This window comes from Anastrepha obliqua, chromosome 5 (assembly GCF_027943255.1).
Source record: "Anastrepha obliqua isolate idAnaObli1 chromosome 5, idAnaObli1_1.0, whole genome shotgun sequence".
In the NCBI taxonomy this organism is placed as follows: domain Eukaryota; kingdom Metazoa; phylum Arthropoda; class Insecta; order Diptera; family Tephritidae; genus Anastrepha; species Anastrepha obliqua.
The window spans coordinates 97,253,020-97,321,497 of record NC_072896.1 but is presented as its reverse complement, the minus strand read 5'-3'; the positions used below and the strand labels follow the sequence as shown (position 1 = coordinate 97,321,497).

The 68,478-nt window shown below is 37.6% G+C and overlaps 2 protein-coding genes across 2 annotated transcripts; one reads left to right on the top strand and one right to left on the bottom strand.

Moving 5' to 3' along the window:
- Positions 1-8,537: 8,537 nt before the first annotated feature.
- Positions 8,538-17,399, bottom strand: LOC129249295 (uncharacterized). Its single transcript, XM_054889018.1, has 3 exons — positions 17,076-17,399; positions 10,291-10,393; positions 8,538-10,228 (listed from the first exon to the last, which is right to left on the bottom strand). The coding sequence occupies exons 1-3, from the start codon at positions 17,228-17,230 to the stop codon at positions 8,642-8,644; spliced, it is 1,845 nt and encodes a 614-aa protein (XP_054744993.1). The 5' UTR covers positions 17,231-17,399; the 3' UTR covers positions 8,538-8,641.
- Positions 17,400-20,373: 2,974 nt separating this feature from the next.
- On the top strand, positions 20,374-21,073 carry LOC129248892 (synaptotagmin 1-like). Its single transcript, XM_054888504.1, has 3 exons — positions 20,374-20,584; positions 20,664-20,917; positions 20,975-21,073. The coding sequence occupies exons 1-3, from the start codon at positions 20,374-20,376 to the stop codon at positions 21,071-21,073; spliced, it is 564 nt and encodes a 187-aa protein (XP_054744479.1).
- Positions 21,074-68,478: the final 47,405 nt, after the last annotated feature.

Sequence of the window (68,478 nt, the reverse complement as noted above, 5' to 3'; positions counted from 1 at the left end):
ATACATACATCCATATTCGACGGAGCCATCTGGCAACCCTGTATCTTTTGACAGAGACGTCAGATCGCTTAATGACATACCGCGTTGGAAGCGTCAGCCCATGGAACAGTACACGCCACGCGAGCGCTCTCAAATTGTTAAAATTTACATTCAACAAAAGAAGTCAATTGTGAAAACTCAACGTGCGTATAAAAAATTAAATAATGTGAAAAGTGCGCCTCCTAAGAACACCATTAAACGTTTGTAAGAAAGGTTTTCGACTGGTGATGCTCCTTCTAATCCACAGAGGCCAAATCAAAACCGACCAAGGCGATCGGATGAGAATATTGCTCTTGTACGGGCCAGTGTTGAGACGTCGCCAAGGACATCCCAAAATCGCCGTTCTCAGCAGTTGGGCATTGCTCGGACCACTTTACAACGAATTATCCGCATTGATTTCCATTTATTCCCGTATAAAATTCAATTGACGCAAAGATTGTTGCTTGCGGACTAGCCTCGTCGATTGGAATGGGCCCAAAGAGTCATCGAAATGGCTGAAGATGACGAGCAATTTTGGAACAGAATCATCATGTCCGATGAGGCTCATTTCTTATTGAATGGGACGGTAAACAAGCAAAATTGCCTTATTTACGCCACTGAAAATCCTCACGAAATTCAAGAGGTACCTCTTTACGACGAAAAAGTCACTGTTTGGTGCGCCGGTAGTGCGAAAACGATTATTGGGCCGTTTTTCTTCGAAAATGAAGATGGTCAAGCTGTTACCGTCAATCAGGAGCGTTATCGCGATATGATAACCACTTTTGTGATGCCAATTATTCGTCGAAAGCGTATGAGGCAGATGACGCTCCACCACACACAGCTCGCACCACAATCGATTTTTTGAAGAAAATGTTTCCTCGTCGTTTGATGTCGAAAACTGGCGACTTTGACTGGTCACCGCGTTCGCCCGATTTACCGCCACTTGACTTCTTCTTGTGGAGATATTTAAAATCAAAGGTTTATATTATTAAGCCAAAGACCATAAAAGAGCTCAAGAACAACATCTGTGAGGAAATAGCCGCTATTCCAGCCGAAATGTTAGCTAAAACTATGAAAAATACTGCAAAACGGGCACAATACGCCGTACAGGCTCAAGGCGGCCATTTGAGATATATCATACTCAAAAAGTGATGTTAACAAATCTACTTGAACCAAATAAAATAATTATTATCGTCAACATCAAAAAAATTGTGTTTTTCTTTGATTTAAAAAAAAAAAAAACACATGGGTCCGTCGAATATGGGCCACCCTGTATCGCGCTACTACATTTCACAGAACCTTCCTCTCAAAGCTCAGTAGCTTCTGTTTATCCACATTTCTGAGTGATCAGGGTGAGAATAATAATTGAGGAGATTGAACAAAGCGAAATAGTAGCGGTTCGTCATAAGAATTCTGTGACTACCCATTGAAAATCGGGTAAAGAAAGCCAGTATAGCCTTCTACTCCTGCAAATCTATGTTCGGTAAAAAATGGGGACTCAAGCTGCAGGTCGTGCTGTGGATGTACAACGCAGTGATTTTGCCAATTTTAACGTATGGATGTCTGGTTTGTTGGGAAGCTTTTCGGAAGGGCTATAATATCACTAAACTGGGGAGAGTGCAAAGGACTGTATGCATTGTCATCACCGGAGCATGTAAAACTTGCCAAAGTGCTGTCCTGAATGTTCTTTCGCACTTACTTCCTATCGACTTTTTCGTTATTTCCATCGTAGCTCAAAGTTCAATCAGGTTAAAGGAGGTTGGTCTCTGGAGGCAATCTCTCGGGCAGTTAACACCGTATTTCTCCGAACTTCGAACATATCTCAGCTATGCGCAAACTAGAGTTTGAGGGTCGTGCTAGGGCAATCTTTCCATATAGGCAGGATTGGATCTAGGGGAAAATCTGCCCCGTAGCTTGCACCTCTGCCTTCACTGACGGTTCCAAGAAGGAATTGGAAGTCGGAGCAGGGGTTTGCTCTAAATCAGCCAACTTATCTATCTCCTTTAATCTGCCGAATACTGCCAGTGTTTTTCAAGAGGAAGACTTTGCGATCCTGCAGGCATGCAAAATGCTTCGGGAACGCGGGGGCGAGGGGGATATTAATATTTTCTCCGATAGTCAAGCCGCGATCAAGGCTCTGATGACGCCATAGGGCAGAACGAAATTAGTAAACTCCTGTAAGGAGGAGATCAAATATCTTGGGTGTGCAGTTAACATTTCTCTAATCTGGGTTCCGAGACATAGGAACATGGAGGGAAGTGAAATTGCTGATGAGCTTGGCAGGAAGGGGACTGAATTGGCCTCAGAGACCTCCTACCCGGTCATCGGAATCCCCCTGACAGTTGTTAAAGGGGAACCGCACAAATTATTTCTCAGGAAAGCGCAGAAAAGATGGAGCTCCATTTCTTCATGTGCTATTTCGAAACCCATTTGGTCCCAATGCGATATACGAAAGGCTCAGAAAGTCATTTGCACTCTTCGCCATTCAATTTCCAAACTCGTGGTTGTGTTTACCGATCACTCGACGGTCGGCACACACGCGGAAAAGCTAAGGTTACCATTTAACCACCATTGCAGAAGCTGTGGGGACCTGTCAGAGAAGGAAAATGTTGAGCACTTTCTCTGTAAATGTCCGGGTTTGATAGCTAGACGATTAAGGTGCTCTTTTCTTCGACAGCCTAGGGCAGTGCGCCAACCTAAATCCAAAAATCGTTTCCATTACATCAACAAATCTGACTGGCTTAGATATCTGCCTGCTAGCTTTAACTTTTTGCGGCATGCTTTTAAATATTTTTTTCCTTTGCTCTTCTAAGAAATTCAACTTCTCCATATGTCCTCTTCCGCTATTTGGTCTACAGTGAATACCCACTAATGCAGCCTCAGTAGCGCACAAGAAAACATCGCTGCTTGGCAGATCAATTAAAATGTGCATATAAAAACAAATTTTTATTACTTTCACGAAAATAATACAGAAAAAGAGAAAAACGCTTGAGTAATTTTTTTTGTTTTTTTTCATGCTAAAGATTTCTGTAAGAACAAACGAAATATCAATAAAGTTTCACGCGGAAGTGCATTCGACTTGCTTGGAGCAAAGCTGAAACAGCAGCAACTTCTAAGCACACACATACGCACATACATACATACATACACATATCATTTAACTGAAGTGAAAAGAAGAGATTTTGACTCTGCCATCGATGTGCAATAAAAACTTGTACAAACTATCAAACTTTTTTACACTTTTCAAGTAACAAGAAATTTGTGAAGAAATAAAAAAAAAAAATGTAGAGCAGAACAGCGTGGAAAACGAGAAAGAATACTGAGTTGCTAGATCGCAAAACAGAAGTAAGCTCATTGTAGAGGTGTAATAGGAAGCAGAAAAAATCTGGCAGCGAGTGCACAAATGCCCAAATCTACGAATATACGAAATTCAGAAAGTAAAGTTTACATCCTCCAAAGAAACTTCAAATTACCACCCGATGGAAAAGAAATCGCTGCAGCGCAAAATGCAGCAAAACATTGGAAGATTTCAATTCCTAATGGAAGCGTCAAGTAAGGGGAAGTGTTGCATTTTGGCGACCGCAATCATAGTTGGACTACGGAGTCGCATACTTTTTACATAAAAAAAAAATGTGAAAAAAATCATCACCAACTTGTCGCATTACAGTAAGCAGCAGCTTCTTCATCTTCTTACTTCTGCTTGCATTGCAATTGCTGTGTGACGGTTCTTACGGATTTGCTGTACAAATAGAGAGTAGGAAGCCAGATGTATACATACATATATATGTAGATGTATATATAAGGCATATACGTACTTATGTACAAGTACACACAAACAATTACACTCAAACACACCGAAAATTAATGGAAAAAAAAAACTTTTTGTATAATCTCAACCTGCGGCGAAATGAGATAAATGCGAGTTGAAAGAAAAGTTTCAATGCGTAAGCGCAACATTAAGATGCGATAACTGTGCAAGCAGATTTTTCTTTTGCCTTCTTACTTATTTATTTATTTGCTTAAGGTGCTTATGCTTATGAGTTGAAGTTTTTCTGCATTGCTGCTAAAATTTTTATATTCGGAAAAAATAAAAATATTTTCCAATGTTGATTGGTATTTTAACCTTTATTGGTTTAAAGTATACTTTTTTTTTTTCAAATATTGCCAGCGGCAGTGGGAATATTTTGTAAAATTTCACATAGCGCTAATTTTGATTTCCAACCCATGGATCCAAAACCTTTCAACCATGCAAGTTGTTCTAAGCAGTGACATTTTCGGGATGTATTGTAGCCACAAAGGCGATATCAGCGATCCGTTCACTACTAACACAGGCAAGGTTGTCCCCTATCGGACCTTCTCTTTGCCATCGTCATTGACGACGTCATAAGCCAACTGGCCCTGCACAAAAAAGGCATCGTATGGAGTTTCACCCGACATCTTGAGGACCCGGACTTCGCCGATAACATCTGCCTCCTCTCTCACAAACTCTCTGGCATGCAAGCGAAGGAGGACAAACTAGTCGCGCTGGCACGCACTCTCGGACTGAAGGACAACATCACCAACACCAAGGCCATGAGAGTTAACCACAATAACGCAATTCAGATATTGGTTGACAGATGCCTGGTGCAATTCATTAAAAGCTTCTGCTACCTCTGCTGCATCATCACGGCAGGTGGTGGAACAGATGAAGATGTCAGCTGCAGGCTAACTAAAGCATGGGCGGCATTCGGGCGAATGCATACAGTATGGGGGAGTTCGCAAATCTCCAGGCGCACTAAACTACGAATATTCGGCTCATGTGTGAAGTCCGTATTTTTGTTTGGATGCGAAACATGGCCGGTCTCTAACACCATCACACAGAGGCTACAATGCATCATCAACAAATATCTCCGCATCATCTGCAGAATATTCTGGGCAAACACCATCGGTAACGACGCACTGTGGAGATTAACGAACGAGGAACCCATTCTTAGGCAAATTAAATGCAGAAAGTGGCGATGGATAGGCCACACACTGAGAAAACTACCAGATAGCAACACGATGATGGCACTGGACTGGAACCTATGAGGGAGCAGAGGTCGCAGTCGACCAAAAAACACTTGGAGATGGTCGATGTTGGGATGGTGCAAAAACAACAGCACAGAGCCGTGTGGGATGGCAGAGTCTTGTCGAGGTCCTATGCTCCCCAGTGGAGTGAAAAAGAGGAAAAAATTGTAGCCTTAAGAGTTTTGTTATAGTTGTTTTCCATTAAAATACAGAACTATGCAAAATTATTTTTACTGAAACTTCTGCGCGGGATAATTAAGTAAATTAAAATTCTGAAAAAACTACTCCATTACACATAAAATATTAATTTAAACTATTATTTATAAACTTAACAGAAAATATTTCGATTATCACCCTAAAATACTGGGTATACCACAAAACTTCATAAATCTGATTAATATGACTCTCATCCACTCAAACGCTGAAGTAACATAATAATGAACGGTGAAATAGCAGACGAATTTGAAAAGAAATGCGACGTAAGACAAGGCGACTCACTGTCAGCGCTTTTGTTTAATTCAACACACACTCAGCAATCAGCGAAATAGAGCAGGTGGCACAATATTTTATAAAGCGACACAAATGTGCACAAGTGTTGACGGCATCGTCATCGTAGCGGGAAATAGGGAGACTCTTCAGAACATTTTAATGCTGCTAGTGCAAGCTACAAGACCAGCGGTCTTCACGATAAATGAAGAAAAAACCATACACATGACACGATCCATTCAAGATAGTCACATCAGAATCGGAAGTTCTAATTTTGAGCTCATATATATATATATATATATATATATAATATATATAATTGGGCGTACACCCTTTTTGGGTGTTTGTCCGAGCTCCTCCTCCTCTTTGTGGTGTGCGTCTTGATGTTGTTTCACAAATGGAGGGACCTACAGTTTCAAGCCGACTCCGAACGGCAGATATTTTATGAGGAGCTTTTGCATGGCAGAAATACAATCGTAGGTTTGCCATTGCCTGTCGAGGGGCGACCGCTATTAGAAAAATGTTTTGCTTAATTTTGGTGTTTCACCGAGATTTGAACCTACGTTCTCTCTGTGAATTCCGAATGGTAGTCACGCACAAACCCATTCGGCTACTGCGGCCGCCATTTTGAGCTCATACAGGAATTTAAATATCGGGGCGTAATCATCATCATCAAGCGTATCACTACAGCTCGGTGTGAGCCTTAGCTTCCTCCGCAATTTTTCTCCATCCATTTCGCTCCATGCCATACTACGGTAGTTGATCGCTCCTATGCTTCTTAGATTGTCCTCAACATTATCCAACCATCTTTGTTGTTGTTGTAGCAGCAATACAAAACCCTGTCATTGTAGTGTAAATCATCGTCTTCGTCTAACTCATATAAAGGTAGGCCCAGGAAACTTGCTGTTTCGACAGGTTGGGTCCAGAGGAAGAGGGGTGTTACATGAGTGGGTTTGGCGGGGTATGTGAAAAGTTCGTTAGTGTCGTGCGAGGTGCCTTCACATGCAGGACATATGTTTGGTATGTCGGGGTCAATTTTGGTTACGGGGATCCGGTGGCTTAGAAATTTCAAAAAATCAATATTTTATTTCGATATTTCTAAAGTATAGTATCTAAAGAATATACTGTGAAAATTCCCAATATTATAGCTTCTACAGCTCTTTAACTAGGTAGAGAGCGGTCCGCGGGCTCCTGTACCTCAAACTTGAAAGTCATTTATCTCGAAACGACTTTTTTCCGCCTGGTGTTGTAAAAAAAATAAAAATTGTTCAACCGAATCGTCTGAAATTTTAGTATGTTGCTCATAACATCAGTAGCTAAACGTCGTGCAAGAATAATATTAATATATTATTTCGTTTTTTTTTATTAAAAAGCTGAAAAAAACCCGATTTTTATATTGTCAAATTCCAAACCGCGCCAATTTCTCAAATTTTTTTCTAGTAGTGGGACATATGTAACTATTGTCCTACTGATTAATAATTTTTTTCGTTTTTGTATTTCAGAAAAATAGAAGAGCCAAAATGGACAGCACCGTCCACGTCCAATTTTTCGGGAGGGTGAACTTCAGCGCCATTTTTAAAATTATTAAAATAATTTTTCTTTTCTTTTTTTATATAAGAAAAGTTTAATAGAAAGCTCGAAATCTTAAATATCGTTTTAAATTGTTTTTATTGCAAAAAAAATTCCTTATAATACCATAAATTTTCGATCTGTAGACCACCGGTACCCCGTAAGTAGGAGTTTAACCTGCTACAATATCCAGAACTTAATTGGGCCAAGGTTACGCGGGTTTCACGGCGAAGCTGGAGCTCTTCATCTGCTGTAGGTGGTGGTAGGACTCTGATTACGGCACTCGGTGGCCGAGAGCTCAAGAAGGTGGCAAGTGTCTCTCGATGGATGTCGTTTATTATCTGTCAACACACTCTGTATGGTCCAGTAGTTGACTGTTCGTTTTGTCCTGGATCTCGTCGGCGTAATTGAGGAGGTGCCTCCGGACATGCCTGGGAGGTGGCTCTGACTCAAGATGGTGTCTACATGGGTGAAACCTGCGGTTGCACCCAATCAGAAACTGTTTGTTGAGCAGTGTGCTGTGCTCCTTTACTGGTAGCACCTCTACCTCGTGGTGAAAGTGTTGAGAAGGGGACATCAGGATGCAGCCCCTCGCTGTCCGAATTATAGTGGTTTGACAAGTCTGGAGCTTTATTCATTGTTGCCACTAGTTCCAGTCGGTTTGAGCATCCTCTACGGTACATACCGTAAATGGTATAATTGCCGGGCGAAATGTAACGTGATTTATAAAGTCGCAAAGTTGGTATGGACACGTCCTAAGAATGAGCACCGAAAGAACGACAAAGAAAGTTTTTGAAGCAAAATTAGAAGAGGTGAGAAAGAAGCGATGATTACAAGAGATACAAAATGATGTACTACGAAAGACGAGAGTCCAACAACATACAGCGACAGCGGAATGTAGAGAAAAAAGGGAGGTGCATTAAGAATGATAGAGAAAGAGATTGCGCCTTCCGAATTCGCCGCGTTCGTAAGAGTCCATCAATAAGCAAACAAACGGAAGACGAAACAAATTGAAATAACCAAACGCAAGAAATAATACGCACACATACATACTTTTAAGCCACGGTGTCTTCCGCATAAAAACGGAAAAACCGGCATTTGGGGGTTTAAATTCATATAGTTTGTTTAGTTTAAATCTCACAGTCCCAATATTACCAGCCCCTCACAATTTTCACAAACATGTAATGTCTCCTCCTTTTATTTCTTTTGTTCGTTTTTTTTGTATTGGTAAGGGACCTCACATCAGGCTTGTGAAAATTGCGAAAAATAAAGTAACTGTTTTGGAGAGACACCACCTTCAGTACTTAATTCGCCTTGGTAGAAGAAGATATTCGAAAGATGAGAGTCCCACAACATATTTATCAACAATAACTACGGCTCGTTTAAGACGCCAGAAAAGAAATTCAAAACTCGGGCTATTTCAGCGGCAAAAACATTTTTTTATGCAAATAATGTATTGATGAAGATGAGGAAAACTTTTTTACAATACATTTTATCAGCTATACAGTAGTCAGTCCTTCTGTCAGTCAGTCTGTTTCAACACAATTTCACTATACAATGGTGGTGGAGTCTCTGGTCTACGACGATGAGGCGTTCTTGTTGCACTAGTCAACCCTCCCAATTCACCGTTCAGGTTGAGGTCACTAACACCGTCTGGACTATCAGGTGCATTCGGCGATGAGTTTGTTGTATTGCGATCACGATCACGATCACCAAAGTGCTGGCTCAGCCTGTTATTGAAAAGATTGCTGAGGCTCAGGCGCCGTATCAAAGTCGCCGTATTCTCATTAATAGTGCGATAATACTGATGACGTGCCGGTCTACCGAAGAGACGTGATATGAAATTATTGCCACCTGGATGAGCCAGCTGATCATGACGTACCACAGCGCGTTGCACTGATGGATGACGGCACTGGCGCTGCCGCTGACGTCGACGCGGCGGTTGTGGCAAAACAACTGGATACCGCTCATGGTTAGGTGTGGGCTCTGATTCTGGCTCAGGTTCTGGATCTTGCGTTGAGGGCCTTCGAATGGCGTCTACTGTTGAACGCGAAGCACGTGGTGGTGGCAATGGTGCTGCTGCTTGGTGCACTGCAGCATAGTGCCTGTTGTAGGGATCTTCCACTTGTACGCGTTTTGCTTTTAAAGAAGCACAACGCCAAATACAAATTATACAGCTACCAATAAATATAGTGAGTGCTATGCCAATGGCAATGCCACAAATTAAAGCGAATAATAAATCGAAGTTCGAGTACTGTTTCACGCTGAAATCGATTGCATCGTTGAAATCATTTTTCGAAAATGGTTTTCTCCAGCCATTCTTATAGCACCAAAGGCGACATGTTTTATTCATGAGTTCTGATGATGAGTTGTGGGCTATTAAGGACTCATCACCTTCTTCGTTCTGATCCACATCGAAGTCTATGTAATAGTCTTCATCTTCATCGGAAGAGAGTGGGAAATGCCAGCCAGAGAGATCACCACCTCGAATGGCATCATCGAAGTTCTCTGGTGAATCACCAACATCGCCTTCATCTTCTATGCCTGCCCTTGTTTCATCTACCAATTCCATGCGTTCCAATTTTTTCGCACCCTCCATTGTTCTTTTTATTGCTGGACCCGCTGGTTGGCAGTTGCTGTAAGTAATCTGAACATTTCTTGCCTTTAGCTGCTTAAGGGCTGCCTGCAATGTTTGATCACAGTTTAAATTATTTTCTTCTAAGTTTAGCTTCAGCAGCTGGTTTGGCGGCTGCTTAGCAAATTTGTCAATCATAATTATGAGATTGCGCGCCAAATCGAGCTCTTGCAATTGCGGCAGTCTGCTGTAGCAGTCTGGTAGGAGTACATTAATCTGTGCATTCGCCAAATTAAGGCTGCGTAGTGATTTGCTGTGCAAGAGCGGCGCATTGGCCAGGGTCATGAACTTATTACCCTCCAAGTTGAGAGTGTGCAATTTACGATTCGATTCGAAAATGCGCGGATCAATGAATTCGAGACGATTGTAGGAGAGATCAATAGCGCGCATGCGCTTCAATGGCACAAAGGCATCTAGGAAGACGGTGTGTATGGCATTGTGCGCGATGGTTATATTGATGAGGTTCTTATAGCCCTTAAAAATAGATGTTTAAGTTAAAGGGTTATAAACATAAAAGTGATTTCTTGGTAGTTTACCTGAAAGCAATCATTGTCCAGTTCAGTAATGTCATTGTAGCTCAAATCCAGAGATTGAACTTCATAGGGCACAGCAGAATTTGGATTTATTAAACGACTTCCGCTGAAAAACGGAAAAAATGTAATGCTGGGTTAGTGATAATTCAATTTTAATGAAAAAGTATTAATTACGGTAATAATCACTTTGAAAATGTCAATAAAAACTTGCAGCTAGTAAGTGGAATGAAAAAATATAACGCAATAAGTGAATGCTGCAGAAAATACTTGTAGAGAATAAAAATTTTGATGATGAAAAATAATAACCATTCAATTGTTATTAGGCATTTTACCGTGCTCGGCACGCCGCACACTGGGGATTTTTGTACAGAGATGCGGAAAAAAGTATACATCCCAAAAAATATTTACATTTTTACTACTAACGAAGTTGTATATATTTGTGTATGAAAAGAACATGTTTAAAAAGTATTTTTTTTTTTTAAATTTAAAAAATTTTTTTTTTTTTAAATTCATAATTTTTTTTTTTTTATTAATAAGCCAGCAAATATTTACGCACAGGATACATGTAAGTTCATAATTCTGAATTACCCTCAAAATATCAAAACAAAATTAAAAGTGTTTCGTTATCATTATGCACACACTAGAAAGCGTTTAGTTATTATCATTGCCAAAAAATAATCAGTGGCGCCTGGTGGCACCTGGTGGCACCTGCAATTGATTAAAACTGAAAGAGACGTTATTAAGCAACACGTTGATACTAGTTTCTGACCGTAGGTAAATGTAGCTCAACTTGCAGATCCAAGAATATGAAGGAATATGATTTTTTGTTTTTTTCGTAAAATTAATTATAAATAGATAATCAAATGCTTTACAGCCTTTGTTCTTCCGGCTAAAATATATAAAAATATCGTACCCTAAATGAAAAATAAAAAATTGGAAGTCGGCTCAAGCAAAAAGAAAAAAAACCACCTTGGGCTTTGAAGTTTTTTCTTGGTCAGTTCAATACTATAAAAAAATTATACTTTTGACATATCTATAAAAAAAACTGTAAGTTGGAGTTTAGTAATTCTTTTTGATTTTATTGTTGGTTCTATTCTGGAATTTAGAAATACCATTAAACATTGCGTAGGTGGTATGTTGCAAATTTGACTTTTTTCCGCAAAATCCCCAGTGTGCGCCGCGCTCGCAATCGCTAATCTGAAAAATAATAAATGTTTAGATCACGAGGGTTTTGCACTCTTTTTTTTAACTGCATTCAACTTTTGTATCTATGCCAATAGCTAAACCTCTTAGTATTTGTATAGATATCGAAATGTTTCTGGACCCTTGGAAATTATGTTCATTTGTTCCTATTCATAAATCAGGCGATCCTAATGATGTTTGAAATTTAAGACCCATTTTGGAACAAAGTATTTTTTCGAAGCTGTTTGATTTCGTGCTTAAAAAATTTTTTTTAATGACTGATATTCATTGCATTTATATACGAAGTGATAATTGAACATCTATACATTGAGTAAAATTGTAAGCCAGTTATTTTTGAAACGTTTTAACCCATTATACAGTAGCTGGAGCTCATCATCCAATATTCAAGATGAGCAAATGGGAATGGTGACGCGAATGCATAGTCTCTCCCTCGCAAATGTCATCCTCTCCTTCACCTGGCATCCCCTGTTTAAAACGAACGAGGCCTTGACGACCGAGCAAAGGCGGGATAGCCTTACAACAAGAGAGGGGAAATCTCTACGCCATGCCAGCCTGGAGACAGTCCGGGAGCCCCGGATTCTGGATCGGATGCAGAAGGCCAATCACCTGCTCATCTTAAAATAATGGAATCCAACATAAACAAATGATGCCCTATGATTTATCTAGAAACTATGGGAAAATATATGAATATATATATATACAGGGAGGTTAAATTTTAAGGGCCGATGTTGAATGGGAACCACACCTAAACTTCAAGTTTCTTTCTGCATTTTATTTGACATTTTTCCATTCCACACTAACTAAATTTGAACTTGAAAAGAAGTCATTCATGCTTATTATGAAAAGGGGCGTTGAAATCAAAATGCATATCGCGCACTTCGTGAAGAAAATAATCTTCAGTGATGAGTCACATTTTCACCCCAATGGATTCGTCAATAAGTAGAATTACCGCATTTGGGCGAATGATAATCCAAGAGTGATTGCCGAAAAACCAATGCACTCCCAAAGAGTGACTGTTTGGGGCGGTTTATGGGCCGTATTTTTTCAAAAATGAGGCCGATCAGGCAGTTACTGTGAATAGTGTTCGCTTTCGTGAGATGATAACGAACTTTTTATAGCCCAAATTGGAAGATATGGATGTGGACGATGTGTGGTTTCAACAGGACGGTGCCACTTGTCACACAGCTAACGAGACAATGGCTCTTTTGCGCGAAAGAATTGATGGCCGAATAATCTCACGTCGCGGCGATTTCAATTGGCCGCCAAGATCTTGTGATTTGACACCGTTGGACTTCTTTTTCTGGGGTTATTTGAAAGGAAAGGTGTACGTCGATAAGCCAGCAACAATTCAAGAGCCAATGGATGAGATAATTCGGTACATTAACGGCATAGAACCTCAATTATGCCTCAGCGTCATCGAAAATTTGGACCATGGGATGCAGGTGTGCCGCCTTGGGCGCGGCGGCCATTTGGCCGATACTTTGTTCTATACGTAATTGAGCCATACCAGTATTATCATAGTAAAGAAAAATGACAATAACTTTTTAAAAGAATTGTATTATATTCAAAATCAACACCGGCCCTTTAAACTTAACCACCCTTTAGTAGCTGCACAAACATGGTTTTTGTCCCTGCTCAGCGATCTTCTTCGATAAAAGCCTTCAGACTTTATTTTCTAGGGAAGAGTTATAGTACTTAGTCTTGCCACAAATTCTGTGAGAAATTTTACAATGCATAAAAAAGTTCTGTTATTTTTGCTTTTGTTCGTATGCATTGTCTACTCATAAATTATACATTATATAGTTTCTTGGCAAATTTCGCTGGTTAACAATGGAGTGGGACGCTAAGGAACATCGCATTGCAAAAGTGTGGTAAAAGTGCAAGTGAGATCTACGAATTGCTGAAAAAAGTTAATATTTCGAAAATGTTTGGTTACCGCACGATCAATCGTTTTTCCCAAACGTCTGAAGTGATAGACAGAAAAAGAAAGGGTCGTCCTCGCGTGGTTCGTAACCAATGTAGCCATAAAAGCCATTCGAGAAAGAATTCGCAGAAATCCCCTTAGAAAATAGAAAATCATGTTCAGGGAGACGAATGCATCGACCAGATCCATGTCAAGACTTATTAGAGATGATCTCCACATGAAAGAAAATTGGACTTGACGGCTTCTTTAGCGGCACGCAGTGAACGGATATGAAAATATTCTTTTCACAGATGAGTAAATGTTCACTGTTTAAGAAGTTTTTTATAAGCAAAACCACAAAATCTATGCTAAGACTTCTAAGGAAGCAAAGAGCTCAGCGTGGTCACGATCCAACCTCCGTAATGGTTTGGTACGGAGTGTCTTGTAAATGCGCTACATCTCTTCATTTCTGCGAAAAGGGGTTAAGATTATGGCAAAGGTGTACCTTGAGGATGTCCTAGAAGGCGTGGTGAAGCAGTTGAGGGATACTCTCTTCAATAGGGAGCGTTGGATCTTTCAGCAAGATTTCGCTTTAGCCCATAAGGAAATAACCACTCCGCAGTGGTTAAAAAACAATATTCCTGGGTCCATAACCGCAGAAGATTGGCCGTCTGAAAGTCCAGATATGAGTCCACTGGATTACAGTTTGTGGTTAGAATTCGAGAACATGGCCTCTCAAAGGAGAAGTCTCAAGCAATCTATGGTTCGAGCAGCGACGTCAATATTCATGGACCCCGTGCGTGCTGCAATACCTGAATGGCCTAATCGTTTGAAGGCTGTTTACACAAGCAAATGGTGACCACTTCAAATGAAAATTAATTTTTTTTTTTAATATTTACATGATTAAATAAAATTAACTTCATTTAAAAAAGAGTTTTAATTTCATATCTGCAACGGACTTAACTAGTAACAGAACTTATGGCAGGACTAGGTTAGATTAGGTGGCAATAAGCCACGCATAGCCCTTTTGGTCCGTAGAGATACCAGATGTAGGATGTCAGCGCTTTTGGCGAATCTAAGCAGAGCTGGGAGATCCGCTTTTGAGACGTCCTCCAGACCCTCAAACAATGGGGCTCCCAGGCGGGACTAAGTATAATGAAAATATTTTGCACATGTATTCTCCAAAACAGATTTCAGTTACTGCCGTTAATTCTATTTTATGCCTTATATCGGCTGAAGGCGGGAGCCTGTAAGTGATAATTCAAGTTTTAGAAGTAGAAAAAAGTCAGCCGAAGCCATATCAAGTGAAAGATTTATTTTTGATAAACCCTTTCAATGCGTGCTGCCAAAATGAACGGATCTGTGAGAATAGTAATCTGCATAGCATAACTTCTTATAACACAGGCTATGTCAGTCCTAGTCAGCGAAAGTCTGCTCCATCAAGGCACATGATATATTCCTAGATTCATTGAATAATGCGTGAATGAAAATGGCGTTTGCACCTCGACCACATAGTCTTTTGTGACCTCTACTCATCGCAGTTAACTCATCGCTTAATAAACCTAAGATGGAGCTGGGTAGGGCTGAGCGTATGTGACTTTCTTCCGGCCGAGATATCTCATCTTTTTCGCTGTACATTTGAGAAGAAGGTGTGCTAGAGTCCTCGGGGACTGCTCGTAGACACGACAGGAGTCAGTGAACTATATCCCAGATGACTATCTGTAGTGAGCTCAGTGACCGCAATGAGCATTTATAGTTTGCGCTTAGGAAGACTCATGAGATGCCCGAACCTCTTTTGATTATATTCTCCCGGAATGATTTCACCTGGTGTAGACTTATAATTTAGTTCCAGCTCATGTTTCCTTCCTATACTCATTGCATCATTTTTAATATAAAACACTTTAAAGACATTTTTACATATACGAATTGTTGGTATCTCAAGTATTATGCACCATCCTAAAAATAACCAGTTTATGGTTAACTGGAAGAAGTTGAAATACGTTTTTCGGCACCATCGCCATGCAAAAGAAGTCAATACAAATTAAGAGCAGTAGTCGAAGTTTTAATGGCAAGCAGTTGCGAAATAGTTGGCTTCAAGTGAACTTAAAGTTTTGTTTTTTGTTTTAAGGAGGTTAAAATCAAAATGGAGCCGTCGCGCCAGTGATATGTGTGGCATGCTTTCACTAACACTATAACGTTTCTTCTTCTCGGCTGAATTTCACACTGCTACTATGATAACATTTGGCTCTGGTGTCTGTGATTTGTCGTCAGTTCGCAGACAGTCCACCTTCAGTCGAAAGCGGCTGTTGATTTTTTCGCTGCATGTTGCGTTGCCACCCTGTGTGTGGAAGGTATATCAAAAATTTTAACTGAGTTCCAGCAAGTATTTGATGCGATCAGAAGTGCTTCAAGTGTTAGGCGCTTCTCTCTGAGACGATCGCGGTAGATGAATTCGTATTCCACAATTCCAATCGCGTTGTTGCAGTTTGAGCAGAACGAGGTGTGCTCCAGATTAAGTCAATGGATTTACTCCAAAAAACAACCACGACCCCACAGTATTTGAGTGAGATAGTAGTGATGTATATGCGTTTTCTGTTTACCCATTGGCTAATATTTGTGGTAAGCCTATGAGTCCAGCGTCCGTTAGTTGATGAACCCCATCTGTTTTGCCATTCTTCTATCGAATATAGTCACTCTGCAGTTTTTTTCTTCTAATGACGGCTTAGCTACTCGCCTGCCATAGAGTCGGTTCAACTCATTTGGCTGAATGTCAGCTGGTAATTTGCCCGCGATAACGCTTATTGCGTTCTGACTCCGTTCTGTATCCATATGCCATCCATATTGCACTTCGGCGAAGTACCTGTGCTGCGTATTGTACGCTGGACGTTTCGGCTCCGGCCTATAGAGGGGTAGCATAAAGGACTACTGAGTCTGAAAGGGTTACTCAGTCGATGAAAGCCGTCTCCTACTGCCTTACAGCCCGCCAATATTTCGCAGCGTTAGTATTAGCGCCCCATTAATGTTAGCGCTTTTGAATGCAGTTGAATGCATTTTTGATGTTCAGTGTAATATTTTGCATTACTTCAAATGCAAGTGCCCACCGCTCCTTGTTTCATCAGACAGCGGCTTTCTCATTATTGGCCACTGTTTAAGTTATCCTTCTTGTTTTTGGTTATCTTTAAAATGAAGGAGGCAGTTCTTTTCAGTGTCTTCGTTTTTTCTCACAGAAAAGTGGCTACAAGCTCAGTACATGAACTAAGGCTTTCTTTTCAAAAGGCATTGCTGGCTTCATGACTCACGCTCACTTGCAATCGAATTCCTTAGGTATATGAATTGATTTAAGTAAATTTCATTTATAGTAATTTTTGTTTTCAGTTGTCGTATGCATTTAGTTTATCATTGAATTCGGCTAAAACTTATCAGCACCCAATCGATATATGTAACTAAGTAGTTGAATGGGAGCAAACATGCACTAACACACACATGCAAATATGATTATCAAATAAACAACACACAAAATTATTGAACTGACTCCACAAAATTATGAGTCAAATAGACAGACATACATACGTATATACATATATAAATAAATAGTTTTATTTGCTTTCATTTGCTCACTAAAACAAAGTCTGAGTCACTTTTCACAAAGCAAGTAAGGACAAATTTAAAAATATTTGCTTACCTGCAGTCTGCGTGATTGAAGTTATTCTTTAAAAAACAAATACAATAAATTGGACACACTTTAGGTGGCCCGCACTTTGCCAGTTGAAGAAATATCGTAACTGCGAAAAGTGTGAGCCAAATGTGGAAAATTTCTTTAGCTTGAGTATTTCGCATTTTTTCGAAGATTTATCGCTAACTGCATTAGATGAGAAGTAATCAATTATTACTTTTATTAAGATTATAAACAAAATAAAATTTCTTAATAAAACTCCGCCATTTTTCGAAAGTCTTTGGGTAGGCGTATTTTAGTTAATTATCTACTTTTTAGCTCCATTCAGCTTCGTTGTTCGAATCGCACTAAGAGTCATTTTGTGTTGCAGTTGAGCTGTGTGAATCATTGAAGTACCCTACGCGAACCGCATGAGACAATTTAGTTCAAAACTACTAAAAATAAATAATCTATATATTACTGCAATAGGTTTCGCGCATATTATACAGCGCATACTATGCCTTGCCTAGCGCACTTTCGCTTATCAGACGATTTTAGTTTGCCCAGATAAGATAATTCGTTATCTTGCTTTTGTGAATGTTCGAAATATTCCATGTTTATTTTCGAAAATTCAGCACCCTGCGTTGCATTGAATTACCTATATTTTAGTAACTGCGAAGGCGTAAGATTATTCATAACTCAAATAGCGTGAGGGCAGAAGACATCAGGCCAGTCCATAAGTTCGTGCGTTTTTTAAAGGTGGTTTTAAAATTAATAAAAACGATGTTTAAAGTATTTATTAATCAATAATATATTTTCTTTCATTATTTATAATGTCTTCCCAACGTTTAGGCAAATTTTCAATTCCCTGCTCAAAAAATTGTTTGTCCTTGGAGCCAAAATACGCTTCGATATCCCTTTTTATAGCTTCTTTTGAGGAGTAGTTCTTGTTACTTATTTGGGATTGAAGTCCACGGAAAAGGTGATAATCACAAGGTGCAATATCCGGAGAGTATGGTGGATACGGCATTAGCTCCCATCCGAGCTCGTTCAGCTTGCATAATGTTTGCCTTGCGGTGTGAGATCTTGCGATGTGGTGGTGAAACAAAACTTTGCGTCTATTTACTAAAGACGGTCGATTTTTGTTAAGTGCCTCATTCAGGTTTGATAGCTGATAGGAATAATAATCAGCAGTTATCGTCTGATTTGGTTCCAGAAGTTCATAATAAAAGATACCGGCCATATCCCACCAAATAGACAGGAGAATCTTCTTGGGGTGAAGGTCATCTTTATCTAACCATTGGCGTTTGCGAACAGGATTATTGTAAAAGACCCATTTTTCATCACCAGTAACGATACGGTTCAAAAACTTTCATTTTCAAGCCGTTGCAGCAGCTTAGAACACACATTCACTCTCTGCTGAAGGTTGGCGACATTTTCCCAGCTTTGAAATCTTTCCCAACTGAACCAGGTACCTGTGAACTATTCCATGCGATGAATTTAACCTCTGAGCTATCATATCGACTGTCAAATTTGGCTCAGCTTCCATGAGTTCGAGCAAGGCGTCGGAGTAAAGGACTTCAGGACGATCAGCGCGCGGGGCATCCACCACATCGCAGTTACCACTTCGGAATTTTGAAAACCACTTTTGCGCAGTCCTTACCCTCACGATATGCTCTCCGTGAACAGTGTTTATTTCTGCAGCAGCAGTGGTTGCAATTTGACCACTTTTATAAAAAAATACAAAATACTGTGGGCAAAAAGTAAGGTGAATTTGGTTGTAAAATGAAAAATCTTTATTTATTCTTGTAAATAAATTTCATCTCCTTCAAAATAATCCCCTCTCGATGAAATACACTTATGCCAACGATTTTTCCAATCCCCGAAACATGCCACATAGTCCATTTCCGGTATAGCCATCAGCACCTTCTTCGATTCAGCTTTTATCTACTCAATCGACTCGAATCGCGTACCCCGGAGTGGTCTCTTGAGTTTTGGGAATAGACAGAAGTCACACGGAGCCACGTCAGGCGAATACGGTGGTTGCGGAACGATATGCGTGGAATTTTTTCAAATAATATTCCTTATTAACAGTTTGGCCAGGTGGAAGGAATTCATAGTGCACCACACCACGAAAATCGAAAAAAACTGTCATCATGACCTTTATTTTTGAACGACTTTCACGTGCTCTTTTCGGTCTGGCCTCGCCTTTAGCACGATATTCACTTGATTGGTCGGTTGTTTCAGGGTCGTAAGCATAAATACAAGTCTCATCTCCCGTAATGATGCATTTAAGCTTGTCCTGATAGTCTGAAAGCATTGTTTCACACTCATCAACGCGACGACTTTTTCCAAGAAATTGAGAGTTTTCGGTACCAAACGAGATTTGACTTTTCGTAGGCCCAAATGGTCTTTCAAAAATGGTTTTCACAGATCCTTCTGATATTCCGATCATATCAGTAATGTCTTCAGCAGTCAACCGACGATTTTTGAGCACTAACTCCTTCATTTTATTGACGTGTTGGTCATTTGTTGACGTCGATGGTCGTCCGCAGCGTTCCAAGTCATCAACACGTTCTCGATCCTCTTTGAAGTCTTTGTACCACTTATAAACATTTTTCTGCGACATGGTCGAATCACCAAATGCCTTCTGCAACATGCTAAACGTTTCCGCAGCCGAAATTTCATTCCGCAAACAAAATTTGATGGCATTCTCTGCTCAATCAAATCAGACATTGTAAAAATCGAAAAATGCGCTCTTGGTCGTTTGGTAAACACAAGCGTAAATATATTACTGATAATGACATTCAAATGAAAGTTGGCCCAGATCTTATTAACAGTGCTGCCAACTCATGAAAAAAATAACTAGAGCGAAATTTTAATCCCGCGAAGTTTGACAAATAAATTCACCTTACTTTTTGCCCACATATCTTGCCCCACATGCTCTTACAGACGTTCGAAGATTCCATTTTATTTTTTAACAACACGTGCTTCTATCCGGGATTAAAATCACTTGTTGAATGCACAATATATCAAAGAAAATATATATAGTTCCGCTATATACCGCGAAAAATTTTTTGTATGCAAAAAACGTACAAAAGTGAAATTGTGGGTAAAATACGCACGAACTTATGGACTGACCTGATATTTGTGTTATTTGCGGAGCTTTCACAGAAATGCCTCGAATTACAAAAAAAATAATAACAATAAATAATGTGTGAATCTCAAAATAACACCTCAGTTTGGAAAACCCTATATTAAATTCTTGGGCTTGCTCACTTAATTTAATAAAATCTTCTTCCATCTTCTCTACTTTCAGCAACAGAAAATGCCGCCAAACGCGAATGCGAACACTGAAGAACAGCTGCCGAAGGAGTCGACGCCCAGTCTGGAAGTGGCCGGTCAAAAAGTAGAGGAAACCACGCAGCGTGAGGCATTTCGTGAATTAGCGCATAAACTAAAAGATCAGCAAGCGGAAAGTCAAAAAATGTTCACAGAGGCAACCACTTGGACATCTAAAACCACATTAGAAGCCGAGGGTAAGACAGACAACTACACCTGCCAGCATACATACGTATCTACAATCTGGTACAATTAATTAATATTAACACTTTACAGAAAAGCCCATCACAACAGCTGTCTCCACCATCCAGAAAATTGACGAAATGTTAACTGAGGTGATTGCCGAGAAGACCAGCCTGCCCACATGGGGTGTAGTGGCCATCATCATATTGGTATTCCTCGTCGTCTTTGGTATACTCTTCTTTTGTGTACGCCGTTTCTTGAAGAAGCGACGAACCAAAGATGGTAAGGGTAAGAAGGGTGTCGATATGAAATCGGTACAATTATTAGGATTGGCGTATAAAGAGAAAGTAAGTATCAACAACGCCATCATATCTTAGTAGTTATTGGGTTCTGGTATGTCATAGGTTCAGCCTGATTTGGAGGAACTCACCGAAAATGCCGAAGAAGGTAATATAAAAAATACAGTAAAAGCACAGTGGAGCATAGAAAACGCGAACGCCTAAACTAATTTATATGGTTGCAAAACAATTCAAAGTATACCTTTTACAGCTTTTCAAATTTTAATAATCTCAATATTTAGTAGCATAAATTTAAATACTTTTTTTTCGTCTAAAATATACAACTCAATTATATCATTACTAAATTTCACCAGTTTTATGGTTGCACATAAAAATTGCATTTAGTTGTTTATTAAAATTTTGTAGATGTTTTCCCATTACGCTCCTCTAAAACAATTTTGAACTTGGAAAATATATTTAGAATTATTGATTCATACTAGTGTTGCCAGAGTTGTAATAATTGAAATAATATGGAAGTCAAATACAATATAGTAATAACAATAACATGAGCGCAACGCTTACAAACTGGAGACTTGTAGCCGAAGGTTTCAAATGTACGCCAAGATGGAATTTCTTACAACATTTTATATGTCTCATCTCAAAAGAGTTATGAACGAACAATAAAAAGCTACCACCTTGCTCCAAAAGTACCTGGAATATATTAAGAAATTTCAAAATACTAGTTTATCCCTCAAAAATGATATTATCGCCTTCACTGTAATACCCATCAACTGCAACGCACTCATGCCAGCATTTAATGCAGCTCTCGAAACATTTCTGGAACTCTATTTTCATTATAACCATCAGAGCCATCTTGGATTTTTCCATTACTTCATTTCGACTGTTGAAACGCCGAAGTGATTCCCCGTAGTGGTTTTTTGACTCGATCAAACAGAAAAATTGCAGGGAGCCATATCAGGTGACTGTGGATAGCATTCGTTCTATGCTTGGTCAAAAATTCATGGCTAATGATAGCATTGTGCGACGTAGTGTAAAATCCACAAGTTGTTTTCCCCCAAGCCTATCCTTTTTTGCGAACTGCTCCACGTAAACGTCTCATAATGTCCAAATAATAGTCCACAAGGGCGTCAACTGGTGATTGTTACTGAACCTTTTCGATCAAGGTGCTGCATTCTTCAATGGTTTCTAGGTCCAGATCTTCCTTAATTAAAGGAGGAACCTACAATTTTATTCCACCTCTGACCCCCACATAGCTTTTTGTTAAAAACATTTTTGAACAGCAAAAAGGCAATCGGACGTTTACCACTAAATGTCCAGAGGCGAACGCTGTTAAAGAAGACTTTTTAATATTTAATGCCCGCAATGGAGATCGCACTCGAGATGCTCGAGATTGCCTATGAAGTGCAGAGAAGGAAACGGCAATGGATTGGTCACGCACTGCGAAAAGAAGACAACAACGTGACTAAACAAGCGTTAAGGTCGAGCCTGTTCCAACAAGCAGGACATTCAGTTGGAAGACTTCGTACAACCTGACGATGATCAACCGAATCCGAAATGGCAACTCTTAGCTTTTCGTGGAGCGAACTGAGGGTTATAGCGCAAAATCGTACTCGCTAGCGATTTGGGATTGTTGAAGTCCTATGCTCCATGAGGAGTTAAAAGAAGTGATCACAATTGGCCAACAAGATCTTATAATTTAACACCTTGTGACTTTTTTCTTTGGGGCCACGTGAAAGAGAAGATCTACGCCAACATCCCTGGGTCGATTCAAGACCTCAAAGAGGGATTTCGTGAGACTATCGAGGACATAGGGCAGCCACTTTGCAATTCGGTTATGGAGAATTTCATGAAAAGGATATTGTCCTGTAAGCGTCTGTAAGCGTGGTCATGATGGCCATTTGTCTGATGTTATTTTCCACTATTAACGGCATACCTTCTTCTTTATAATGAAATAAACATCCCATCATTTACCTTCTGCTCAAATATGAACGAGACGGTATCAATAAAACGGTCCGCGGATGACATATGGCAAAAATAATTTTTTTGTTTTTTGGTTGGACTGTTATAAGCTTACATGGCAAATTTCAGCGTGATATCTCACATAGTTTGTTTTCTGTGCTACTGTAAACAAGTCAAGCTCGAGTGTGTTCTTCGAATTTAACGATGGAAATTCCAGTTGAACAAATAATTTGTTTGAAATTTTGTTATTTGAGTTGCAGACAACCTATGGGGACTCTGCTCTATCGCGTGCACGTGTTTTCCAGTGGTACAAATCGTTCAAAGAGGGCCGTACATCGGTTGAAAACTTGCCTCATGAACGTCGTCCAGCAACGAAATAAATTATACATATAGTACATTTAAATGGCATTCTCAATTGAAAATAAGCAAACTATGTAAGAAAAACATCATAATGCATATTATATCGTTCTTAGTCAGAAAATAGGGCGGAAACAAATGTTCTCCAACGATCTCTGTCAGCCGCTATGTGTCTGATTTGGTTCCAGATGGTGGTTGAAGGACTCTCGTGGGAGTTTGTGCGCATCCAAGCTCGACGTGGACGACCTCTGCGTCGACTACCTTGCGGATTCCATTGAATCCATGTTGGTAACATTATCGTCTTCGCTGCGGAGAGTATGTCCAATTCAACTCCATTTTCGCCTTTTTATCTCAGAATTCTTCTTCTTCTTCTTAATTGGCGCGATAACCGCTTACGCGATTTTGGCCGAGTTTAACAAAGCGCACCAGTCGTTTCTTTCTCGTGCTAACCGGCGCCAATTGGACACACCAAGTGAAGCCAAGTCCTTCTCCACCTGATCTTTCCAACGCAGAGGAGGCCTTCCTCTTCCTCTACTACCACCAGCTGGTACCGCATCGAATACTTTCAAAGCCGGAGCGTTTGTATCCATTCGGACAACATGACCCAGCCAAAGTAGCCGCTGGATCTTTATTCGCTGCGCTATGTCTATGTCGTCGTAAAGCTCATACAGCTCATCGTTCCATCGTCTGCGATATTCGCCGTTGCCAACGTGCAAAGGTCCAAAAATCTTACGCAGAATCTTTCTCTCGAACACTCCAAGCGTCGCTTCATCGGATGTTGTCATCGTCCAAGCTTCTGCGCCATACGTCAGGACGGGCATGATGAGAGTCTTGTAGAGTGTTAGTTTTGTTCGTCGAGAGAGGACTTTACTGCTCAGTTGCCTACTTAGTCCAAAGTAGCACTTGTTGGCAAGAGAGATTCTACGTTGGATTTCAAGGTTGACATTGTTATCGGTGTTAATACTGGTTCCTAAATAGACGAAGTCTTTTACAACCTCGAAATTATAACTGTCTACAGTGACATGGGTGCCGATACGCGAGTGCGCCGACTGTTTGTTTGAAAACAGGAGGTACTTCGTTTTGTCCTCGTTCACCACCAAACCCATTCGCTTTGCCTCTTTATCCAGTTTGGAGAAGGCAGAACTAACAGCGCGGTTGTTAAGGCCGATGATGTCAATATCATCGGCATACGCCAGCAATTGTACGCTCTTATAAAATATTGTGCCTGAGAGATTAAGTTCTGCGGCTCGTACGATGCTCTCCAACATCAGGTTAAAGAAGTCACCCGACAGCGAGTCACCCTGTCTGAAAGCTCGTTTGGTATCAAACGGCTCGGAGAGGTCCTTCCCAATTCTGACGGCGCTGCTGGTGTTGAGCAACGTCATCTTACATAGCCGTATTAGTTTTGCGGGGATACCAAATTCAGACATCGCGGCATACAGGTAACTCCTTTCCGTACTGTCGAATGCAGCTTTGAAGTCGACGAAAAGGTGGTGTGTGTCGATTCTCCTTTCATGGGTCTTTTCCAAGATTTGGCGTATTGAGAATATTTGGTCGATGGTAGACTTTCCAGGTCTGAAGCCACACTGATAAGGTCCAATCAGTTGGTTGACGGTGGGCTTCAGCCTTTCACACAATACGCTCGCTAGAACCTTATAGGCGATATTTAGTAGACTAATCCCGCGGTAATTGGCTCAAATTGCAGGATCGCCCTTCTTATGGATTGGGCAGAGCACACTTAAATTCCAATCGGCAGGCATGCTTTCATCCGACCATATTCTGCATAGGAGCTGATGCATGCACCTTACCAGCTCCTCGCCGCCATGTTTGAATAGCTCAGCCGGCAGTCCGTCGGCGCCCGCGGCTTTGTTGTTCTTTAGCCGTGATATTGCTATTCTCACCTCGTCATGGTCGGGTAACGGAACGACAATTCCGTCGTCAACGATTGGGGTATCGGGATCTTCACATTCTCTACGACATGCGCAGCTGTCACTGTTTAACAGGTTCGAGAAGTGTTCCCTCCATAATTTAAGATTGCTCTGTACGTCAGTCACCAGATCGCCGTCTTTGTTCTTACAGGAAAACGCCCCGGTCTTAAAACCTTCTGTAAGGAATTAATTGGGCAGTTTTTCATAAGCAGAAGAAGTTCCATATTGAAGATTGTTTTAGGCCAAAAGATACTGCATATAATTCTGCGGCAATTGTTGACAAACGTTTGAAGACGTCGGCTTATGTAGTCAGACACAAAGACATAAAGGAGGACCGATTTGACGCTGGTATTGAAGATTTTCAGTTCGGTTTTTAGTAACAGGGTGCGAAATCGTCACAGTCCTCTAAGCTTATGAAACGCAGTTCGTAGCCGTAGTCTAAACTAGATAACGAAGGTAATCGTAAGGTGACTTTTGAAAGGAAGATAGTTTTTTTATAATTAGCAAAGATTTTCCAAAACAGCAAAAAAACTTCCAGAGGTTTACACTAGCCTACTCAGTGGCATTCACTGTGAGTAAAAAACCTCTGCTGTCATTTGATGCTTCAACAGGGCTTGAAATCTGTACTTACCGATTGATGACTACGCACCCTCCTACTGGCTACGGTGGCCCATCTTATTAAATTTAGTTAAACAGTTTAACTTAATGCTAAACTAAATTGGCTTGGAATAGGCTAAGTACGATCTATTTCTCTCTTTGTGAAAATTTAAAGTCAGTCCACTTTGAATACTTGTATGAGCGCTTAGTCCATGCAGAATTATTATTGCTCACTCTGTAATTAAAGTACACGTCGGGCACTGGGAACGTTATTTGCACCCTCCTTTAAAGCTGTCAAACTCTCTGTTCATCTATATTTTTTTACGAGCTGATGCGTATTTTAATAAGTTTTTAAGTTATTACTTAATAATAAAAATAATAGTAAAATATTTTTCTTTTTTATAGAAAATACGTACCTCTTCCCTTTGAAACTATCTACATAGTAAACACTCCCTTCAACTCAAATGTAATTTGATATCCCACGGCACTTTGCTGAATAGTAGCCCTAGAGAGCAGCAGTGATAGTTGAGCAGCGAATTTCCTAACTATCGCTTGTTATTGTAGGTTTTACCTATGTCCGGACTATTGCAATATCCGGCTACCAGTCTTTAGAAATATTCGCAGTTCGGGTCACGTTCAGTTGGGCGGAGAATGGGTAACGTTGGACCTCGTTAAGCTATGTAATAAAAATTGACGTTGCTCACACAATTCCAGCGTTAAATTCATTGTAAATTAAAATTGGCAAAATAAGTTCATTAAGTTTAGTGAATTGTAAATTTTTCCCGTGCCATTTGTCAGAAGAGACACCATCGGCAGCAGAAAATACAAAGTAATGCCACAAAAGAAACAGACACGTGAAATGCCCTGTATTTGCCTCATCTACATATGTACCTATTTATATAAGTTGATTACTAGTCTCCACGAATAATTTGCCAGTATAGCCGCGTAGCTTTACATATATTTTAAGAATATTTCAACAGCTTCTTTACAGATTCGTCTCCCTGCTGGCTTGGACATTCATTGGCGTTCCATTGTCACAATGCTTTTCTTGCTACTTTGCCCAGCTTCTGGAAATGGCGGATCTGTCGGTATTTTCCACTAAGCCATAAATTAAGTGTGGCTAAAGCGGAAGTGTTGTAAAATTGTGGTAGAGCAAACATCAGTGTTAGCAGTGGCAGCATGCTCAAGCGAGAACGGAAGTGCCAGCTGCGAGTGTCAGACTGTGAGCTGTAAAAGATAGAAAACAAATTATACCAAGTAGTGAATACCATATAAAAGATGCACACGGGTTGGGTGGGTCACTTTAGTTGGTTTGTTCACTGGCTAGTTGGTTGGCTGGTCAAGTGCAGTTTGACACTAAATGCTTACTTGCATAGCGGGTGGTTAAGTTGCAAGCAACTAACTATTTGCCGCCTGCTGTGCTAAGCTGACACTCTGCGAATAGTGTTAAGAGCGTGGGCTGGAGCGGGGAGCGTGGGAAAGCATGTGACAGGAATTGAGAGTGCACTTGCAGTAACCGCTGTGGCAAAAGCGGTCGCAGTTGCAGCATACTCTATGCCACAGCCACAACTGGCTGCGGAAGGAAGTGTTTCATTTCCGTTTAGTGCGAGTTTTTTTCGTTTGTTTGCTAAAGAAGCGAAGGGTCGGGTGGTAGAAAAGGACACCCATGCTCTTGCCACTTTTGAGAGTAGTTCAGTCGTAGTTTGTTTTTTGGCCATGAAGTATATCATCATGAGCCAGACCTCGAGTGCTTTGGCTTCCGTTGGCAATTGCTTGGAAAGAAAATGCAGTCACCACTACCGCCGTGGCAGTTACGTCGCGTGAACTCTGAACATTAATCTGGGCAATAAAATGTAGTCAGCCGCCTGAATGTATGTAGGAGGAGTATGTATGTGAGGCGTATTGGTCTAAATTTGTTCATCGATGTTCAATTGCAGCATCGTATTATGTCTTCTAATAAATTAAGTGCCTTTCAAAGCTCTTTAATTGAGTTGATTTTATGTGTTTTATTTTAAGTTAAGATTTCCACAGATATTTCGTTTGAAGTTTCATTAAGTTGCAAATGAGATGCATTTGTAGGAACTTTTTAGTAACAACAAAAAATAAAAACAATGTGAACCGCTGTGCCAAACTTTAAGATTACGTCCATGTTACTGTATGGAGACGCGAATTAACAATTTAACTTTTCTGATTAACTTAAGCTTAAGAATAAGAGCGAGAACCACAATTTCTGTTGTTTAGGCCGAAAGTAGGGGAAATGCAAATTTCTCACTTCTACAATTGTAAAGTACTTAATTGCAATCACTTACAATTCATTCAAAATGAAATTATAGAAAACCATATCGGTCTTTTGCTGGAAAGACGTCTTACCTCAAAAAATCAAAATCAGTTAATCGAGGAAAATTGCTAAAAAGTTTTCTATTTGCCTAAATATGCCTCCCCGAGTGAAAGTAGATAAAAATTTTTATCTAATTAGATACTGTAAATAAAGGGTTTTCCAATAAGTGGTGTTATTTTGATTGTGTTAGGTGCTTGTTCGGCACGTAGCGCCGTCTTGTTGAAAATAAACGTTGTCCAGATCAATACAATCCAACTTCGGCCATAAAAAATCGTTAGTCATCTCTCGATAGCTCAATCCATTCACCGTAACTATTGCTCCAGCTTCATTTTCAAAAAAAAAAACGTCCAATGACTCTCCGGACCATAAACCGCACCAAACAGTCACACGTTGAGGATAGATCCAGATCCAGATCCGACAAGGTTGAAATGGGCCTCATCACTTAAGATGATTTTTCGATGGAATTCCGGATAATTTTCATGCATTTGAACTACCCAATCCGCAAAGACACGACGGTTTTGATGTTCAGCCGGCTTGATTTCTTGTGTTAACTGGACTTTATAAGCCTTAAGACCCAAATCTTTATGCAAAATATTGAATAATGACGTTTGTGGATTGCCTAATTCCAAGGAACGACGAGGAATGGAGAACCCTGGGGTTTTCTCTGACATTTTCGGCTACAACAGCAATATTTTCGGCTATTCTTGAGCGACGTGCACGGGTTTTCACATCACTAACTTGTCCCAACAGCTCGAGTTTGTTCACCAATTTCTGTGTTGTTTCACGATGACCCAAAAATGTTCGAGTTTTAGGAACGGTCTCTGCCAAATTTTAGCCATTTTTATAGTGAATTTTAATAATTTCAATGCGTTGCTTAAATAAAGACCATTTGCCAGATTATTATTAATCTTATAAGCGGCTCAATATCCTTTGCCCCGAATGCAGCATAGCGCCACAAGATTTCAGTTGTTGAACTATTTTTATATATGTAAACACAAATTCTGCGCCGCCAACTCCGACGTGTCTGAAAATCCGTCTTAGGTGGATTTTCTACATTTCTGTGGGTATCATTTTGAGACTGTATTCCTCGCGGTCTTAAATTCACGTTTTCATATCTATAGCTGGAAAAACGCGGAGTACGACCATAAGTTGCAAACCTAAGGAAGATATGGTGAGCTCCACTTGTAAGATAACTAGATAATGTATAACATGGGGATACTTCTAACCTGCAGAGCAGACACCTTTTGCAGTCGCTCGCTCCGAGACAGACGCTGCGAACTTCGAGAGGTCTTTACATTGTGTATGTGGAGGCTCTCCCTCCCGTTAGTCCCAATCATGCCTCCCATGCGTATTGGGTACCTCGTCTTTAGTTATGGTTGCTCAGGTTATCAGGGTGTACCACGAAGAGGTGCGAGTCGGAATTGAGGTTAACTAATGTTGATAACTGCTTCTTCATGTCGCAGTGTTGCCACTGACAAAAACCAAAAAAATATTCGCAACCAGATTTCCGACCAAATCCAACGAGAACTAAAAAAAAATAATTTTTTTTTCCACAATATATCCACATTTTTATATCTTATCATTTTTATTACAGGGTTTGGCCTTCAACTGATCTTCAATTTGAGCCCGCAAGGACAAATGGATAACGAATTCGGACTCGGCAATCCCAAAAATGTATATATCAATTTTTTGAAATTTTTCCGGTCAATATGCTAGGTTTGTCCTTGAAAAAAATTAGTTTTTAACATTTTAGGTGGTCGGGAGAGGATTTCACCTCTTAAGAGTGACCGGAAACGCGCGTACTTGCCGATATGTATTACCGCTGAATATAACTGCAATAAGAATATGCCAAACTGAATTTGAATACACGCAATTTTTTATTTTTAAAGTTTTCACGAATTTTTCACAAAGATACCCCTATTCAAGGGTATGTTTGACATGATGAAAAAAAAAATTGAAATTCGGGCCTGGAAAATCTTTTTCAAAATCATTCACGTGCATTTTCATATAAAAACTATTAAAATTGGTCAACAATGGGATCCTGGCTATTTTTGAAAAAAATTTGTCAAAAAGTCCCCACTGTGTGCAGGTGTGAAATATGGAATGAACGAAATGATTTATGAAATCGTAAAAAAATGTTTTGAAATTTCTTGATATGAATTATAGTATAGACAATTGATATTATAAAAAAAATTATATTTGGCGAGGGGAGAAGTAAGCTGAATTTTACAAATTAAATTGATGAGAAAATGAAAAACTGGGTTTGCAGCACTACTACTGGGTGGCACAAAATTAATCACCCTATCGAAAGAATTATAACTTTTGCAAATGGAGTAGTTCGTCAATTATATTTGACGCATAGGTACTAGGCAGCTGAAAACAAACAAATAAGCAATGAAGCGCATAAAGGTCAAAATGAGGATAATAGTAATAGTAAAAATGTTATTGGATAATTAATTTTTCGTCACCTTGTACTAACTTGTCCATGACCTCGTGTCCATATCAAATTGTTCCCAATTTTTGTCGCACAGTGTAATATCTAACATATTTCTGTAAAATTAGTAAAATTATCAAAATAACTTCTACCATTAAAAATCTATGGATTAAAAATTTATACAGCGTTGGACAAAATAATAGCAGCGCGACAAGCCTTGACTGTTCATATTTCATATACATATAAATCTTAAATTTTTTTTTTATAAAATGTAATTCATATTATAACCTATTCCAAAGGCCATTTTTGTACTACATTTGCCCTGGCGAAAATTAAACCAAATTTTTCTTTGGTAGATCCTTCAATTGATATGCGTATTAACATCATAGGGTAAGCATAAATAGTTGAAACGATTTTTTGAAAATTCAGTGCTCTGAAAGTACGAAGCAGGCAGCATTCCTAACAAAAATCTATAGTTTAACATGCATAGGAAAACTTTTCGGGATAACAAAAAAAAAAAGTTGAGTTTTGTTGCCTAGTGTAATGTAAAATATTCGTATTATTTACACAAACTAACTTAAGAAAAGGAAACACTTGCTAAATCAAAAAACACTTGCTAAATCAAAAAACACTTGCGCCTCCAACAGAAGTTGCTGCCAACTAATTGTAATGAGAAATATTAAACTCACTGAAGGCTCTTAAATCAGCAGAAATATATTAAAATTCATGTTGAAAATACATATTTCAATGGTGAGCTTTTTAACAGACAGTTATTCAGCTCTGAGCGAATTTGACAGAATCAGCTGATGGGTTGACGACACTTGAGGTGTGCTTACAAAAAAACTGAGATTGTGTTGGTGATATACGAAGAAAAAATCAACCAATGACACTTCGTTGCCGTCTGAGCAACGACTGATAGGACGAGTGTGTGAATATTTATGAAATGATCGTGCAGAATTCGGCTGCCGATAAAATTGTGTTGGTGATATAAGAAAAAAAAGAATCAACCAATGACACTTCGTTGCCGTTTGAGCAATGATTGATTGAACGAGTGTGTAAATGCATGTGAAATGAATTCAGAACTCGAAGCAGAATTCGGCTGCCGAGTACCCGAATGACGTGACAGCCAAAGTTCCTCTCACAAATTTCTCTTCCATCAAAACTAAATAGCAGACTTGGTTATTTATCATTCTTGACTAAAAGCTACCAAAATATTTAAATAGAACGTGAATTGTATTTTCGACGATTTTTTAAATTTCATATGATATGCATGATCCCCATGCTAGTGAAAGGGTTAAGTTGCTGGCCAAATGCACGCTCGCTTTTCTTCGACAATTGTCAAAGAAGAATAGACAAATTCTGTTATGTAAGAAAGTTGGCCAAATGAAGGCTTTGTTTCTCTCGCTTGAAGCAATTTAAAGTTTCGTATAGCTCAAAGCTCCATTTCACAGTGCTTTTTCGACCTCTGACATTGCAATTTCAAACGTTACTTCGATTTTTCCTGTTTTTCTGAAAGCGTTTAGAACTGCCATTTGGCCATAGAAGTTTTCAAAGTAAGAAAGATAAGCAAAGCAAGTCTGCAATCTGCCAGCACTTCTAATGTTTTACGAGCAGCTTCGAGATGCAGTGTAAAAGGCAAGAATTGCACTAAGTCAGCATTGAATATTATTTCTATTTACTATTGTTTAAACCCAGCAAATCAAGTTTTTTTCCAAAACCCCAGGTAGGTATTATCCTTTACAGAGAATATCATCTGCTACTTGCATTATCTAGCGTCTGAGACCATCAGCAACTGCACGAAACTGAAAGGCTTTGGAAAGTAAAGCTTCCAGCTGAATAAATTTGTATTACATAAATAATGGCTATATTCCTTGTTACAAATATTGTAATTAAACTTTTTTAAATCAAAATCGGCAAATATATAGATTATTTTGTGGTTTCCACTTAATTACGAATTACCCCAATATTTCGAAATAAATTTTTCATAATTTTATTTTACATTTAGAGAGTAACTGGTAATTGGGTAACACCCTATAAAGACATCAATTGCTTTGGGTTTTTGTTTTGTAAGATTCAGCCTTTAAGTGCAATTAATTCAAAATTATTTTACTTCACAGTAAATACATAAAAAAAATATTAGGTGCGCAACTAAGTTCTCGCCAGTATTGTGGGCTAGTCGATTCTAACACAACCTAAATGTCATAAGCCAATCTTAGACACATGGTCAACAAACTGCTTCGACACATTAGTGATTTTGTTTTGGTATCAAATACTTTTGGTTTTGTGAAAATGTCTGACTTTGTGCCGAATAATCGTCATTTGTGGGAAGTGTTGATTTTCCTCTTTCATTCGCGAAATAAAAACAGCGGCTGAAGCGCATCGAGAGCTACATAAAGTTTATGGAGATGCTGCTTTAAGTAAAACAACGAGCCGAGATTGGTTCCGTTGCTTCAAAGACGGTGATTTTTAATGCTGACGACCGTCCGCGTGAAGCGAAGACTCTGAATCGGAGGCTTTGCTCAATGAGGATCCGTGTGAAACGCAAGAAGAGCTTTCTTCAGTATTAGGAGTCACCCGCAAATCCATTTCTAAGCGATTGCATGCTTTGGGAATGATTCAGAAACAGGGGACTTGGGTTCCTTATGAGTTAAAACCGAGGGATGTTGAACGTCGTACTTCCGTTTGTGCACAACTGCTCCAGCCTTAAAAAAGGAAGGGTTTTCTTCATCGCATCTTGACGAGTGATGAAAAATGGATTGATTACAGTAATCCAAAGAAAAGAAAGTCATGGGGTCGTCGCCTCGGCGAAATATTCCCGCTGCGAAAGTTATGCTATGTATTTGGTGGGACCAAGATGGTGTTATTTATTATGAACTGTTAAAACCAAGCGAAACCATCACTGGGGATCGGTATCGACTTCAATTGATGCGACTGAGCCGAGCACTGTGCGGGAAGCGTCCGCAATACGCGGAGAGGCATGAAAAAGTGATTCATGACAACGCTCGACCTCACGTTGCCAAGCCCGTTAAAACCTACCTGCAAACACTGAAATGGGAAATCCTACCCCACCCGTGATATTCTCCTGATATTGTGTCATCCGATTATCCCCTATTCCGATCGTTGACACATGGTCTAGCTGACCAGCAGTTCCATTCATATGAAGACATCAAAAAATGACTTGATCCGTGGATAGCCTCAAAAGATGAACAGTTTTACAGTGACGGTATACGAGGTCTACTAGAAAGATGGGAAAAAATTATAGCCAGCGATGGGTAATACTTTCAATGATTCACTTGTAACCATTTTTTCAGAAAAAGTTGTATTTGCAGTTCAGTTTGTATTTTCAACAGCGAGAACTTAGTTGCACATCTAATAGTTTTTTTTTAATAATATTTATCAAAGCTGGCAATAGATATCATCGTTCGTAAATTTGCCACAAAAAGTCTTCTCATAAACCTTAAATGTGCGTTGTACAAAAAAAAATATAATGAGTAGGATAAACAGCCTAGCTTTTAGCAAGATTGTCTGCGCCCACCCTTGCACTCTCGTATTTCTTCATAAAAACTCCATTTCCAACAATATGCGAAGGATTTATGTTAAATAATGAATAAAGTGATTTTGAACATTCATATTTAACGACACAAATTCTACACTTATTGCACTTTTTCATTAGGAAGATCTAAATTATTGCGAGAAGTTTTATGGAGGCATATATTTTCTAATCTGCAGCACTGAGAGGACAGTAGCATACATTTTCTCACTTCCCAAATTCTCAAACTTAGTAATTAATTTTTAACCGACCATAAAATGTGCTTCGGTCTCTGTCGGTGACTGTCACATAAGCGAATGCCCGCGTCGAGTGCACAGCGGTCAAGATCTGTATGCATGCATGCATGTACATGTGTATGCGTATAAGTTTTCTTGCCACATGGGTGTGAATGTGAAAATGGACCACTAATGACCAACACCATCTAATGACATAAAAGTTGCTGCAATTCCCACAATTCACTTTAGTCACACGTACCCGCACATGCATACTCGTACATACATATTTATTACTCCACTCTCATCTGCTGCCTCAGCGTTTGCTGCCTTGTCGTACGTAGGAAATGCGGTTGAATGACAAAAGTTTTGCTCATTTACGTTTTTGCGGGTAGTTTATTGAAAATATACTATAAAAGTTTTTCTCTTTATATCAATGAGTACTTTTGTGCTTATTGATTAAAATTATGCCGGTCGTATCGTAGCCTGCGCTTAAATAGGGGGAGAATTTGAATAAGAATTAAGTATTAAATTAATTCAATGAAATTCGTTTACTCAGAAGCGTACTTGGAGTACATGAAACTGAATGGTGGTGAAATAAAATACATTTTTTTTTCATTTTTTGATAAAACTTTTAGTTTGTAATCGATACTTCGTGATTTGCAAGCAGTAGGCGAGGAAAATATTGGGTAGTCCAAAAAATTAGTTAAAAAAGCAGAAAGAAAGAAAGAGAAAGAAAAGACATTTTTTGTTTCAAGTTTATTTTAATGAATTTTATTAATTAAATCTATAATTTTTGCTATTTTCTGAACATACCAAATATGCCATCGGTATGAGCTTCTACATTTTTTGAAGTAAAAATTAATTAAACTCTACTTTAGTTTAAAAGGTTAAAATATACTCCATGAAGAGAATTAATCAAAGGCAAAGCTCAACAGATATAATTATAGTTTTTTGTTTACATAGAAGTGTTCGGTTAAACGCTACGAACTCGTTCCCCAAAGTAATATTTTGAAAGAAATATGTAAATTGGAAAAATGAAAAAAGAAATTATATTAATTATTAAAAATTTTCGTAAAGTTTTTTAAATTAAAATATCTTCGGTTTTTCTTAACATTTTAACAATTTTTTTTTGGCCTTTTTTACAATATAATATGGTTTAAAAAACAGTTTTTTTGGGAAAAAATTTTATACCTTTTAACTTTTTTGTAATTTTTGGAAGACACTTGTGAATAAAAAAATAAAAAAAAGCATAAAAGCATAAATGCATAAAATAAAAGAGTTTAGAATAATGGTATATAGAACCGAAGATATTTCACTTTAAAGTACTCTAATTTCCTATACATTTTTTTCACTCAGCTTCTTATTATATCCTTGTAGGCTTAAAAACCAATTTTTAAAAAAATTGGGAACAATGCCGAAAATACTTGGATCACTTGTCATGGAATTTAAGTGCTTTTTCGGCAATAGAACAAAATTCAGGAATTTTTACAACCACTTGGAAATAAACTAAGGCAAAGCAAAACTTTAGATGAAGTTTGTAATTTTTTGAAAAATTGCTGTGGCTTCAGCTGACATCGAGAACTGCCGGCGAGACTTATGACGCCGGACATTTCTATCCATCTTACATCTTTTGCCCCTCGCTAAAACCTTTTCAGCGAAGAAGAAATTCCTACACCTTGTCCGCCTGGTGACAAAGGCGGCAGCCTCTACTTATGGATTACTGAAACCAATAGGCCCTATGTTCTACTTAGAAACTATGGGAAAATATTTATGTTAATATATATATAAGGTTGTCAAAAAAGTCTTGCGGTATTTCCGCAAGCTTGTCTTTGCAAGCGCGTAGTTCTAGTTGTATTCGTCGCATCGGTTCACGCTAGAGCTTTTTGGAAAGCTCTTTTCACGTGTTAACACGTGTTTGATTAATTGTTGTTTGCTTTTAGTCGTTCGTGAGCTATAGCGTTGCAAACAGGGAGCAAAATAAAGAGAAAATACGGCATAATTTACAGTACTACTACGATAAAGGCAAAAATGCATCTCATGCTGCCAATAAAATTTGTGCAGTTTATGGACCCGATACAGTTTCCATTTCCACCGCACAACGATGGTTTCAACCTTTTCGTTCTGGTGCAGAGGTGATCGAAGATGCGCCACGGTCCGGAAGGCCTGTCGTCGAAAATTGCGATAAAATCGCTGAATTGATCGAAAGAGACCGGCATAGTAGCAGCCGTAGCATCGGCCAAGAGCTGGGCATGAGTCATCAAACCGTTATAAACCATTTAAAGAAGCTTGGATTCAAAAAGAAGCTCGATGTATGGGTGCCACACGACTTGACGCAAAAAAACATTTTTGCCCGTATGGATGCATGCGAATCGCTTCTGAATCGCAACAAAATCGACCCGTTTTTGAAGCGGTTGGTGACTGACGATGAAAAGTGGGTCACTTACGACAACGTGAAGTGCAAACGGTCGTGGTCGAAAAGCGGTGAAGCTGCCCAGACGGTGGCCAAGCCTGGATTGACGGCCAGGAAGGTTCTTCTGTGTGTTTGGTGGGATTGCCAGGGAGTCCTCCACTATGAACTGCTCCCCTATGGCCAAAAGCTCAATTCGGACCTGTACTGCCAACAACTGGACCGCTTGAATGCAGCACTAATGCAGAAGAGGCCATCTTTGATCAACAGAGGCCGAATTGTCTTCCATCAGGACAACGCCAGGCCACACACATCTTTGGTGACGCGCCAGAAGATCCGGGAGCTCGGATGGGAGGTTCTTTTGCATCCACCGTATAGTCCGGATCTCGCACCAAGTGATTACCACCTATTTCTGTCCATGGCGAACGAGCTTGGTAGTCGGAAGTTGTCCACAAGAGAGTCCTGTGAAAATTGGCTCTCCGACTTTTTTGACAATAGGGAAGCGAGCTTCTATAAGAGGGGCATTATGAAGTTGACATCTCATTGGGAACTCGTCATCGAACAAAACGGCGCATATTTGACTTAAATCGCATTATTATAACCAATTTTATGAACTATTGAAAATTCAATAAAAATACCGCAAGACTTTTTTGACAACCTTATATGTCATTGCTTGTGTCTATGTTGACATTTTTAATGCAATTCGCAATAGCTGCTTTTTTTATATTTTCACTAATGTAAATTTATCAGCCAGTGAAATTTTAAAATGGTAAAGTTTTCTCTTGAAATTTTATAACTTTAAATTTTTAAAACGGATAAATTTCTAAATTAATTGGTGAAACCAGGCATGCATATTCAATGCTTAAAGTTGTGTACGGCACTAAGCTTGTGACAAAAAATGGGAGAAATATTTGAAGGTATCATCTTATCCATTCTTGTCGCCTTATGTCATCTAGTTATATTGTGTTATAGCGACACATAACAAGATACAGTAGCTTTAAATTTCCTTTTCCTCAATGACCATATCAAAACTCTCCATTTATTACTTCTCTTTCTACGTCAAGTGACCTTTTCTAAGTGACTTGCAGAAAAAGTTGATTAGCCGAAACTTTGCTTCATTTCATTAAAATTTGTCAGGCTCAACTTGCACCTGACAATTGTGATGTTAAACTTTTATAACTTTCAAAAGAAATATGACAGACAACAATTTTGTGATGCATATTTTTAAGTACTTAAACATTCAAATAAACTTACATATGCCTTGTAGAAAATGGCTTAACGGATTAGTGGCAAGCATTTTATTATTGATAAAAAGCTCTTAGGTCAAGTAAACAAGTTCTCTGAATTTTTTCGACTATCAAATGAATTTAGTTAAGATTTTCTAAATTAGGTCAAATATGCGCCATGATGTTCGATAGTCGCCAATTGCAAGCATACAAATATGGGGAAATACACAAGACCGCCAGCAAGAAAACGGAAGAAAAATTACGAAAAATCAACGAGAATTTTGAGCCACATTAAACTTGCACTTTATCGTACTAAAATTTAATGAACTAAGTATAAATCGGCGTACCCAAAAATATAAAAGAAATATGAAAACAAAATTTTCTAAATTTTGATGAAAATTTGCCAAATTTTTATAAATCCTCCATAAATTTGGAACCTGGTTGCACATTGATTTAGTTATAGAATTAATAAATAATTAGGCAAAACTTGTAAAAACAAGTAAGTCGTGCTTTCATAATTTTGCAATGGACTGTAGAAAAAATTCAAACAACTTGTACAATTAATGCACCAGGGTCTGAAAGGTTTAAACAGAAAGCTTTGAATTTCAAGAAAGCAATACTAAAAGGTGGCCTAATTTTGTTTGATATAAAATAAAAATAAAAACTATTTGGAGGGATGGAAATCTTTAATTTGACTTTTACGCGCTCCATTGCTTGGCTGTGTGTATACTGCAGCTGTCTAGTTCACAAGCGTCAAATATGATGGGTATTTTCATTGGCGTTGTCGTAGCTCGCTACCCTTAAGTGGCCTTCTGAAACCAAGCTAAGACTGTTTATTTCCATCACCTCTCGCCGCAGGACTACCGTCAAGTATTACATCGCGGAAAAGGAAGACAATTAGTTGCCGCTGCTCTGTCTTTGTCTTTATAAGGGCCTCATATCTTTCATAGTCTTCCCGGCCATTATGTCGTATACTACATTCTACTTTTCCTTCGTACGCAACATATGTTGAACTAATGTTTTGCGGTTCTCCAAAGACCCTATGCGGTTTTTCGAGTGCAGAATGGCAGCGCGAACATGTGAATAATGTGTGGTGAAGATCTACTATTGGGTTGTTCGCAAAGTAATTTTGTTTTTTCCAGACAGAGGATTTAATTCTATTTTTTTCACAGCTAACTTCACACTTAAGTCGCATTGTCATTACACCGCGTTACACACATTCTGTCCTATGAACCAAATATACTTTTTCGGAAAGGGGATAAAAAATAAAAATACACGTGTATCGGCGATTTTCATGTACACGTCACAATTTTTATTTTTGTATTTTATAACTTTAAACGAGCAATTCTTGTATGCATACCTGTATAGCCACACGATCTCAGGATTAGCTTAACGGATTTGAATGAAACTTGGCACACAGATAGTGTATCACATTTCTAGACTTTTTACCTAGGTGTTGCCACTGACAATGTTTCACAGGGTCGCCACCTGTTCGAAATTTAAAAAAAAAATTGCATGAGATATGCCGATGTGGGTATCAAAAGAAAGGTATTTCACCCCGCATTACATTAGAGATTTAAAACCCCGAATTTTTTTATTAATTTTATTATATTAAAATTAAAAATTGTTGTTAAAAATTTGAATGCTTTTAAAGAAACTTAGGCCTTTTATTTTTGCGTTTGTAAGCATTTGTGTCAGTATCGCGACAAATCGAGCAATTTAAAAAATTCGGCATATGGAATACTTCTACGTCGATCACGAGCGGCTGTTATTTTAAAATCAGCCGCCACTATATTCCACTGCTCAAAGCGTGATGCAAAGAGTTCGGCTGTTCTCTTTGACAAATTGCAGTCCCAAGTTCACTGGGTGTTGGTACAAATTCCGATACTTCTGGTTCCGGCATCTCGCATTCGATGCAAGAAATGTTGATAGTATTGTTGGTGCTACTGTTGGTTCTCCATCCCTTAACTCGGGAACATCATCAAAAATCTCCATTGAAGCCGCTATACGTTCTTCTGGTGAGTACAGAACCGCTGGAATAACCGATTCTACATTAGCGTAGCGAATTTTGTTGCGGCGAAAGTATTGGTACCCTTCAGTTTGAGTAAAAGTTACGTGGTAGCCAAATTGTTTTTACAGAGTACTTTATTGTTGACCTTCCATCAGTAAACTTGCATAAATTTCTATAGCAATAGTCGCACACGATTTCCGGAGTATACCAAAAGTAAGGAACATAAGCAGTCTTGAATATTTTCTGAAACGAATTAACCACTGTTTTCGTAATATTTTTAAAATTTTTACTTGGTGCGAATAAGCCACAAACGTAACAAAAGTTATTTCGAGTCGGGCACTGCATTTTTCGTAAGATGAAATATACAGAAAGACGTTTTCGCGCAACAGAACTTAAAACAATTGTCAAAGTATACGTCTCCTAGTAGCGCAACTGTCAGATGATCAGAACTTCCGGAACTGGAACAAACACACAAACGGCACAGAGTGTGTTGTATGAAACAATAAATTAAAGGTTAATAAGTTGCTTACAAATTTGGAGTCGAAAATTTAGAAAATTTTTTGTTTTTTTTAGAAAAAAGAAAAGCCGATATCCATAAAAAAGGGGATGCTGCCTGTTTGGTGGGATTTTATAGGAGTAATGTTTTTTGAGCTTTTACCGGGTATCACAACATTTGATTCGGATGTCTACTGTCATCAGCTGGACAAACGGAATGATGCACTTCAACAGATAATGCGAACAACCCAATATAACGTTTTCGTTGCACTAATCGCAATAGGGATTGCCGTCGTGATTGAAGCTGCATGAGTAGGCGTTGGAGCAGTCATGACCACTAAGAACTGAGTCAGATAAAAGCCCACTTCTCCATCGTTAACCAAACATTAAGGTTACGAATGTCACTGCAGTTTTCTCGTATCCTCGTACGCCCTCTTGTATAAAGTACATTAATACCAATTTTGATAATTAATAATTGATAATTTTGAATCTATTCGGTCGAAGACCTGTAGCTCTTAGGGAACTTTTCATCTCGTTTTAACACTTTTGCAAGGTATGGTTGAATGTACTAAAACTAATAACTGTGCGCTTAGTTGTAAAGGTCTTTCTCCCCTAGAAACTATTTGAATTAATTTTAACCTTCGTTTTATTGTACAATAATTAAATAGCAAAAGTCACCGGAGCACCTCAGCGCTGTAATTTTTCAAAGGTCACGTAATAGGAAAATCATTTAAATTTTCCCTTCCATTTCTCTATTGCCTTTTCTATACATTTTGTTGTTGCTCAAACGTCTGATAGGTGCTTTGTTACTTGGGTATTTTATCACTAAGCATTTCTCGTACTGTAAGTAACTCTGCACTTGGTATTTATGCTACTCTTACCACTCTTGCCACTCTTACCACCCTTGCCACATCACTACTTAGTAGGAATATTCATGAGCATCCATATGTTCTCAAGCATTTCAGCTATGCGAGCTGTTGAGTGCTTTTGGACGTAGTCTTTATTTCCGGCCCATGAATGCCAAAGTTACAACTTGATTCAAACGATCAGTAAATGAATAGAAGCGATTGCGGCAGGGCATTTGCAAAAAATATGAATATGCATAGATGTACGTACATTTGTATATGCCAGTTAACGGTCTAACAGCCTATCTGTCTGTGCGCCAACGATAGTCCCGCTTTGCCAACGATTATAGCTCTCAGTTAGGCGGCAAAAAGTGTTTACTGCGAGTGTCATTGTGTGGCATGTCGGCAATAAAGAAACTTGTGACAGTTGTGTAGATGCAACAAACCAAAAAGACAAAGCAAAAACAAAAAAAAAAGAACGAGAAAGAAAAATGGCGAAGCAACAATAAAGACAACAATTTCAAGTAACACTAGGTGCTCGCAACAACAGCAATATGTCAACGCACAAAGACCGCAAACGATGCTGATGGTCGGTTAAATACGCCACACGATTGCCACAAAGCACCCACACATACACGCACTTACACAAGAAAACACAAACGTACAATCATTACGTGTGATGGTGGTTAGTTGAAAGTGTTGCATGCAACTTGCAGGCCAACAGACAGATGTTTAGAACCGCGGACAGACGAGATGACAAAGTTGCACTGTGCGGACATTAACGCAGGCAAACGCAATTTACATGCACGCTTGCATGTAACAGCAACAACAATTTTTGTACATGCATACACACATACATACATATGTACAGAATAGTTGCAATTGCAAACAGCAACAACAAGCAAAAATACTATGAAAACAAAATGACGGGCGAATGAAAACAACACCATGACAAAATGGTAGAAAAGAAGTACAAAGCGCAAAAGAGCAGTAAATGAGAATTTATCCACTCGGTCGACAAGCAGCGCAAAGCACACACATGTCTGCATATATATATATGTATGTGTATATATCCACATACATATTCGCATGCGATTGCATACAAAGAATTGCATTTACACTCTGTCACATAAACGAAGCGATTCGTGCGGAAGCGGATGTCGTTGTCTAAGGCCGTTAGATGGCATCCTTGCCTAGTCTGTTTGGCTTAGTGCGCAATATCCTGTGGCTGGTGATAACATCGCAAAACGCAGCAAACACCCATAGCCATTGCCGTACGGCCATATACATGAAATGTTTTTGTTTTTTTTTTTTTTTTTCTTTTGTTGCAAAACAGTACGACGAACTGACCACTACATAAACAAAAACACACAAGAAAACAAACAATGAGGCTGTGAATTTCATTGCAAGGATAGTGAATTCAAAAAAGAAATATGCGCTCCAACTTCTTTAGCATTTGCAAGTAGGAGGGTCCAACGAAATGTATTCGAAATGACGAGGCTAATTTTTAGTTGTCAATGCAGTTATTTAAGACTCCTAAATTTTTTTCTAGTTATTCTGGTTAATAAATAAATAATTTGCGCGTACACTTCTGTTAGATTTTTGGCCGAGCTCCTCCTCCTATTTGTGGTGTGAGTCTTGATGTTGTTCCACAAATGGAGGGATCTACTCTTTTAAGCCGACTACGAATGGGAAATTGTTTTTATGAGGAGCTTTTTCATGGCAGAAATACACTCGGAATGCCGAGTTAATACGATAACTTAAAATGTACTTCATAAATGTTGTGGTGTATACTGCTGAAGTTTTAGTTCTAGTCTGTGTGGTTTTATTAATGTACAGGGCGTTAGTTATCAGCGGAACCATCCCTATAGATATTCTAGCACAAGAGCGCAAGCGGAGACGGGAGGCAAAAATCACAGAAAGCCCAGTATCACGCTTCTCCGATATTAGAATTCAAACGCTCACACTTTGGCAGGCAAGATGGAACTCTGAAAGGTACGGTCAGCGAGACTAATACCCGATCTAAAAAAGTGGATAGAAATAAAGCACGGTGAGGCTAACTATTACCTCACATAGTTTTTGTCTGGACATTGGTCCTTTCGCAAGTATTTGTGGCAAATGGGAAAAGTGAGCCTACCAAACTGTATATATGGAGATGATGCGAAGCACACCTTCTTTAACTGCGAGAGGAAGAGAGTGGAACATAGAGAGAACAGGTCTGCAATGAGCTATTGGTGTATTTAATCTGAAGAAATAATCGAGAAAATGATGATAGGCGAAGAAAAATGGAATTCCGCCGCAAATTTCGAGGATATTATCAGAAAAAAGAAGCGTGAAATGAAAGTTGAATAGCATTGAGCATAGGTTTCTCAAACCAGGCGACCCTGGACGAAGGGTGAGTAAGTAAGTGCCCTTCTTAGGACACCGTCTTGGCTTTCTACCTCGCAGCAATGCGGAAGCAGTGCCGGAGTGGGGGGAAAAATCCAAGAGAAGAGGAGGGAGTGTGTGGAATCACCACACACGTAGTAGCGACAGTTACTATATGGTGCGAAGGCATTTTTAACCCAACCTCACCGCAAAAAAAAAAATGTAGAGGGTGGCCGGCGATATAATTAAAAATAAGGAAAGTAGGTAAAGTAAAAAAATTATGATTTATGTCGAAAAACGTTGACCTCGCAATTTGTTTTTTATGTACGGGAATAAAACGAAGTCATTCGGTGCCAAGTCAGGACTATACGGCGGATGACCCATTAATTCGATGTTTTGGGGGCTCAAAATTGCAGTTGTTTGAGCCGATGTGTGAGAGCTCGCATTGTCCTGGTGAAGAGTGATCCGTCTTTGGCGATTGGTTTTCCTAATTTCTTGGAAGACAACTGGCAAACAAATGGTTGTGTTTCACTCAGAATTTACTGTTCTGCGTTGTTCTAGTGGTACGGTTGCGACATGTCCAGTTTTTCCGAAAAAACAGGCGACCATTTGCTTGGAAGTGCTTTGCTTTGGATGCGCGAACAACTTTTGTTGGATTTGGCTCATCTGGAAACACCCATACAGTCGACTGCTGTTTACTTTCGAGCTCATACGCGTAAATCCATGATTCATCACCTGTCACGATGTCATAGACGTGTTTCGAAGCCCCGCGATCGTATTTTTTGAGCATTTCCTTCGACCAATCGACCAGAGCCTTTTTGTGAGCGATTGACAAATTGTGTGGGATCCCACGCGAACAAAGTTTATTTTACAGTCAAATGTTTATGCAATATTGAATGTATGCTGGTCCCACTAATGCCTAAGATTGTCTCAATCTCACGATAGGTCACATGACGATCTTGCAATATCAGTTCGCGCACAGCATCAATGGTTTTCGGAATAACAACTGATTTTGGACGACCTTCACGAAATTCGTCTTGGAGTGAACTACGACCACGTTTGAATTCACCGTACCATCGATAAACATTGGTCCTTGATGGAGCTTCATCGGCAAAAAATGAATTAAGTTCATCCATGCAATGTTGCTGAGTTAATCCACGTCGAAAGTTGTAAAAAATAATCGCACGAAAATGTTCACGATTTAATTCCATTTTTGGACCGAGATGAATCTTTTAAGTTACTGTAAACAACACAAATAGCGCTGGTATTTCAAAACGTTCAGAATACGTAAAAGCCAAAAAATGTCAATCTTTGCGATACAGCTGTCAGTTGCCAGATTGCAACACCAGGGTTGCCAAATCCTGCCAAATAAAAGGCACCCCTCGTACAAATAAGATAAGCCCGGATTTTATTTTTTTTAATTATTTCCTCTGAACGCCAACCGTAACGTAGGATTTCCTCTTAGAATCTGGGTTCCGCACTTGCTCAAGAAGTGGTGTAGGGTTGCCATGAACCTCGCGAATGATATTTTCTTTTTATGCCGATGGTCCCTGAATTTGTTTCGCAGTCTTTGCTTTTGAAGCATTCCCATACAAAATTGCATAGGGGTAAGATCGGGCGACCTTGATGGCCAGGATATGGTTATCAGTTTTAGGGATTGAATCACTCAGTACCGCCTCTTTGACCGTGTGCGGTGTGGCGCCATCTTGTTGACGCCGCGTGTGTGTGCACTGAAGGAACTGTGTTCTCTCATTATTGGTAAAAAATAATCGTTCAGAATGCGCTGTATACTGGACCGCATTGGGAATAATATTTATCCTTTCTTTGAAGACAGTTTTTTATTTGATTGTTAGTTGTACTTCTGCACTTTTTGGGTATTTGGCCGAGCTCCCTCTTCTATTCGTGACGTGCATCTTGATTTTGTTTTACAAATGGATGAACGAAATCATTCACAATTAAATTAGTTGAGACAAAAAGTCATGAAAAATTTGGATTTATGCGTTTCAGGCTGTTACCAGAGGAATCGTGGTGGCATTTGACGGATATTTATTTCATAAATGATAGGTTAAAAATTATACTGCATTAAAATAAAAAAGTATTATGATAAATTTTGTTTCAGGAAAAAAACTGTGTCGTCTTTTCGAATCCTTCTAGTAGCAAAATTTTAGTTGGATGGAACCGTCCACTTTCCGGCCTGTTTTTGTAGGTTTGAATCTCGGTGAAACACCAAAATGAAAAAAAACATTTTTCTAGTAGTGGTGGCCTCTCGGCAGGCAATGGCAAATCTCGGAGTGTATTTATGCCATGAAAAAAGCTCTTCATAAAAAATATCTGCCGTTCGGAGTCGGCTTGAAACTGTTGGTCTCTCCATTTGTTGAACAACACCAAGACGCACGCCACAAATATGAGGAGAGCTCGGGCAAGCACCCAAAACAGGGTGTTCTTTATTTGCTATTCGTAATCGAATGTAAGCGATTATACAATTTAAAATCTATTTTATTTTATTTACAATTTTTTTGTTTTGTAATTTAAATTTTAAACTATATTTAAAAATAATTCGCGGTCTCTAGCTGCTTCCAAGAGGGGACCTACACGCTGTATACCGGTCCACTGCCTTATGTTCCTCAACCAAAAAAACTGCTTACGCCCGATATTTCTTCTTCCTTCAATCTTGTCCTGCAATATGAGTTGCAATAGTACATATTTCGGGTTTCGTAGAATATGCCCCAAATATGAAGTTTTTCGTCGTTTGATGCACTTGATTAGTTGTCTGTCGCCGTGAACTCTTCGCAGCACTTCTTCATTAGAAACGTCGTCGGTCCATGGTATCTTGAGCAATCTCCGTAGAAACCACATTTCAAATGCTTCCAGCCTATTCATATCGGAGAGTTTAATGCCCCATATTTCCATGCTTTATTTCTTTCACTGTTTTTATTCTTTCATTTGCGACGTTCCTCCATAAGCTGTAAGATTTTATCTGTTACCCAATCATTCTTCGCTTGTTTCTTGCATGTAGTACCAACTTGCTTTTCGTCAAAAAGTTGAGCGTAGATTTGAAGGGGTCCCAAATATTTGTTGCTATTACTGAGGCGATATGTCGTAGATTTATATTTATTTGCGACTCCAAGTCTATATTTATATTGGGATACATTAATTTTTCCCTATTCAAATCTATTTCATTAGTTAGTTTCGGTCTTAGAGTAGCTTGGAATTGCACAACGAATAATGCGGCTATGTTAGAAAAAATACGTCTGGGGCTTGAGAAGTTTTCTTGCCATTTTCGTGCAGTCAATGCAATCGCAGATAGCGGCAGTTTGGTGGGACGTATTTTGGGAGTGTTGGCATCATTGATACCATGACTTCAATTCGCAGTTATTTTTTCAGGTACTCTGAAAATCAATACTTTACGCTCAACCCATGAACGATTCAGATCTTTACATAAATAATCTTTACATCATTTAATTTTCAAAAGGCTTCAAAGCATAAAATTTTCAAAAACTAGTTTGAAATACTTATGATCACTTTATGCTAGCAAAAAAAATTTTGCTCACTTTTGCGAGAACAAGTTTTTGTTTCTTTTGTTTTTCTTGTTCACTCCTCTCGGGAGCGTAGGGCCTTGACACGACTTGCCTTGCGTTGGTTTTGTTAATCCATTTGATTTCTGACAGACCAGGTGACTAACCTGCCGCTACCAGTCCTAAATAGTGGAAATGTCCACCTGTCGTTGCTTAGGAGAACAAATAAAGTGCAATAAAATCCTTTGAAAATGTATCCTTAAATATCCTCAAACGTATTTATTCACTCTTTAAACACAAAAACCTATTGATTGACCCTCGTAAAAATTGGTTTAGAAAAATACGGATTAAAAATGATGGCGATGGAAAATGAAACAAGCTATCAGAAAAGAAATAAAGAAAAAAAACCCACGATATTTCCGTTTGAGCCAGCATCAGGATATTAAGATGAACATCTGGCGCAGTTTGCAAAATTAAATGTGCATTGAAAAATTGGGTTTCACTAATTTTGTTTAGAAATGATGAGAAAAACCAATTTATTTAATATAAAATAACCTTTTTTAAGAAAAAAAATGCAACAGTTATTATATGAGTGCCTATATCTAAGCCACATATGAGTTATGAACTTCCTACTATGTTTGAATATCGCTCAGAATTTCTACCATGTCATAATTTGGAAGGATCTTCCGAGCTCTCTGATGCCACAAAATGTGTAGATGGCATGCGACGAGATTTTTAGTGACGTGTTTTTTCAAATATTGGCCACATTATTAATATTTGGTTGGCTATACTGAAGATATAGGAGCTTAACCTATACAGTTCTGATTATCATAGGAAATACGTTCTTTCCAGTGTCAACTCTTAGCTCGGATTTGTCAAATGAAACTATCAAGAATTTATTGATCTGCTGGCACTAAAAAGTATCTCTTCATGCCCGATAAGATTTCTTCTTGAGTGTGCGAGCTTTATTTGGGCTTCTGGGTTACCCTGGTTTCAGCAATTAGTTTATTTTTTATAGTCCAATGGTAAGGTTTCTCTACCTTTGATAGACATCTGCTACTTGTGCTATGGACATGCCATTGATGTACGTTTATACGACGGGCCGTTTGATATAGGACATGCGCTCGCTGTATCCTTCACTAGCCTGTGGTTGGGCGCTTCATTCAGCCTTGCGACAGAATTGTGTTATGTGAAGCTTCGGTGGTCACCCTGACATTACCGACTTGAGAGTGGGCACAAAGACCATGAGTTTGAAGTGCAAACCTCTTATAAAATATAAAATCTACCGACTTGGTAGGCTCTGTAGGTAGCTGTGCTACTATCAGCATCGCTCTCGAGATTATTGAACTTACTGAGCTCCTCATCATGACAAGATGACAACCCTTGAGGTTCTACGCTCTAGGCGGAGTTAAAGGAAATTAAATGTATACATTCAGCGCATATTAGAGGATAATAAAAAAAAAATCCCTAAATTTGCTCTTCACCGAATGCTTTCTCATGATTCCACGCCAACCTATAATCTCTGATGTTGAATTTTGAACCATTCTAGCAGAAAAAAATTCGTCATTATTATCAGTGTTGGCGTGAAGGTCAGGGCTGAATCTTAGCTTCCCTCAATAGCCTCCCTCAAGCATCCTCCAGTTTTTCAGCCAAAAGGTCTTAGCGTCGACACCAACTGTGTCGATCTGGGTCCGTTTTATCCCTTTTATAAGGCACACACAGCTTACTATTGTAGATCCGTTTTGCAATGGTTTGCTGTGGTTCATCCTTCGAACATTTCCAGATGAACATGCTAAGATGCTGGAGCTTGATGTAGTCGGCGATTTGGAAGTCGTTTAGCTCAGCTAGAGATTCATCGTTGTAACGTAGGCGATAGTTGCTGTGATCTATCCACATCGGTCCAAAGATGAGCCATAGGATTTTTCACTCAAATACGTTAAACTTTTCTTCATCCGCTAACGCATCTCGCAGGTTTCCGAAGCATAAGTAAGGCAAGACCTAATTATTGCTTTATAGAGTTTTAGCTTCGTTCACTTAGAAAGAAACGGTGATCCAGAGCATTGTATGGAGAAAAGAAGGCCACGTTCGTCACCTGGAGCCTCGCACTAACTTCTTGTTTGGATGTTGCGTTCGCAGAGATGATAGACCGAAGATATTTGTAGTGTAACTGCCGATCGTATGGATACTAAAAGTACAGCAACACTTAAAAATCATTGTATCGCCAGCAGAAAAGTTATAAAATGGCAAAAAGGAAATTGGTGCTTTACTTATGACAACAAAAATCACAATAGCACCACAAGTCCCACATCGAATATAAAATGGGATTTGGATGATAATTTGATTTCGAGCTCCGATGGCACGCGCGGCATGCAGTTCCAATATTCTGCAAATATTTTAAATGATTCCGAGTTGATTGCTGGCGATCATCGCTCTTTGCTCACTTTCATCTCGAATATGACATCGGTCATTGATTACGTACACCCATCGGATCTGAATATGTTCGTACATAAAACCAACGCTGAGCAAGTTTAGAAGCATTAAGCTTGAAATGTGTCGGATAAGCAAAATATACAGTCGCTTTGATTTGGTCATTACTTCACAGGCAGGCATGTATCCATTTTGAAAAATTGATCTTTGGTAATCTCGTTAATGAAAAAGTGGATTAACCTGAACTGTTTTCTCTTTAGTCTTGAAACAGTCCCATCAGGCCTCTAAGAGATTAGTATATCTCTTGCTTTAAATATCACACAACAACTTATGGCTTGTATGAATCGATTCATAAAAATACGTTGCTGTTTAATTAATTTTGCCACAAATAAATGTTGAATCAACCAGAGAATACGTAAAACAAAAAAAAAAAAAAAAATGGTGTGAATATTTCAAGAATTAAGTTCTAATATTTTTAGGTAAGACTTAATATTAAGTAAATAACCAGCTTTCAACTTTAGTAGTTTTTATTTGAATCTGTGAGGCTCAAGCGTGATCGATTAACTTAAATAAATAAATAAATAAGAATGAAATCATTACTACTTTCATTAGCTATGAAAATATTAGGCGGTACTAATCATCAGCTAACCAATTGGCTGATAGTTCAAGGTATCTTACTTTTCTTTAGCAAAGTCATAATTCACTTACGGGAGTCTCTGCAAGCTCAGTATTCTCCTACTTTTCTCCAGCGATCCCATAAATTTACTTTCCGGAGTATCAGCAAGTCGAGTATTCTTCGCTCATTGAACGATGACTAAAGTGAACGCTATATTTCGTTCGAATTTAGTCCACCTGTTGTTAATAGCCGCTCTAGCCTTATGCTCAACTTGTGAGAGCTCGACTGTTCCTCCATCAGCGCAACTTCTGATGTATGTCTCGGGACTCAGTAAAGATTGACGATATGCCGTACAAGAGGCCGTAGGGATGCTCAACATTCTAGCAAACATATTGTGTTGGTCGTTACTAACCTAAGTACCTTGGCCTTGGGTGAGGGTTGGGTTTTTGTAACTAAGGGGGCTTTGAGACATGAGAATTTAGTCCTTATGCGATTATACCTGAGAGGTGGTTTGCTTGAGAAGGAAAACTGAAATTTTTCGGTATAATTTATATATTATATATAATTTTCGGAAGTCTTTGATATGGAAGAAAATAGTCAACATCGTTCGCAAAAAACAAAAATTATCAAAAGTCAACGCGATTTTTCAGACATTTCAAACTTTCATTTTGTTAAAATAAAATTTAATGAACTATAAACCGGCTTAGCCAAATTAAAAAAAAATTATGAATAAAAATTTTGATGAACATTTTTACCGAATTTTTATAAATATTGTACAAAGTTTGTTATAAAATAAGGTACGCTATTTAGATAGACGTATTCTAATAACTCTAATTTAAAAGTTGAAAATGCTTATGACAATTATTTTTAATTTGTTAAATTTTTGTGAATTTTGTGCAAAGTTCGGAATCTCGATTTCTAAAATTTTTTTCACCCCACGAACTACATTTTTATAAAAATTATTGGAAAAAATGTAGCTTGAAAAATATTGCGCATACTATAAGAGCTCGAGTTAAAAAGACAAATTGACTTAATTATGTGATCACAAGTGTACGTTAAAAACTATTTGCCCAGCCACTTTTTTAAGCCTTGATTGCTACAAAGCTTTTACGTCCACCCTAAACTTGTTTGCAATTTTTGTATTAAAAGTAATTTTATCGCCTTAAACGAACTGAGGTGATTTTTTTTTGCCCAGCGCTGTCATTATCGTAATGGCTAACCAATTGACGCTTTATGGTTTAAGTGTTGGTAATTCAATAACGCATCGTTTAATGCGCCACAAGTGACAAATTCCTGCTGATTCTGATACTTGTTGGGATAATGGCTGCTGGATATAACGCACAGTATCACGCCAAACGCACGCATACACAAGCGCTGTGGTGGGCACTTCAAACACACAACACACAGATACATAAACAAAAGAAAAATGAATCGATTGTTGGTTTTTGTTTTGTTTTTGTAGTCAAATGCACAGTTATTGGGAAGGTGCGACACATGCGATGCCAGTGCGCGCGTAAATATATTACATGCATACAGGGTGGCTGATTTTTTTTCTATATGAATATGTTTGAATTTTATTTAGTTTCATTGGGTTGTAACATAGGCTGAAAGTTTTGGAAAATACATTTTCTTAATTTCTTATTTATTAGTTCAATATATATGTGTTAAAGATTATTGGAAAGTTCAAGTGAATTAGAACGAAGGTTAAGTCGATCGAGCCTTGGAAAGTTCCGCTCATTGCGCGTGGTGATTTCGCGTAATTTTCGAGTCGGTTGACTTGATTTCTCGAAAACTAATGAACCGATCTTGTTAAAATTTCAATTCTTATTAAAAAGCAACGTTCTACTAGAAGGTACAAGATCCCCTATTGACAATCCCCCAAGCTAAGCGACGTGGAACTAACTTTTAAAAACTATAATTTTGCAGTAATTTTGGATAGTAAACTATCATGGAAGTACAATTTATTAGCGAGAAAGAAAAAGGCCAGTAACGGACTATAAAAAAAAAAAATAATTGGCGCGTACACTTCTGTTAGGTGTTTGGCCGAGTTCCTCCTCCTATTTGTGGTGTGCGTCTTGATGTTGTTCCACAAATGGAAGGACCTACAGTTTCAAGCCGACTCCGAACGGCAGATATTTTTATGAGGAGCTTTTTCATGGCAGAAATACACTCGGAGGTTTGCCATTGCCTGCCGAGGGGCGACCGCTATTAGAAAAATGATTTTATTAATTTTGCTTTCACCGAGATTCGAACCAACGACCTCTCTGTGAATTCCGAAAGGTAATCACGCACCAACCCATTCGGCTACGGTGGCCGCCGTAACGGACTATACGCATGTAAGAAGAAGCTGGGAGTTACATGGGGTCTATCTCCTGCTATAATGTATTGGTGCTACTCAGCTATAGTAAAGCCACAATTACTATACGGTGCTCTGGTGTGGTGGACCGCGCTAAGAAGACCGACATATTAAAAGCCTATGGAAAGTATTCAACGTCTTGGTGTACTCTGCACCACAGGTGCATTAGGTGCCATTGGAGTGGCAGCGCTTGAAAAAATACTCAACTTTTCACCGGTTGATATTGCGGCGGAATGTCTAGCAGCTAAATCCGCCGTAAGACTCAGCGCGACAGGCGAATTTACCTGTAAAACATTCGCACATAGTTCAATGGGCATGAGTTACAGTCTGGACCCTAGGACTATATGACTCCGGAATGCAATTGGGTGAAGATATTCCGAATAACAATAGAAGAAGAGGGATGGAAAAAAGGAATGAAACCTAACCCAAATACTCTTAATATATTTACTGATGGCTCGAAAATGTTAAGCGGAGTAGGGGCAGGGATCTATTGCACAGAGCTAGGCATCAGATAACCATTTAAGCTCCCTGACCCCTGCAGTATCTTTTAAGCAGAAGTCTTTGCTGTACGTAAGGCTGCGGAAATAGCATTCGCAAAGACATCAAGCAGCGCCAAATTAAATACGTTGACAGCCTGGGGGTGATAAAAGCAATAAACTCATATGAAATTTCATCTAAAAAGCAGGGAAGCCATAGAGAGACTAGCCACAGACAGACGGTTGCATATCTATTGGGTACCCGGACATAAGGGCACTGCAGGAAACGAAATTGTAGATGAGATTACCAAAAGCGCTGTTTACTTACAATTCAAACCAGAAAACGACATACTGAATCCTTTAAATACGGTATACAATGACATCGTTGCGGACATGAAAACACGGATAGACAGGAGGTGGAATAATCTAGCCACTAATCAAGCAAAACTGCGAAAATCATGTGTACACAGAATGCAGATAAGAACGTCCGCTTCGTACAAGCTCTGTCTAGAAAAGAAAACAGAACTGATGTAGGTATGCTGACAGGCCACAATTTGCTAGCGGCGTACGCATACAAGATGGGAATTACAAACAATGATAGCTGCAGATTTTGCAATGAACTAGAAGAGAGGGAAACGCTAGAACACCTTCTCTGTTCTTCCTCTGCGTTAGCTAGAACCAGATTGTAATGGTTAGGAGCTTTACAATATGAGAAGTTAGAATGCCTTTCGGGGATAGACCTTCCGAGTTTATTTAGATTCGCAAAAGATGCAGACGTATTACAAGATGTCTACTCAAAGAAACGTAAAGGTCTAGCTCCATCTGATAACATTAAGGACCAATAGGTCCATTTGATGGCTTTCAGCCAGCCAGGTCAAACTAACCTAACCTAAAATGCAACAAGATCGAGTTACATTAGTATATATTGGATGTTTTTTAAGAGCTTGAAAACTTAAAACGATAATGCAAAACAGATATATTGTTGGAATATATTTTTTTTATTGTAATCTGGTAATCACGGCATTTATTTTTTGAATATCATATCCGGTATATATTTGCCGTGGCTACGATTCGATTGGAAATAAATTTCCAGGAAGAGGGCTGAAATGTTCTCGGAGGCTTCCTACCCGGTCATTGGTATCCCTCTAACTGTTGGTAAAGAGCAGCTGGCTAATTTATTTATCTCAAGAAGCACAGATCAGATGGAGCTCCATTTCTTCATGTGCTTTTTCGAAAAACCTTTGACCCCTGTACAATAGAAGGAGGACTCAGATGGGGATTTCACAGCATTCAACTTTCAAACTCGTAGCTGTGCTCACCGGTCATTAGACCCCCACTGCAGAAGCTGTGTGGACCTTTCAGAGAAAGAAACTGTTGCGCATGGCAGCCAGACGATTAAGTACTCCTTTTTATGACAACCTGAGGCAATGCGCCAACCTAAATCCTATGAGTCGTCTCCTTTACATCCTCAGCTCTGGCTGGTTTCAATGGTGCCAAATCGGCGCTTTACTGCTACTTGAGGAGTGCCAGACTGGTACTTCAACCTCTTCATCTGCCTACTCATTGTAGGTTTTTCCAGCATCAAACGGTTCATGATGACTTGCCAAAGCAATGAGCTTGCCATCCTCAGCTATCAAATTATAATTATCGATAACGATACTTCTCAATCAGCTAAAAAACGCACGAGAGCTCCTTTATTGCTGAAATGTGAATTTCTTAGCGTTCATAAGGAAAATTGTTTAATGCCACTAACTCGAAAGCTGTAGCCAATCTAGTAAAACGATGTGCGCCATTGAATTCAGAAAGCACCAATTAAGTGTGATCAACTATCAAAACCTTTGTGAAAATTTTCTACTTGCACAGTGTAAATTTCTCGAGTTTTTGAACTGTGGGATTTCGGTGGTAAAGTCAGGGAGCTACTATCCTACGTTCGGAGAAAATAGTTTGCCAGCCTCTGATTATAATCTATCTGCCCGGAAGCAAGTCGCCAAGAGTGCGCGCACAGACTCGTGGTAGGCGGAAAGTATTCGATTACGGAATGCGAAAGCGGCGATTAATCTAATACTTATTATTATTTTTAATTAAATTCTAATCGAGTATTGAAAACATTTAATTTATTATTTACACAAAATAAAAGTCATTACAATTACTTGGTTTAGCAGTGCATCAGTCATCCTGCTCTTTTTTCTTTATACTTTTTTGAAGGTCAAGGTTTACCAAGGTATATATAAGAATACCGCATAACCAATTTTTAAACAGAAACACTTTAACATTTAGCGCACCATTTCTGAAGTTCTGTCGATATTCCGCCAAAATGTTACTGAAGATTTCGTCAAAAGGCGGTGATTTATAACCGATAAATTGTTTTCCATATTAATCTACATATCGACACTGTCTATTACGAAGCAAAACATCAGCGCTTTTCGAACAAATAAATTTCAAAATCGGCACCCTATATACTCGTAAGTGGACAGCCTCTTTCGGAAGTATGTACCTTTGGCTTGTATGCCAATACCATAGGGCGTCCTTTGCCATTATCACAGCCAATAATGCAAGACAAACGACAAGTTAAATGGGTGAATAATTTCATTTTAATAAACCAATAATGTCGACTTGCAGCTGGTTACAGTAGAACGATCGCTTGCTTTCCAGCTGATACCGGCTTTCTGCCACGGACAATAAGTAGCCGTAGCCAGGCTATGCAACGAAAATTAAAAGAGCATAATTCAGTTAATAATTGAATTAAAATGATAGCCCTATATCTGCAAAGCACACTCAAGAGCGCTTTTATGACAAATGAATATTGTTCGATTATCAGGACTTGAGCTGGGCAGTACATGCAATAAAATAAAGAGAAATGTTCCGGAGAGCGGTGTCCAACTGGTAAAGGGCGAATAAATATAAAAAATAACAAAGAAAAATAACAAGAAAGGAATAGGCCAGTTGATACTTTTGCTGTCAGGTAAATTTGTACGTATATTGCTTACATAACATGGATTATATTAAATACGATACTCACCAAAAGGTTGAGTGATGTGGGTAAGGAACTAATGAATCTATGTAACGAACGCTTCCATGTCGAGTGATCCAAGGATTCGGAAAATTGTCGTAAATTCTTCTAAAAATTAGTTTACATATTCATTGGGCTTGAGTATAATAAGAAGTAAATTGATAAAAAAATACGAAAAAATTTCGAAAAGATTTTTTAAATTTGAATAAAAAAAAGATTTTTGGGAACTTTTTGATAGAAAAAAATTTTTTTTTGTAATATTTGGAAAGGGTTTTTCAAAATTGAAAAAAAAAAACAAAACCAAAAATATTTTTTAAAAGAAATTAAAAAAAAATTTAAAAAAAATTATTTAAAAAAAATTTTTTTTTAAATTTGTTCTTTTATACAATTTAAATTTGAAATTTAAACGAAAAATTGTATAAAATATGAAAAAAAACCGAAGACATTTCGTTTTAAAAAATTCATATTTCAAATTCTTTAAATTAACCCTCGAGAACACGCGCCTCGTAAGATAGCACGGATTCTCGCGCATGAGCATTTTGCTCACTTCATGTAAGAATGTAACTTTTTAATGGATTACGATTTTTAAACATTTCATTTTTAACATAGTTATAATACCAAGTCATTTTTTTTGCAATTATGTGTTTATTTAAGAAATTCACACTGTAAAATTATATAAATTCATTCAATCAAGACATAACCAAAAATTTTACATTCATACTTTAGTATATTAAGAAAAAAAACTCCTTGTAACAAAATAAATAAATAAAAGACAAAAATCAGTCTTCGGTAAGATTGACATTTACGTTGCTTTCGAAGCAAGATGGGCACATATACATAACGTGTTCCGTGCAAAGTAATTTTCCACATAAAGTGCAGCCTTTTTTCGAACGTCTGTTTTTACTCCTGGGGCAAAGCTCGCAAAAGTCAGGTTGTAGGTGTTGGCTTTCAGGTTCTTTCTTAAATCACAGGTAAAGTTTTTATGGCCTGCCGATTAGAAATATGTGGCTTTATTAGCTCCAGGGCAATTTCCTTTAGAAACGTCCTCCTCTGGGTTAAATTGCCTGTATTTGATTTGTAAATAATTTGTGCGTGTATGCCAGTAATGCAAAAAGCGTGAAAAAGAGGCCTATTGGCCACCTGCAGGTTATCCTGGAAACTGAATATGTGCCTTTCGTTTGATCAACAGTGTCTACACCCCCTTTCGTCTGGTTGTAAAAGGTTATTACTTCGGGTTTGTTCTCAGATGTTTCATCATTAGCTTGACCATCGGCATGAAGTGATGATAGCATAAGTACAACTTTTTTCGTTTTTTTCACTGGAACGTAAGAGACAAGAACCTTGTTTTCGGCAAATGCAGTCATTGTATGTGGTTGCGACCTTCCTTTTGCTGAAATACATTGAGGTGGAATTTCCTTTTTATTTTTTCTTATTGTACCCACAATGGTCGTTTCTATATTGTTTGTATAGTTCATCTGCTAAAGGTATTGAAGTAAAATAATTATCCATGGTAATGTTGGGGCAGCAACCCTTTTCACAACCCGAGGTTTTCAACAAAAAAGATAAATCAAGAAATACTTACATTGTTTCTCGCGCAATGAGCAAAATGCCGCTCCCAAAAATCAACCGTCTACCTACACGTCCGATCGTGCACTAATCGAAAGAAATGCTCCTCAAAGTACGAAGCACAACTACTAGCGAAGGTACTCACCACAATTAGTGCCAGAAATACATAGAACATAAAAATTTCGCGAAAAAAAAAATTACTTGAGCAAAATGCTCATAGCGCGTGTTCTCGAGGGTTAATGGCATATTAATCTCCATTCCAATAAATTTAAATTTAAAAAAATTTGGAATATTTTTTTGGGAAGCTTATGGAGTGTTTTCCAAAATCAGAAAAAGTTGTTTAAAAGCAATCTACAATGTTTAAAAAAAGTTTTAAGAATAATCTACAGTTGTTCAAAAACAGTTTTTATAAAAATTTGGACAAAAAAAACATACTTGTTCTCAAAAGAAATTAATTTTTAAATGTATTTTAAGCTAAATATTAAAAAAAAATTATGAGATATGAAGAAATTCTCCCAATTTTTCAGATTAATCTCTATACCCTTCAACTCAAATTAAAAAAGTTGTTGGTAATTTTTGGGGTGCTATTCAAAAATGAAGAAAAACACATTTTAAAAACAACTTTTATTATAATTTTAAACATAAAAATTATATGCTTACAAAAAAAAAACATTTTTAAATATATTATAAGCTATAATTTAAAAAAATCTATAAAATATGGAAAAACCGAAGATATTTCGCCCTAAAATATTCATATTTCAAATTCTCCATTGAACAAAAATAATTTTTGAAAATCATATAAAGGGTGGTTGAATTTCAAGGGCCGATGTTGAATTTGAACCACACCTAAACGTCAACGACACCGATGGACTTCTTTCTTCTTCGATAAGCCAGCAACAATTCAATTCAATTTAGCTAAAGGATGAGATAATTCGGCACATTAACGGCATAGAACCTCAATTATGCCTCAGCGTCATCGAAAATTTGGACCATCGGAAAGAGGTGTGCCGCCGAGGCCACAGCTGCCATTTGGCCGATATTTTGTTCCATACGTAATTGAGCCATATCATTATTATAATAATAAAGAAAAATGACAATAATTTAAAATAAAAATTTATTCAGAATCAACACCGGCCCTTGAAACTTAACCACCCTTTATTATCCCAAAAGAATGTACAAATGTGTTAAAAAAAACCAAATATATTTCATTTTAAAAATCTCTGTACCCAAATTTTCAACTTTGCATAATTCTGAAAATTATTAAGTATTTTGGAAAATTTTTTCAATTTAATTCTTATTATACTCCAAATTAAATATACATTGATTTGGACAAAAAAAAAAATGAAATTAATATGACAATGAATATGAAACTCAATTTTTAAGTTCGGAAAATAAATTTTTAGTTTATATTTAATAGTACCACAATTTTCTTATATTCTTTCGTTCGGCGTTATGCATCAGTTTCGTGAAGCTATGCGCTCAAGAGCCAGATTTGTGGTAAACAACAACTTTTTCTTTTTAAGCTACAATAATGCGATGTCTTATACTGCATTCCTTCTTCGTGACAATTTGACCAACAACTCCATCCATATAAATCCAGAGCCACCTATTCTGCTGATATGGCACCATGAGACTTCTGCCTTTTCAATAAACTAGAGAGAACACCCGAAGCCACCGCTTAAATTTCATGAAGATATTGATAAAAATCGATCATTTTATTGTAGTTTAGAGCAACTCTTATGCGCTTTTTGGTATGACCTTGGGTTCTGTCAGCTGTGTGATTTTTATCAGCTCAATCTCGGACTCAAACTCCGATCTTTCGCTCGTCTATTGAGTTTTGGAGATAAGGAAAATTCGAAGGCTGTTAAAGAAACAAGTTCACATTACAAACAACAAAAACAACATCATCGAGTTTTAAAGCGTTCAGGCAGTCTTATACAATATATTATATATGTAATTGGCGCTCACACCTTTTCGGTCACTATTAAGCCCGAAAAAATGTAGCCAGCTCAAAAACTTACCTTTGACCAAAAAGTGAGGCGGAAGATCTTCGTTCGATATAACACGGATCGTTATTGGTAGGACAGTTTTTAAAATTTGCTCAGGGAAATTTTTAATATTTTTGAGGAACTATTTTTTTTAAATATAATAATATTTTAGTAATTTTTCTAAATATTTATTATTTTTTTAGTGACATTTTTATGGAATTATTTTAGTTTTCAATGTTTTTTTTAGCTATATTTTTTCTAAATATTTTAGCATTTTTTGTATTGTTTTTTTGATTTTTCTTTTCAATATTTTCTTTAATCTATATTTTTTAGTATCTTTTCTAAATATTTATTATTTATTTTAATGATGAATTGAATGAATTTTACGAGTACTCCATTTCATCCAAACTAGTCTTACAGTGTAGACAGGAACTGGAATTGCTTAGTTATTGGCTTGAAATTACTCTCTGATATGGGTTCCTGGTCATAGGAACATACGGGGTAATGAGATAGCGGATGAGCTAGCAAGAAAAAATTCGACACTAGACATAGCAGAGCAGTCTCCACCCCACTCAACACAATAAAAACATCCATTACTTCACTCCGACATGCTTTAGCTGAAAGAAGATGGAAGCAACTAACTACATGTATTACAACAAAAACACGTGGCCGTCATACAAAATCCAAAGGACGAATGATCTGTTAGGATTTTCTCGGCAAAACATTTCACGCATCACTGCAATCCTTACAGGCCATTGGAGGGTAGGGGATCATGCAGCTAGACTCAACCTCCCCTTCGAACCCATCTGCAGAAGCTGTCAAGCGGAAGGGGTGAATGATAGTCTTTTCCACTACTTATGTGAATGTCCAGGTCTAGCTAGGACACGACTTCGCTCGTTCGGTAAGCCTTTCTTGCAGTAAACTAATGAGATCTCAGCCATCGAGATAAAGAATTTGCTGTTATACTTGGACCTCACTAAATGGATCTGACTGAAACAAAAAAACAAAAAAAGACATGACACGAAGACAGTGCAGTAGAACGGTGCTGGTCCCTAATTAGGATTACTTCAGTGGAAATATTCAACCATTTCAACAACAACAACAAATATTTTTAGTGGAATAATTATTTTTTTGCAAATAATATTTATTTTAATATGTTGCGTTTTTTTATTAGTGCGTTATATGCAGTAACAAAAACGGGCTGATTTATATATCTATGACTGTTTTCAAAATTAGTTTAGTGAATTTTTAGTTTCTAAATATTGTTTGTGAAAATAAATAATTAAATAGTTTTATTCAAATTATATATTTTTTTCTAAATATTTTTGGTGAAATTAAATTTATTTTTAATATTTTTCATGAAATGATTTTTGTCGATAAATATTGTTGGTCAAATTAGCAATTTCTTTTTTTTTTAATATTTTTTGTGAAATTATTATTATTATATGTTAATGTTTTTTATGAAATTATTTTTCTGTAAATGTAAAGGGTTTTCCAATAACAGGTGCTATCTATCGAAATAGAGAGATGATTAACGATTTTTTATGGCCGGAATTGGACGGTATTGATCTGGACAACGTTAATTTTCAACAAGACGGCACTACGTGCCACACAATCATCGAAACCATTGATCTTTTATTCTCGAAGATGTAATCACAATTGTCCTCCGAGATCTTCTGATTGTGATTTTACACCTTGTTACCTTCTTCTTTGGGGCCACGTGAAAAAGAAGGTCTACGCCAACAGTCCAGGGTCGATTAAAGACCTCAAAGATGGAAATCGTGGGGCTATCGAGGACGTAGAGCAGCCACTTTGCAATTCGGTTGTGCAAAATTCCATGAAAAGGATATTGTCCTGTAAGCGTGGTCGTGGTGGTCATTTGCCTGATGTTAATTTCCACTATTAACGGCATACCTTCCTCTTTATAATGAAATAAACATCCGATCATTTATATTAGAAAATAGCTTTTTTCTTTGAATATCAAAATAACACCTCTTATTGGAAAACCCTTTATTTAGTGAAATTAGTATTTTGTTTAATAATATTTTTTTTAAATTAACTCATTTACTGAATTCTTTTTTCAAATATTTTTTTTATTATTATTTTTGTTTTGTAAGGCATAGTAAATTGAAAACTTTGAACACATGTTTCTCGAGTTATGCCCTATTGCAATAAATGAGCGATATATTAGTTTTAGTGGCGTTATTTCCTTCCGAATATTAGATTTATGGTGAAGTTTTGGTTTCAGTGTTACATAATATGTAAGTATGTTTAGTGAATTTATAACTTTTTTCATATTTTGAAATTAATGTTTTTTAATATTATATTCTTTTAGTGGATCTTTTGTTTTCTGAATAAGAAATTTTTGAGTGAATTTTTTGTTTGAAGTATTATAAGTATATTTATTGAATTTATAATTTTTTTTTTTAATTTGGGAATTTTTTGAATATTATTTTCTTTTATTGGAGTTTTTTTGTAAAATTAGATTTTTATTGATTTTTTTTTGTTTTGAGTATTAAATTTCCAGTGGAATTATTTTTGCTAGGAATATTATTTTTAGGTGAATTATATTTTTTCTAAATATATTTTATGCAACTAGTTTTTCCAAATATTCAGTATATTTTGAGTGAATTTTTTCAGCGGAATTATTTTTTTCTAATATTTTTCGAGAAGTTGTTTCGAAAATAAATCAATACTGAATGGCGTTCGTTCACGAATAAATCACAATATGCTCTATACAACGCGTCTATGCGCCAAGTCGCATGAATTTTTATCACTTTATTTGTTTATTAGCAAATATTTTGCGCTAACACTTGTTTGGATTTATTCAAGCAGAAGCGGCAGCATCAACGGCAGAAGCAACTCACATAAATCTTTGCTGGCATAATATATAAAAGTATGTATGTATGTATATATAAAATTACGTAGCTTCGCATGATTCCGGGTTGAGGCAAATGCATACGCGCAAATGTGTGCTGTACGTGTGGAAGTGGAAGAAGTTGCACCAAAAAGTATGCAATAAATCTGCCCGCTTAATCATCATGTGCGCCCATCCTCGACTTAAGCTCGCATAGCTAAAATTAATCTCTCTCTCTCCCGTGCGTACGCAATGAAATGTGCAAAACTTTTCACATAAAGCATTACAACCGCTGGCAAAACATATCTCAAACTAAGTTTTATTCATATTCGCATACGTGCACACTCATGTATGGGTATGTATATATGTACGTAGATATTAAGGCATGCATAGCATCATTGCCATTAAAGCACGCTTTCAATGCTGCGATTACACGTTGAGGGGTCGCATTGACCTCACATAGAGTTTGTTGGAAATAATTCATCAATGCTTTGCTGTCGAAGCACTCGAATTTTGTCAATTGAGTGGAAAAGGCGAAGCCGTTGACTTCCAATTGGCAAGGCGTGAGCCAAAAGTGAGAAGTTAAGGGACACTGGGGGGACTTTGATACTATTCACTGATAATTAAACTTTCGTCTGTCGCACTCACCATTTGCACTTCATTAGGAAATTTATCGTCGCAAAAGCAGCCAAGCAGCCGAGCAGCCAACCAAGCGTCCCTCTGCTATATGACTTCAAGCAATTCAGTCGAAAGCCTAGCATCGCAACTGAGTGTTGGTGTCAGTTTTACGACTGAGTTAGCAGCCAAAAATCAGCAGACGCAAAATGGAATGAGAGCGCAGTGGCGTTATAAAGGAAAACTAAAACGAAAAGAAAAGAAAAAAACAAAAATTATAATGAAATGCTTTTGGTAGAGCGATAGCGGCTTTGCAAAGCGATGCTAGACGAAAATTAATGCAAAACTTTTGAGTGTAATTATCATTAGCGACATTGTGATTGCTGTGCGTAGCGTTGCAGATGCGGCTGCTGTGGCTCTTCACACTGCTCTGCCATCGTCCTCAAATTCGATTTCTGTTCCGCTCTTGCAAGTGAGGTGAACTGAAGCGAAGCGAATTGAAGTGATGTAGACCAAAGTGAAATTTCTATAAGTGAAAAGCATGACTACTGACATACACATGCATGTATATGTGTGTGTGTGGCTATGTGTTTACTTGAGCGAATGCATGGCGGTGCGTTGGCGTATGAGCAACTTTTGTAACTTTAGAATGATTTTTGGACTTTTTTATTCGATGTAGTAGTGGAACTCTTATTTAACTGTTGGTGCGTTAAATCAAATTTTGCACCAAACTGCTTGCAATAGAATGCACGTTGTACCAGTAAAAGTAGCGGTGGCTGCGATTTTTCATATTTGCACTACACCAATGGAATTTTCGCAACGCATCGCTCTGAGCTACGTTTGGTGGCAGTCTACCGCTTTTGTTTGCTTGGATTCGGCGTTGCCAGATCATTGTAATTTTTATGGTTTTTCAGTATAATGACGATTGCCTGGCTTTTTAATTATAAATGGTGATATGAGACCATTTCCCGATCAATATTGGGATAAAAATATATACATTATAAATATTTTTTATAATTTTATTTTCCAAATATTAAGACAAAATGAAGATATGAGTTTTGAATCGTTTTGAGAATTTTATAGTATTTAGCAAAAATTAAAAATTTAAATTTAAGTAGTTAAGTTTTTAATTTAAACTGTAGTTTTCAGTTATTTTTGTGGAAAGCAGTGATTAATACGAATGAATGTATGGGGAATGATTATGCTGCTACAACAACAACAACGAATGAATTCTAATAATAGCAAATTCTGGGACAAAATACATTTTTCTCACAATTAAATATTAAAGCTTGGATGTTCAGGAATAACCAAGAGGTCCAAGCTCATCATATCCGATAAATTTAAGTTCATCGGCTTTCAAGATTATAGCCGCGAACAGAATGACTTTCAAATGTACAACTATTTTCGAAATCTTGTGGAACTATTTCTTGTTTCCAATATTTTTACCATTACTATATACATACTGTTCCTATTATTTGGTTAATACATTTTATACAAATTTTAAATATTTTTTATGAAATTATAATTTTTTTATATAAAAGGTGTGAAATTACTGTTTCTAAATATTTTTTTTTGTTTTCATAATAGTTTTAGTAAATTATGTTTTCTTTTCATAATATTTCATATGAAATTATTTTTATTTTTGTAAATTACAGTGTTTTGTGAAATCAGTTTTTTTTCTGAATATTTTTCACGAACAATTTTTTTATTTATATTTTTAGTATGCTTTCAAGTTTAAATCTGGTGACATAACGAGATTGATTTGTATGTGCATGAATTTTTTGGAAATCTTTTTAGCGAATTTATGTTTTTTAATACCTTTCGTGAAATTATTTTGCTTTCTAAATATAATAATTTGAATGAAATTATTTATTTTTTATATAAAGTTTTTTCTTAAAATTATTTTATCCAACAAATATTTGCAGTCAAAATTTTTTTTATAAATATTTTTTTGTACATTTTTTTCAAAATATTTTCAACGAAATTATCATTTTTTTCCAAAGACTATTATTTTTTTTAACAAGACTTTAATGAAATTCAATTTTTTCAAATTTGCAGCGAAAATATTTTTCATTTTTTATTTATTTGTATTTTTGTGAATTTTCGAGTTTATATGTAGTCACATAAACATGGCTTGATGGTGTGACATGTAATGCTACAAAAGATATTTGGCCAGATCAAGAAACACGTTTCTACGTTAGTTGCTTTAATCACTGCCTCATATTTCGATATGTTCAAAGATTGAATGTACCTCATTTCGACTATTGCAAAAGAATGAGGAGAAGCAAGAGTCCTTTACACATCTTCTCTGTTACTGTCCCACGTGGCAAGCCACTAGGTTTAGATACTTTGGCTCATCGTTTCTAAATGATACCAAAGTAGGAAGAAAATACTGGCCTTTGGTCCGAAATAGATTAATGCACTCAAGAATGTTGATAAGGAGTTCAGGATATACGATTTGTTGCACGTTGAAACGTATTTGAACGATATTGGTATGAAATCTCTTTTAAAACTATTGCCCACATGAAAAGAGCTGCTTTTTATTATACTTTTTTCAAACCATATGAATTCATTTCGAATTTAGTGCGCCTGCTGACCTCATCTGCTTTATAGAAAAATCGAAAAAAAAAATTTGTATCTAATGCTTTTAAGTAAAAAATACGATGTTTCTGGAAATTTGTTTGCCCATTTTTGACACCTTCGGAAATTCGACCAATATGGTAAGACTGGTTGGAATTTTAATTAATGCGTAGCGCAGCGACGCCAATGCACTTGGAAGGAATTTTCACTTAAATTGTTAGCGTCTTCTGCTATTGAATGCATTTGCTGTTGTATTGTTGTTTTTGTTTAATTTAGTGACCCTTAATGACGTGCACGCTTTACTGTTACTCAACGCTCTACCAGCTTATCTGTATTGAAAAATTGTTGTTTTGCTGCATTTCACTTCGCTTACTTTTATGGGAGGGAGGGTGAGTGTGTGTGTGTGTGTGCGTGTGAGTGTGTGGGAGTGTACTTAAGGTATTTTTGTTGTTTCTTGAAGCCATAATTTATTTCGTTGCAATTGAGAATGAATCAGATTCCATGGTTTGCAGCAACAAATCCCGAAAACGATTCCTTGGTAGGAAAAGTGATAAATTGTCAATTACTACTTTATAATCTGTAGACTGTTAAAAATAAAATATCTCGCATAGACTCTACTTTCCATGTATGTATATATGTATTACGCTGCTCGGCAGGCAATGGCAAGCCTCTGAGTGTATTTTTGCCATAAAAAGGTATCTGCCGTTCGGAGGTGGCACCTGAATTTCGGAAAAATTTCAAGACGTACACCACAAATAGGAGGTTTGGCCTCGGCCAAACATCCAAAGAGACTAAACTTGGGCCTGACTGTTAATGATTTTTTTTTTACAGATTTTTTTTGCCAAGAATAATTAAGCAGCAGTTTGATGGCCTTCATGAACTGAAATCGAGGGCACTTGAAGAGCGGATAAATTCGCGTAGCCACTTGCTTATGTAAGCCTGTGATGCCATTCTAACTATTTTATAGCTAATTATTACTATTATTTTAGACGTTTAGCCATAAGCTCTTTCTCATCTTTTTCTAAATGGGGCTAACTAATTTAGTCAGTTAGCGGCAGGCTAAACACCTACCCTGTCAGAAATCAAAATAGATTAACGAAACCAACGCAAGACTAAGTCTTGTCGAGGCCCTATGCTCCCGAGAGGAGTGAACAAGATAAAGAAAAATTAGTTAACAATTTTTTTAATATTTCCATTATTACTCAAAATTATGGAATTTTTTGTGATTGATGATTTTTTGGTGCATACAAAAACTTGTAGTTTGTACTGGTCTAATGCATAAAATTTGTAGTTTTGCATGCCTGATACAGTTTTGGATAGAAGTAAGGAGTTTTCGAATTGACATTAATAAAAATTCGTTTGAAGAGCTACAAAGCCTCGTCTTTATTTTTGAGCGATTCAATGTCAAATGGTCCAAAAATGTAGAAGATTATCGTACCCTATGATCAAAAATAATCGGGTTGACTGTTTCTTTCGATTGTCTAGGCGTAGTACACCAAGAGCACCTTCCATCGGGCCAGACAGTCAATAAAGAATATTATTTATCCATTTTGAAGCATTTGAGAGATGCCGTACGTCGCAAATGGTCGGAAATTCATGGATTTTGCATGATGATAACACGCCATTGAACCGATCCCAAATTGTGATGAATTATTTGACCCAGCACCAAGTAAATACCATCGTACAAGCGCCGTATTCACCTGATATGGCTCCGTGCGACTTCTTCTTGTTTCCCAAGTTGAAGTTACCACTTCGTGGAAGGAGATTTCAGTCGATAGAGGAGATCAAAGAGAATACGACGAAGGAGCTGAAGGCCATCCCTTCGTTGGCCTACCAGGGGTGTATGAAGGACTGGGTTAAACTTTGGCACATGTGGGTTGAAACGAGTCCTATTTTGAAGGAGATAAAATAAGTTTGCCTGAAATTTAACTCTGTTTTGTTTTATTTAAACAGTCCCGGTACTTTCTGATCATAGAGTATATTCTTCTAAAATATGTATACTCTTCCTTTTCCTCCGTTCATATGTAGGCTTGAGTATAATAATTGTAAGAAGTAAACTAAACAACTTTTTTAAACAGTTAATTATTTTGAGAATTATTCAATATTGGAAAAAATTTGGTATAGATGTTTTAAAGCGAAATATTTTCAGCTGCATTCAACATTTTTATAACTTTTGAGAAAAAAAAGTTTCTTTCAACATTTTTGTAATTTTTTTAATAAAATATTTTTTTAGAAAAAATTATATTTTTTGGTTAGAAATTTTTCGAAATTTTTGTTAACAATATAACTTTTTCCAAAAATCCAAAATTTTATAAATTCAAAAATTCCGTTTTTTTATTTTTTTTAATAAAATAATCCTATAAAATACGTTTTTTTTTTATTTTTCTAATAAGATATACTTTTTTTTTATAAATTACACGTTTTTTTGGGAAAATATGTCTTATGTTTTTTTTAATATTTTTCGGATTTTTCCTTTAACAATATAATGTTTTCCAAAACAACATTTTTACAATTTTTTCAATAAAAAATTGCGAAAAAGTATTCTTTTTTTGTTAGAAATTTTGTTTTTTTTTGTTAAATATTTTTCGGAATTTTTTTTTAACAATATAATGTTTTCTAAAACAAAATTTTTATAATTTTTTAATAAAAATAAAATTTGCGAAAAAACTATATCTTTTTGTTTGAAAGTTTTGGGAATTTTTTTAGCAATATGATGTTTTCCAAAGAAAAAAATATTTTAATAAAATATGTTTTTTGTTAGCTGGTACTTACTTCTCTCGTTTCTATTTCATGGAAATTCACTTGTGAAACGAAAAAAAATCAGATGAAATTAGTAGTTCATAGACGAAATATGCTTTAAAGAGTAAGTCAAAT

What these genes read in the sequence shown, in the direction of transcription:
- LOC129249295 (XM_054889018.1), bottom strand. Translation starts at nt 17,230, where the DNA reads ATGCGAAATACTCAAGCTAAAGAAATTTTCCACATTTGGCTCACACTT. An exon ending in TTCAATCACGCAGACTGCAG is followed by an intron (nt 10,394 to 17,075) that starts GTAAGCAAATAT and finishes TCCGTTTTTCAG; the next exon opens with CGGAAGTCGTTTAATAAATC. An exon ending in TGGACAATGATTGCTTTCAG is followed by an intron (nt 10,229 to 10,290) that starts GTAAACTACCAA and finishes TCTATTTTTAAG; the next exon opens with GGCTATAAGAACCTCATCAA.
- LOC129248892 (XM_054888504.1), top strand. Translation starts at nt 20,374, where the DNA reads ATGCCGCCAAACGCGAATGCGAACACTGAAGAACAGCTGCCGAAGGAG. An exon ending in AACCACATTAGAAGCCGAGG is followed by an intron (nt 20,585 to 20,663) that starts GTAAGACAGACA and finishes AACACTTTACAG; the next exon opens with AAAAGCCCATCACAACAGCT. An exon ending in GATTGGCGTATAAAGAGAAA is followed by an intron (nt 20,918 to 20,974) that starts GTAAGTATCAAC and finishes GGTATGTCATAG; the next exon opens with GTTCAGCCTGATTTGGAGGA.